Raw genomic sequence first — 63,262 nt, forward strand, 5'->3', positions numbered from 1 at the left:
TGCTCCCATGTATATTTATGGTGTGTATGAACTACCTGGAGGTGTAAACCAAACACACTCATGTCAGACATATGGGCCTGCAGGGCTTCCCGGGAACAGTGCTGTAGTTTGCTTTGGCCACCGCACAGCAGGAGTCATCTCCCTCCCTGTCATCTTTCATGTGGAGGAGGCATTCATCTGTATGAAGGCAACAGGATTACAGCACAACTCTCTCTGTGGTCTGATTCCTCCTGCTGGAAAATGTGTATTTTCATATGCCGGCCTTATTTTATGGAATTCTTCTTTGATGTTTATTTTTCTTGAAGTGGATGTGACGGTTTGTTGGCACAAAACAGATATCTGACTCCTCTTTCAGTATGAACTATGTGTTATTATCATTTAGCTTTATCTTAAATTGAATCACATTTTCATTACTTCTTGCTTTTATAAAATAATAACAGTAATACTCATTATATTATCATTATTAATATATAAATTAATTATTAAGATACAAGTGTTCGCCTTTGAGATTTTTCCCACTGATAGTGCCCACACCCACTCACTGTCATTATTGAGTACTGCTCATGCTACCTCCCATCACAGTGTCATCACTCAAAACGATGCAACCAATGAAAGAGCTAGTTATAAAGATACTAAATTATATATTAAGACAAACTGTATAGGTTTTCAACAATATACAGGAAAGGAGTATAACTAACGATTACTTTCTATTATTCAAGATGCCGCTGCAAGGTAGGGACCAGTTAGTTAATTGTAACCGAAGCTAAGCTTGACCCGCTGACTGTGGCTTGGCTGCACAGTGTGGGTCCGGTGTCGGCTGATTTGTGGTGTCATGGAGCCAATATAGAAATTAAATATAGTAGCATGACAGATGGATGGTTATTTTAAGTAATACTGTATTACACAACAACATGCTGACTGCAGTTCACTTAATGTCCAAAGGTGTTATTACTAACAAGGGGTTTGAAACTTATGTTGCCTTTAATACCACGTACTTACTGTATTAAGATTTTTAGACATCAGCGAGCATTTCCAGATAAACCTTGAAATGATTGTACAGGTTGGAGCTAAGGGAGGGACTGTCCCAACACCACTCATCTGTTCCCAGGCAGACTCATTACAGGATCAGAAAGATCTCACACTGCTAATCTTCTCCCCTGCACAGCTCCTCCCTGCTGGGACTCTTGAGCCTGACTGCAGGCTGAGGACACCAGACACATCCACACTGGGTCCTTTATCACCTCTGAACAGTGTCACTCCTTTAAACCTTTAAATAGTGCTAAAGAAGGACAGAAACATGAGCTACCAGGGAGTATTTTCAGTGCCTGTCTCCTGAAAAAGTGAGTCAAGCTGCAGTAATAACAACAATCCTCACTGAGAGGTCAGAGGAAATGAGGAATCCAAGCCTAACTGTAAAACACAGAAATGTCTACATGCAGTTACCAGTCTACCTATTAAACATGGCTGATGCTGGGACCAGTGCATTTCTGTCCATTTTCTTAAAGGTTTTCTTTGACGTATTACATGTATTCAGTTATGGGTCATAAACAGGAAATCAAATTTTCTTTTTAGCAGGAAATGATTTCATGGTCTAAAAATGTATGTAAAGCTGTAAAACTCAGTTTAGATCAATGTCAGAGGAAAGAACATGTCAGTTTGTACAATTTACAAATAATATTGCAACAGTGTTTTGGCAGGTGGCACATCCTGCAATTATGGATATGTTCTTGACAGCTACAGATCCAGTTTGTCCAGTTTGATCATTTTAATTATTCATGGGACTAAGGTTGTAGAGTTGACGCTACTTCACCACACATCAGAGCCAAAAATGCAAAATGCAAAATCTAAATGGTTCAAACTTTAAATAAAAACCTTCTATCACCTATCAAGAAGACATATTTGGATAATTCTGTACTTTGACAAAAGACATTAATATTGCACTTTCAGATCATGGTAGACATTCAGTTGCACCTCTTGATTAGCAGAATTTGCTGCTTCAAGTCAATAAATCAATACAATAAATGCTCAAATAAAGGTCCCTTCTTACTTCTTATCTCTGGGTGTCAACTCGACCTAAACACTCCACAGTGATTTATACTCTTCCACTGAGCTTCAGGGCAGAACTGTATGGAAAAACAAGAGGAGAGGATCGATGTGGAAGCAGAAAAGTGAGTACTGTACTTTAGGTAATAGGCCTGCTTTTGAGGGTACACAGGACGTCTTGCTGTGCAGTTCCCTGCACATACTACACTTATCAGGAGAATGTGAAATTGAAATTTAGGGTTAACTTGCCAATCCTTTTCAAACACTAAAACATTTCATCATTCTCCTCTTTTGCTGCAGTGATGTTAAAGCTTTAAACTTAAATAATATAACTGTAATGTCACAGAAAATGATTCCCATTCACTATATTTTATGGCTTGATGAGGTCAAACTAACCATCACATCAGTCACACCAATGTTGTCTGATGGCTGTGTTTGTTTGATCTAATTGTTGGCTGGTTCTGCCTCATCTGACTATTCATGAGTGAAGCATCTGTCAGAGCTAACATGATGCTTTTCTACTGATAGATGACTCACTGTGGGAGTGTAAGCGTGTGTGTTCATGTTTCCGTGCTTGTCTATTCATTTTAAATATTACAGCATAAATTGTTTCACTTGGTAAACATGTTTTCTGTTACTATGAACCGTGAAACAAAAACAGACAAAAATGTAATTTGAAATTTGGACATATTGTCCTGCAGTCATTTACAGCAATGATAATAATTCGGCCAAATGTATCATTTCATCAAATTGTATCATTTTAAACAATATTAGCAGAAAGCAATTACATCACTGTTTTATCATTGGCAGGCAGTTACGCTGACTAACAGACGGAACCCAGCTCCACACCACAAGAACCAAAGACTGAACAACAACTAGCTTTCCTTCTTATCTAACTTACAAACTGAGCGCACGTCTTGTCCTGCACATTTCTGAACAAGCAACCAGACAAACACTCACTGGGGAGAAGTCCACAGCTATATTTGCTAAACTTGTTAGCTCATTAGTCCGTCAGCTGCAGCACATTAATGTGAACTAAGCAGAAGATATCACTTCAGTTCCTTTAGATGGTGGTTTTCTGGTGTGGTCATGACATTTCCATTACACTAACAACAAAAATGTGTTTGTCTCTCATTCACCTGCTGGTGCTCAGCCTGCCAGCTGCAGTCAATCAAAAACATGCCCTTCCAGACAGCTTAGACCAAAGGGAGTATTACTCCTTTCTTTTAAATAATAAAAAACTATTAAAATGTTATTATTTTTGACTGCAAAATGGGTGACTAAATGTGATTTCAGCTGGACCTTAGACTTTTTGGTATCTTGGTATTAATCACAGTCAGATTAATCAAATAATTGTGATTTTCTTAATCGATTTTGAGTTGAGGTGAAAAAGTAGCTCACTCTCTCCACAAAAGATTTAATTTGTGTGTGTACAGGTCTGACCTGTTTTTTTTTTTTTTTTTTGCTTTTGCCTCCCAAACAACAATCTGGCATGTCATTTCTTTTAACCAGCTCCAGTTAACAATTGAATGCAGATTTAGCTCTACGTTTGACATACTTTCTTGGCTTCTTGGTCCGGGACAGCTAAATAGGGTCTCAAATTTCAGATCAACCTGTATAGCCTCTCTAAATATCCCAACTGTCTGCTCAGCACAGAGTAAATGGCATATGAGGACATACTTCTATAAAGACAGAGAGAGAGAGAGAGAGAGAGAGAGAGAGAGAGTATTTTACTCTGATAGATTGCTCCTTGAAAGAGGGCTGACAATGAAATCCCATTTTAAGAATCTAGTCAGTTTATTTCACTTTAGTAGGACCTCTGTCTCCATCAGGAGACAATCAGTTTGATTACAAATCCACTTCAACTATGACAGGAGAAAGAAGCAAAGGAAAGTATCAACAGATGTATACCTCAAAGTGACAGGAATGTGTTTTGAGCCCTTGTGGGAGAAGAGGAGCAGTAGAGAAATAGTTACTGGCAATCCAACACATGATTTTTGTGTTTTGTGCTCTCTGTCTTCAGCTTGTTCAGACCAGGTCAACGGTGCACTGTGCACTTACACACAAAAACGACAAAAGAATTCTCATAATTACTCAAAGAAAACATGGTGACCTCCAGAGTTTCGTAGTGTTCACATACATGAATTAAGCCATCTGCCTTTGGTGTGGGTTTCCTAACTCTGCACATCCCAGATGAGTTCCCTTTCAAGAAAAACTTCTCCACTCTTACCAAACTGTCAGTTCTTAACAGGAAGATCATTGCTTTTAAAGGAACGGAGTTGAGCCATTGTAATCGGCCATGTTACTTAATTATTCATTTCTCATAATAGATGTTTCAACATTCAGGGGGTTCATGTTTCCATGTACATAAAACCCCTGCAACCACAAATATATCCAATAAAAAGACTTGACTATTATATCTTTGATCATAAAAACTGTTTTGGGGGTTTATTTGGTACGTGTACCACTGGTGGTATATCAAAATATTACACAATGAGATTTGAGATTGCTGAAATGTATTTTATAATAAGTTTTGCATTTCCTGTAATATTCTGTTTCAATATAAGACTATGTAGTGATATTCATGTGCACAGCGTGTGCATACATCCATGATTACCATGAATACTGAGGAGCTGAAATGTGACAGCAAGATAGTAAAATAAAATTTTAGGAAGAGAAGTGTGGATGGAGTAACCTTTTCCAACTTGAAACTGTTCTGTTCAGGATTGAACAACAGTTAATAATAAATAAATTCTCCATCAGAAATAAACCTGCCTCCTGTGTGGACTGGGTTGGCCTGCACTGCTGTATAATGGTGGAATTTTTTGAATACATTTTCTGAGGTGGTTCTCAGTGTGAAAGTTTGAGGAACACTGGTTTAAACCAAAGAAAAAACTGGTACAGCGCGTGCAGTGACAGCCATCAGAGCGCAAAACTTCCTTAGAACAGGAAGAAACCCAACCACACTGTTTGACCGATATGTGGGAAGTACTTCTGCAAGCACTTAGAAACAAAAACGAAGTCAAAGTCTCAAAAACTGAATCTGTCACATAGTAAATAGTTTAATGATACTATAGCAGCAGTTGGCCTCTGTCTAAATGGCACTGCTTACGAGTGGCAGCCTCCAAGTGATGTCAAGTCAAACCTTATGTACAGCAGGGAGATGACTTCAGTGATTAGGTAATAGTCAGTTAGATTCTTCATTGGTTACGGTAGATTGGACTACATTTACCAAGGGACCAGGCCTGCAGCGTTCCCACAGTAACACTGCTAGCACATGGCCTGTACGTGTTTGGGTATACATACACACAGTAACATTGTGTTGTATATGCACACCATGCACATTAAAACACTCCAGACAGAAGACACACACAAACCCAACACACACACACACATATTCCACTCTGACATCTCCAGTAACTGGACACCTGCTCTCTCCTGCTCTGACTGACAGGCAGCAGCAGAGAGTCCAAATTCAGTCCCAGCTCTTCCTAATTAGATTTGCAAGGCATCCTGCCGCAGGCCTCTAATAGCCTCTTGTAAGCCACCTCGGGCCTGTTGTGGACCACTTCTTCCCTGCATTGAGAATAAGGGACCTCCTGAAAGGCATTTTTGGCTGCACACGCTGATTCCTCAGAGATATTAGGCACTTGTAGATTTCGAGAGACTCTTTGACAACAATGTTACAACAACAGGACACATGGTAGAGAACGGAAAATTGAAAAAGTGGTAGATGGTTGTAGCAGATGGTCGAAGGCTGAGCTGCTGCTAACTGATGGTGGTTTTAAAATTTTGGGTTAGGGTTAGGGTTTGCATTTACCTTGTAAACAATGCAAAGGCCACAGTGAGGGTTTTAATGTTGGGCTAACACTCACGTTGTAGTTTTGTGATCATAATCTATAGAAACAACTGTCAAAATGTTGAAAAGAAGAGGAATAGATGTAATAAAAAAGAATAAGTTTCAGGTGTCCCTTGAGTACTGTGCCACAATGACAGATTCAGCTCTAAGGGTGCTAATATAACCAAATTCCACCATGAATAACTGAGGGACATATACAAGCACTGAACCTGGGGTGACAGAGCCTTCTCTGCAGCTGCCCCCTCCCTCCGGAACTCTCTCCCCAAACACATCCGTGACTGTACTGACTTGCCCACCTTCAAATCTCTAACAAAAACACACCTTTTTAAAATAGCTTTTAATGTTTAGCTCAATCTAATGTGTAATAATAATCTAATGTGTTTTTAGTGTACTATTTCAAATTGTTTTGCTGATTTGATGTTCTTTTTATGTAAAGTGTTTTTTAAGCGCTTTTAAATCAAATGTATTATTATTATTATATTGTAAATGTAGAGAAGATGCTAAGTGAGAGCATTTCAGAAAAATAATTCCCACCCAGGTTTTCTCACAGTCCAAACCCAAAACAATGAGAAATATAAAAATGACAAAATATCTGATACTGTAAATAAGAGATCTTATTACTGTGAGACAGAGGGTGCACCACAGCGTGCAGGGAGGGAAAGGAAATGTAAAACAAAGTGATTTTTAAAAACATGAAAATTAAATGAAGATTAAAAATTAAGATATATCTGTATGGGCTGTGTGTGTGTGTGTATGTGGACTGTACTCACTGTAGACTTTATCAGGCGAAAGGTCGTCATCACTATGGCGGCATTGTATCAGCATGACATTATCATCAGTGGCAAAATAAACATCTGAAAAGATGTTCTGTTCTTTTTTTTTTTTTTTTTACATTTGCACATTGACTCATCTAATTTGAGAAGTATGCATCAAGTCTTACTCTGTACCTGCACCACAGCAAACCACTAGAGGGCTCTGAAGGGCAAACTATGTCAATTTTGGGATTTAAATTTAGGATTAGCAAATGTTTACTGCTGGCTTCCAGAACTAGGAATAAGACAGGAAGAGTTTGCTCCTACCCCTGATGTGCTTTGTCACACATTAATGTACAACACAACAGGAAAACTGTGTTTTATTATCATTAATGAAGAGTGCAGTATGATGGCCATCACAGAAAGATATTTAATATATTTATATTTGATAAGGAGGAGGGGGTAGGTCCAAGTCTTTTTGAACACACAGCAGTACGGAGAATGGAAGTTGCCCATTTGCAAGAATGCAAATGCAGTTTAATGGAACTTTGTTCAAAAACAAAAGTTTTGAGCAGCTTGTTTCTCGGTGTACAGATGGCATGAATAATAGCCTTCAATACTGCAAATGTTGCAAGAAGAAAAAACAGCATCTATCATGCTATCTTCAGTAACTAAAAGCAGAGACTTGCATATAATGGTAATGTATTTGACAGTGAGATGAAGTGAGGTGAGGATTAATGTTCCTCAAAACATGCCGAATAAAAGAAAAACATGAAGTTCTTTGTTTTATTATATTCATTCTTTCTCTTTTTTTTAATTCGGCCAATCTGTGAGTCATACGCCTAATAATTGAATACACAAGGTCTGGCTGCCGCTGACTTATTTATATTTCATTGTTTTTAGGATTTCAGCGTGTCAGAACTGATCATATTTCTGCTTCCAGGCCTCAAATCAGGTCAAGTCCTACAGAAGACGAGATCGAGTTCTCGTTTCTGACACTTCAGTCTGAACTGTTTTCTATTTGAGTGTGTTTTATTGATGTACAGTAAATTAACAAAACACTTTACATAAAATCCTTCACCGGGTGCATATACAGTTTTTGTACAGTACTTGTAGGACCAGCATATGTTCAAGCTTAATTCATGAAGTTTGCCTTTGCCACAGCCCAACAAGAAAGTCTCATATTAAATAACCTCTGAAGAAACACAAGTGGGTCTAAGAATATTACACTGAGGGCTGAAGAGAAATGACTGTCCTCATAGAAAAAAAGAAGATAGACTAATGGTGAGCTGGTCTATCCATTCTGGAGGAGAAGAAGAAGCAGAACATCAGTGTTGAGTGATTAGAATAACAACAGTGGGCAGACAGCAAATGTAGATCTCTGCTGTGGAACATACGTGACCGCCAGCACCATTTTTCAACCCCCTGCCGCCAGAACGTTTGATCTAGCTCTATTTCTTCATGTCAACAGCCCTGTGTGTGTGTGTGTGTGTGTGTGTGTGTGTGTGTGTGTGTGTGTTTTCACATACACACACCCAGGCCTGTCCTCCCCCATGTGAGGTAGTGCGGGAAGTAGGGAGGCAGGGGAGGGAAGCTCTTATATTAATGGCTATGGTTAACCTGAGAGGGTCAAACCCATTGGAGCTGTTGATGGATCTGGTCTGCAGGAGCTTTCTCTCTCTCAAACCCTCTCTCCGTATCACACACACACACACACACACACATACACACACACACACACACACACACACACACACACACACACGTGTGTGGTTGCATGACCATCAGTCTTTGGTTGTGGGGTCACGATGCGATGATCACCGCCGTGCACAGAGATGAAGTTAACGGGGAGGGGAGGGCAGAGGGGATGGGGAGATGGTGGAAAAAAATATGACAGATATAAAAGAGCGCACTGGAGTTTTAGTTACAGGCGTGTTTGTTAGAGGTGGAGGAGGAAGAAATCATGTCACTGCATGAGGTAAACCTCAGTGGGCGGAGCCACACAACCAAGCTTCAGCTTGGTCAAATCTGGTCACTTTCCATAGCTCTGCTATGTGAGCTGACCTACAGGATACAACTGAAGGCTATAACTAGTGGACAGTTGGCAAGTATAATGGCATAAAAATACCTTGATTGAATAGTCATTTAGAAAACCTCTAGGTTGCATGAACTCTGCCTTTCCTCACTGTTACATCTTTTTCTCTGAGTGCTCACAAACATGTCCTCACACCCAAACCACAAAAAAGATTGCTTGTCAATTCAACAAATAGCCTATTACATATCAATATAGTGTTGGTTAGGTTATAAATGTCTTGGTTAGGGAAAGATTAGGGAAACAAATGTTAACTGCTGGTAGGAGTCTGAATGCAAACTATGGTCTCTGTTGTCAAAGATCATTTCTTTACCCCACGAGTGCCAACAATAGATACATACATACATACAATAAACTGCAACTAGATGGCATCTGATTCTACCTACCAAAAGCCTTACAGTCTTTCCACAATCTTTCCTAGAGTCACTACTCATCTTGAAAACACATCTTGGAAAGGATCCCTAAAGAGGTCAGCTTTATTTAAGCAGAAACAGCTGTTATATTGCTGTCGCTGACCACCCGAGTCCACTGACAAACTGTAATTTTACCTTACAGATTATCGTATCACAGTAAATTCATTCAAAGTGGACAGAAACTAAATAAAATTGACCAAAACCATCTTTGTTAGTCTTCCTACTGTTCCAACAATCATCATTTCTGGTTTGGTTGAAATTAATCTTCAGTCGCTCTCCTTAATGGAGCCATGTAATATGACTCCACCACTGGGTTAAAGTTTTGGGGCATATAAGATAAGCATACTATACACATGCCATGTACAATCAAGTGCACTGTACTTAATGAGAACTTGGAGGAAACGAGGTACACAAACACAACCTTAAACATCACTTTGTTTAAAGTTAAGTTTATCCTCACCTGCTGTGCAGACAGATTTATAATTAAACATACAGTTTTACAAAATATATTATAAGCATGATGCCGTGAATACAACATTCGTCTGCGTTAAAGAAAAAGCTAACTGCATCATCAGGGACCACATCCAACAATGTTTCCAAGGTCAGTATCAAAGCCTTGATGTTGTGATGCACGCAGATAACGTACTTGGGTTTGTACTCTTGAATGGCAGTAACCAGGAAGTACCCCAAGGAAACAAATTTGTTTCCAGACTGAAGCATCTGACACAAGTTACAGTCTTAATTAAATCAAGCCTACCGTTCCTATAGACAGGGTTTCCCTGAGATGCTATCCACCGCCGACTGTGATCTCAGAGCAAAACAAAGGGATGATGTCAGTAAGGAAACATTGGAGAAAAAGAAGAAGACATGCTACCAATTACATGACAGGACGAGAGATTAAAGAGCAAGTCCTGCATGTTTGAGGAGAAATGTGTAGCGCCGTGGCCTCATGGAAATAGCTACTATTGATGAGCAAAGAGAGAGATTAATTGTGTTTAATGAGCTGACATGACTGTTTCCAGACTACAAAGGTGAGGTCATTTTAGATGGACTTTAATGGATTCAGATTTTGGGAACAAAAAAGAATTGGTTATTTCTCACAGTTAACCAAACTCGTGGAAAGATCAAGCACCAAAAAGAATTATCCTTCTAATAAATATTGTCTGTGTATGCAAATTCCACCGGTCCACAGAGCTCTACTTTCATCCAAAAAACTATTAAAAACACATCAGTGAGCAACACCATTGACATGATTCCTTTACTACGATGAGCATGGTGACTGCAGTTTATTTTGAATCGACCCCCCACACACACAACCTTGCCATAAATTCACACTAGAGCACTATTTCCTCCTGAGTAAAGTTTCATGTCTTTAGTAGGTAGGTAGGTCATGACAGATGGAGTTGTACATTATTTATTTTGGTCTTGTCATGGGGCTGCTGACAGTAAGACAATTATGGAATAACAGCTTTATTCTTTCTTTAGTGCAGCAGTACAGTATCAAAATGATTTGATGATTAATCAGTAAGTAAATCAACAGATGATTAATCAACTACTTTGATAACTTATTGATCATGCATGTCATTAATCCAGCAAAAACAGGCTTTAGCTTCTAAAATGTAACAATCTGCTGTTTTATATGTGTAACCTGAAGCTTTTGAGGTTTTGGACTGTAGGTTGGAGTCTAGACTTCAATGAACTGTATGATTTTGCACTAGTCCATCTCTGATGACTGCACCTTTCAACTACTGTGGGTAACACACAAGACCGAGTCTGCTGATTCTTACTGAAGGCACAAGTCTTTAAAAAGTTTTTTTTTTTTTTTTAAAGCACAATTTCCGTAAACATTTAGGCACTGTAGTTTTTAGCAAATGTAGTCGATCATAACAGTCATTTGGTGGGAACTATTTTCAGCTGTGGATTAATACACATTTTGTCTCTAGTGAGTATTAATGGCAGGGTAGTGTATACGGGATCAATTCACAATAAAATACAGAGTGTGTATTTATGGTAATGAAGGAACATGTCAAGTAGAGCAACTTATGTTTTTTAAAATAGTTTTTGCACAGATAAATAACTTACACCATACTAATATTTGTTAGTGACATCGATTTGTGTTGGTTTTGTTTTTTTCATGAAGTTTCCTGCAAACTGTTGTTGTAAGGCACCCTGCTACCACCAAGTGAATCTTCTTTAATGGTTTGTTCCCAGTTGTAAGTTACTGGTACTGAAACAAATCAGTTAAATTTGACCATATGGTGCTTATATCACACTTGATACTATCTGGCTGTAAATGGAAGTTGCCAGGGCTCGTAAAAACAAGGAACTCATGTTTAAATGAAAAAACCAAACTGGATCTAAAATTGTGACACACCTAATAAGAGAAATTATTTTATCAGACTTAAACTCTATAAAAAGTACAATCATGCTCAAATCAAGTGACATTCATTTATTATGCTTCTGTCAGATAAATTTACAACACAAACAAAAACCTGCCTCCTCTGTCTGCGTTGCGTACCTGTCATACAGAACAGAGGCAGACGACAGGTTATAGAGCTTTGCTGCAAAGCACACAGACACGTCAGTACGTCAAGTCAGTCTGTCTCCACGCTGCTCATCTTCAGTCCTGAGCTGGAATGAGGGAGGAGGACGAAAGGCGCATGTAAAGAAAAACTTATTCACAGTGCTTAGAAATGCTGCAGTGGTTTGGGACCCCTCCCTCTGGATCCACATGTACCCACACTGGGACCACTAGAGCCTGGAGTTTGTCTTGCTTCTCCTCCCTTTCACACTTCTTTCGGTCTCGATGGAGTAAACACTGAGGACTTCCTGACCCCCATTAAAAAACAACAACAAGGAAAGCTTATTCACATCACAGCTCTCACCTCCACAGATCACGAGGGTTCTTCAACCATCTGGTCTGACCAGAGAGGACGACAGTCTGCGGGCTCTGAAACGACGCACTGAACATTACCCTGAAAGTCTGGATGATTGTGACGAATGTATTGCTTTAGTAAAGCTACATGGAGGTCTCCGCCTTTTGAGAAGTGACTTTGACCATTTGATTGTCGAAGTATTTCAATGCTAGTACCAGTACTAAATCTGCTTTAGACCAGTAACAGTTGATTGTCTGTCACACATTATAGCTATGTAAATGTTTTCTGTTACGAGCTCGAACTTATTAACTTTTAGAGTATGCAGAGAACAACGAATTCTGACACATTTTCCATCGCATACTTTACCCAGGCCCTTCGTCCTTGACGAGATTAAATTTGGGTCAAAGTTACATATGATGCAGATCTACATAGCAGGGCAGTATGACTGAAGTTGGCTTCATTTAACAACAAATAAGTGACATCTAGTCTGTAAATGACAAGAACATGTACTGTGAGTGACAAACGGCTTGTTTTGAATATGATATCAGGCTCTTTGGACAGTTCCAACACTTTGTAAAAACTGGAAAATCTAAAAATAATTAGCATTATCCAGACTTTCCAGACTTTCCAGACATGCACATGGAACCCTCATCACATGGCCCACGAGATGTTGGCCGCGTGCTCCTTGGCCTTCATGCGCAGCACAGCGATGCTGGATGAGCGCCTCTCAAACTCGGGCTTGGTCTCGAAGGCATGGTGACCATTGGCAGCCGGCGTGAGGAGGGAGTCTGCACTGAAGAAGTTGTTGAGGGAGACATGGCCGAACTGGTTCTGCTGATTGGGAAAGCCCACATAGCCGTGGTCGGCGGCACCGGCAGCAGAGCGAGGGGAGTGCGAGTAGGACGTGACGCAGGGAGGGGAGCCTCGGGGCAGCATGCAGGAGGAGACCACAGAGCCACCGGGAGCAGCGCTGGGCCACAGGTTGTTTGGAATCTGTTGGGTGGAAGAAGACATTTTAGATATTGGGGAGAATAATTTCCTTGAGGATCTACTGGAGCACAAACTTCAAAATTAGCTTCAATAGATAATTTAGCACCAAGATTTCAACAATATTTAACAAAAAAACTTTTCAAACACTTTCAATCATGACACCTGAGCCCTCCATTGGCTAATGAAGACTGTGTATACCTTCTGAGTTGAGATTATCTGGACGTATTGTAGGAACAAAAATGAAAAATAGAAATGTAGGAACTATATCTCTACTACAAATACATCAAAAACAGTAGCTGTAGCTACAGATCTGAAAAATTGCTGTAGTTGGAGTTTGCTCAACACTGAGACGATGAGTTGTACATGCAATGCAGCTGTTTAACTAATATTTTCTTAAATGTTTAAATAAGAAAGCATGGAAATGTCTCACATACGCAGGGCTGCTTTACACATATTAGAACAAATAAACAAAAACAACATGTTTTCTCACTTAACTCTTTCTGGACATGCAGTGAGTTTTTGTTTTATTTGCCCAAGTTATGAGATAACAGATGTCCCGTTAATAATTGCATTTATCTCTATTATATTGGCGTGGAGAGAGAAATCACTAAATTTGGACGGATAAAACCAAAACTATCAGCATGGCTCGATGACATGAGAAAGGAGAAAAAATGTTCTTGAGGAGGATGAAGTGACTGTTTATGAGTCCGAATGCAAACAGATCCAAACACTTCCAAAAACACAGGCTGTCTTTTTAATCTATCACTAAAGCGTCACACAGTCTCTCTCAGAGTCCAAAGAAGACATATAGAGCGGATGTGACTGATTTTTAAGGCAGGAACTCAACAGCATGTCCATCTTTAACCTAAAATTTGGACTGAACTGACAGCTTGATAACATTTTAAATTACTTCATTCACTCAGAGGCAGCTCGTTCAATGTCATTTGCCAAGAGATCAATCAAACTGAGAGGACAAGCCAGTGGAAGTAAGTAGCATGTGAATAGCATGCAAATTCATTTCTTCCTTAATTGTATTTAGTGAAAATGACGTCACTGAAATATGTCGCTATAGCTTACGTCTCTTCAACATAAATCCCATGTCATACTTCAAGAGAAAATCAATGCACCAAGATAGTTACATCCATAAATATACCTAGAGAAAAAACAGAAAACTGCAAAAGTATAGAGACTGAACTGACCTGCTATTGCTCAGCTTTTTGCCAGTTAACTCTGACAGTCAGATACATTTCTTTGGGAGCACTAAAATGTGCTTGAATCAGCTTGGCCAGTACGTTCCTGTCAACATGTGCCATCGATAAGCAGCACCTCAGTCTGTGCCTCAAAAAGTAACCATATTGTCCGAAAGCATCACTGCCAACAAAACAAAAGCAAACTCTTTAAAAACCCACAAGAACGCAATCCATGTCCACTGCATTTATGCAGACAAAACCCCACCCACCTCCAGCACAATTACATGTAGGGCGATCCATTTGATGACAGTAATCCGGAATAGCTGTAAGAAAGGGCATGGCTGGTGTCCAGGAGTATCTATCAGAAACATGTGTGAAGAAAATACGAGACAGTCCAACACATTTCTGACCTGGTCTTGGGCCAGGGGCATAGCAGAGCCTGACTCTGTCTGTTTCTTTTTTTTTAAATTCCACTTCTTTGAATTCAACACAAAAGCTGCTTTCTGTTAATGTCAACACACACACACACACACACACACACACACACACACACACACACTCCCTGTGAGAGACTGCCGCCTGCATATTTCCAATTCAAAAAAATCTAAAAAGCTCTACAACACTCGGAGGCCCATAATCTCAGTTTGTGATAGAGAACGCTGACATGGTGCGTCTCCCCTCACTTCATCTTGCACCTGACCTTTGTCCAAAACTGCAAGACGAATGTTCAGTTAACATGAAATCTGATATAAGTCCATTCATTCAGCCGTGACACCTCACAGAGGCTCTAATCAGTGCTCGGCCTCTTATCTGAGGATGGGTTTCATAATAAGTGATTTATAGAGCAGCAGTGACATGCACTGATGTATACAGATAAAGGCATGAATTTGTTGTGACTTATATACGCTGACTTTTTTTTTTTTAAGAAGTAGTAGGAGGAAGATGTCAGGCTGTTACAGTATGCTTTAGACCGACGGATGAAAATTCCCATCAGAGATGGATTTGAAATGAAACATTAAAAACTTGGACTGTTAGAAAACGATGAGCACGACTTGCCTGTGTGTAGCTGTCAGTCCTCGGTAACACTGATAAATCGTAGGTGGCTGCAAAGTGAGTTTTGGCTTGTTGGATCTGCCCGTAGCGCTCTCGTTTCCGCCACTTTGCTCTTCTGTTCTGAAACCACACCTAATTATGCGTTAAAGAGAAAAAATAAAAGAAAATGAGACAAAACAAAATCAATTAAATTCACGTCACATTTCCACAAAATAGCACGGGGAATTTGCGTAAAAAAGACCAAGTCCAACTAAAAGTCAAAATCATTTTAAAAAGCTGGAGCAGCCTGAAATTAAAATGTATCCTGCTTTGAGGAAAATCAACATTTTGGTTTTCATTACTAAACATATTTATGAGCTACATTGCTGGATTTGGGATTTTTACGCACTTCTTGCGCACAGCGGCTCCATATTTGTCGCCTTAAAGACTTCTTTTTTTTTTTTTTTTTCATTTTATGGTTTCATTTCTCCAAATGTGACAGTTAACAAAATAAGAGCCTGGTGATAAACTCTACCTGCACTCTGGCCTCTGTTAATTCCGTCCTCATGGCCAGCTGTTCCCTCACATAAACATCTGGATAGTGAGTTTTCTGAAAGACTTTCTCCAGCTCCTCCAGCTGCGCGCTGGTGAAAGTCGTCCGGTGTCTCCTCTTCTTGCTACTGGACACGTTACTGTCGCACTTGTCTCCCATGTCGTCTAAATCTGTTTTCTCCTGTCCGGTTGTGACCGGAGAGGCCCGCAGAGTGCAACAACTGTCCATCGACCTCCCGAGGTCCGAGTGCAAAGTGTCGTCGTCTGTTTTTGGCACACCGTAATTGGCTAAAATTTATAATTGAGAAATTAGTAACAAAATTATTAGATTATTACACTGTAAATGCAACTTACACTTCAAAATAAAACTTGACTATCAAATTATTACTGCCCCTAGTATTTAAATAAACAACAACAAAAAATGTAAAAATGATGGGCCTAGCTCACCCTTGATCCTTCAAGTGTTTTACACTATAAAAAACTCCAACAATGAGTTTGCAATTTTTAAAAAATATTCAATTATTACAAAATAAAACACATGTAATAATAATAACTGAACGTAAAAAACAAACAAATAGAAGAAACTTTTGGATGTTAGATTCCTGTCAGGTTTCTCTCTCTAACTCACACGCAGATGCATATCAGCTGCTGTAAAGTCGTAGTGCTGACGCACTAAAAGTCAAAGTTGGACAATAACAAGTTTTTACGCACCGTTTTGGTCTCCGCAGGGAGAGGAGCGGTGTTCACCGCTCTGAAGCCCGAAGGCCTGCACACATTTCGGGGAAGACTTGGTGAAATACTGCGCGCTGTCCAGACTCTCCATGACCTGATCCATGTAGTAATCGCTGGCCTTCATCGTTTGGCTTTTCAACGCAAACTTATCCTCCATGTACTCCATCATCTTAACCGAAATCCGCTTGCTTGAATCAAATGTCACCATAAAAAAGGAAACTAATCGCCGTCGCGCACCGATGATCGGAGCACTGCCCTGTAATGCAATAATTCGCCAATGGAGTTAATTTGCTCTGTCTTGAAGGCACAACGTCTTTATAGCCCCAAAGAGAATGAGACCCGTAAAGAGCCCCCCTCCTCTCTGAATATGAAACAGCACCAACTCCTCCCACGAGCTGAATCCAAACCAAACAGCAGTTTAAAGTGATTCTAGACCCACAAAGAGTCCGAGAGAGGAAACAATCAAAAGTGACTTTAATTTAGAACATGTTTAGACATCCACAACGAGCCAATGCTTTATCTGCAGCTACGAGCTGTGACTGAATGGGATTTAATCTGAGTCTCTGGATAATCTCTGCTCGGCGTTCGATTCGTTTTATTGAAGTTTAACTTGAAGTTTTAATGACAGCAAAATAAAGTGAAGAACAAAATGCCTGAAGTTTACTTCATGAGGAATGAACATGTATTTGACCTCATTTTATTTCATTTGATTTATCAGCCTGTTCTATGAGCATCATGTTAGGTTTCACATCTTTATATTTCTAATAATTAGGCCCTGATAAATCTGTTATGTTGCATTTCAAGTCTATAAAGGCGTTAGGATAATAAATTAATATCTAATTATACTGTATTAAAAAAGCAAACTTATTTAAATATTTAATTAGGAAGAAAAACTAGGACGCAAATACTTTTCTTTTTGTTTCTGTCACTTCGAAAAACGCTGCTCACAGGGAAACACTATATAATATATAATTATGTAATAATAAATAAAGCTTCTTTATTTGTTTTATTGTTTTATTATTTAAGAACTTGTGATCTTAAATTAACAATTGTTAAGACATGCGCGCATGGGTCAATCTTTAAACACAGTCCAAATCTGGATCTTATTCTCTTTTTTAAGTTCTGACATCTTGACAAAAAAAAAAAAAATTACAATTTTCATACATTCGGATCATTTAAACGGAGCTATATTTTTCGTCCACTGCACCGAACAATTGAAATTTATTCGGACTCATTTAAATGTCAATTTAATCTCAGCGAAGTTCGACAGTCTGGCGCACGTTTTTCCACGATCGCAGTTTATTTGTGTCAGACATTTGTAGAATTATTGATGAGATTTTAATTTTTTCCAAGAGGACATGTTATGCGTGATCAAAAAATAAATAAATAAGATGCGACAAAAACATAAGAGCCTGATCATGATGCGAAATTACGCAACAGTGCTTTGTGTAAATCGGAATAAGATGAAATCAGGATGAATGTTTATCATCCATAAATCCTGTAAATGAAGTGCTGATGCTCTCCTGTTTGAATCAAAGAGCAAACATCCAGCAGCCCTCAGGAGCAAACACACAGAACTCAACAGAGAAGTTTGTGGGAAAAAAAAAATCTTCTATTTCCTCTTATTGGAGGAATTATGTTACCACCAACCAAAGCTTATCTCCTACCTCCACGTCTCCACCCAGGCCCACACCACCTGCAATGCATACCATGCCTGGAGCTTTGGTTCGCTCTGGGGTCAGTGGCAGCTACCTGGAGCTTCACAGGGCCACAGGAGAAAAAATCTAAATAAATAGAGGTGCTCTGAAGTAACAGGCGGGGGTCGTATTTGGCTTCTAAGATGACCTCGCACACCGGCTCACGCTGAGGAGAAAATGTGAAAAGTTCACTGTGATTTGGTCTTGGGCTGGAAATTCCTGCCACAATAGATGCTTAGCGGGCATGTAAAGTTAGAGCTTGGTCACCTTTAAGCCCATCAGTCAGACTAATTCTTTAAGTGCTGCGGCCAATATGTCATGTGAGCCACCTGGAAAGACCTACACCTTCACTTTGGATAAAAACATATCCTGCCAATTTGTTAGAATATTATATAGCACTCATCATGGTCAAAATATGATTGAACTGAACTAATTACCATTCATTTCAGTCTCAAAGCAACTGATCGCAGTCCAGCACATCCAAACCAGGGCCTGAGAGGCCAAAACGTGCCACTTCAGAAGGCAGACACATGACATCATGATGCCTAAAGCCACACTTGGGTCTAATTTAATCTATTCAAATGTCTTCAGACTTTGGCTAGCCACGAAACACAAAAACGAACAGAGTTTATTTTCCCCAAAGTCCAAACTTTGTGGAGCTCATGAATGTCATTTGAGCCGGCAGAACCTTTGGCTCATGAAGCTGAATGTGAAAAAGTGAAAGCAGCTCGTTCGTGCTTTAAAAGTTTGTTTTCATTTTGTTTGTTTGTCTGTTGTTGTTTTCAGGAGTCAGACATTCCTGAGAGCTGACCAACTTTAGCTCTCGGTCACATGACTAAGTCATCTGGGTTCAAGCCGACATGTTACCTATGACTGAAACCAGAACTAACCCACCAGGAAGGCCGCTCAGACTCAATCCAGATGCTGTGACAAAAGGATAAAAAACTAATTTTAATAACAATAAAATAATCACAAAAAGATTTTTCTTCTTTTTCTTTGACCATTTTAACCACCACTGATTTAAAATGAATATCAGTAGAGTTTACTGTAAAGCCAGAATCAAGAAAGCAAGGTGAGCCCAAACATTACCACATTTTAAATGGCCGCTGATATTAAAATGGAATTCATTATTTGCATTTTAAAATACAAAAACAGATTTAGGTCCAACTAAAACAGATAGAAGCTTTTATGTTGCTTTTACATTTTAATATTGGTTTAATTTAAAAGACACAAATGAAGCAAAACGAACATTTAACAGGAGATGCACAAACACAAAGTGCATACAGTATAACATTATGGAGTCATAAACAATTTGTTTGATAATAATGAATGCACCCTGAAGCAAAAGGAAATGTTCTCAACACAATATGTTTGCTGCAGATATAATAAAAATAAATCATACCACTTATCAAGTGTTTTCTCACCACAATCTGAGCTCAGTCAAAATAAAAAATAAAAACATAACACAGTTACTGTTTGTCAGACTGTATTATAAAAACACAATTCAAAGAATGGATTATTTTAAAAATAGATATTAAAAAGATGTGTATACATTTGTATTTCATGTAATGTAAATTAAATTGTATGCACTTCCTTCCATAAATGTCAGAAATACGTCTGACACGCTGAAGTGATTCTGTTCCACCTTAATCTCAGTTTACAGATCTGTTAATAATCTTTCAATTTGTCTAAACGTCTGACTCGCTCCCTGTGACATCAGTCCTGCCCTCACTTTGGTGAACACAGTGACTATGACCTGGGATATTAGAAGCCAGCAGTTGTCACTCAAGGAATAAAACAGTTTTGACTTTTACCAGGGTCCAGTGCAGAATACTTTCTGCTTGTGTGAGTTTATTCCCAATTTCTTCATATATCAGGTTCACATTTCCAGGAGAGCATGCACATTCCTTTAGACGTATTTCCCCATTTCTTTCCTATGGCTAAAGGAGCTGGCTAATGCTGTCACAAGGCAGAAAACAAAGAAAATAACCTCTTATTATGTCATTTTTCTGTTTAACTAAGTGTTTGTGGGATTTGAACTGAAGGTTATTTTACATTCTGAAATATTTCCAATGCTCAGACATATGGATTTCCCCACAATTCTAATCACCTCTTTATGACTATTCACTTAAATAATAAATGTAACAGCAGAGTAGTAAACCTTCAAATCAGTTTTACTTCCTCTACAGTACAACTACGTTTCAGTTAGCATGTCACGCTGCGTACACACACATGCTGTAGATTGTCTATTGTATGTCCCACACTGTGTTTCAGTACTAGAGGTTCTGTCCTCGTCACAATGAGCCTCAGTATGGTGCTTTTTTATACTTTACGAGCCAGGCTGTTGTATTCTAAAGATGTTATTATCCTTTTAGGCAGCAGTTGGCTTCCATTCATTTACATATAATATAAAAATCATCAGCACAGTCCCGAAGCCCTCGGCCTGCGTTTAAAGTTACATTCTTCGTCTAATATGTAAAGCGCATTACCATGGAATGATAATATGACACTGACGCAGACTTGATCTTCACCGTGATTAATTACGGTGAAGCGTCTTTCATGAGTCTGCTAATTCATTTTCAAACATACGGAAATAAATAGAAACCACTGGCTTCTCAAATAATGGACAAAACTACACCGCATGCATTCAAAAGCTCGAGCTACAACTTGTAAGCACGCTGTAAGGAGAGGCACTTGGTGGGACTGGGATACAAAGCGCTCTCTGCCAGACCCCGTCTGACAGCATTTGCTGACTTGAGGTCAGGCTGGCAGTCTGGGCTGAGAGGGACATTCTTCATCTTATCTAAATGTGTGGTGGAGCACTCATTTCACCAGGCAATGGATTTTGGATGTCTTAGGTTACATATAATTTAGCCATAACCAAAAAGTAAACAAATCTAATGAAGACTGGTGGACAACGGTTTAACAATATAATTTCAGATGCAGCGTTTGTAGAGAAGAACTGTGGACAGATCTGAACTTGTGTCAAACAAAACGCTGGTGATAAGACATGCTTTATGTTTTATCTCACCTGTCTGAATTGTGCATTATCACAGCTATGTAATGACTGAGAAACACCATCCACTGATGACCCATGGAGAGCCTGAAGAACCAGTCTCCCCCCTGAAAAGACAGCACTCTTGGGTTTCTCAATAACCCCCAAGTGGGCAGGACCACCAGATCTCTGGCATGCGCCACTCCAAGACAAAAATCCCCATCAGCTCGTGTACAATCAAAACACACCCTCCAGACATGTGTGAGTGAAAGATAGAGAGAAAGTAAATAGACAGACATGCATTTCCTGCCAGGGAGCCACTCTGCAGCTCTGACTATTTGTTTTGACATTCATTAAGTTATCATTTCCAGCCGGCGGACCAGCGATGAACCTCCAAGCCTCCAAGAGGTTCACCGCCTCCGGTGGGCAGTGTTTGCGGACAGACGCCTTAGCTCTCCAAATTCACATACACAGACAAGGCCATTAGAATCCAAGACTGAAAATAAAGAAAACATCTTTCTAATTCAAACACCAATGTTTTCACTCGGCTCATAAAAGCAGTAATTTCAAGCCCACTGTTGGTGAGCATCGGCTAAAAATAGCCACAGATCGGGGAAATTGCACTTAAATCTCTGGGCTTTATTAAACTTTACTCCTAAGAGAGCACAGCAGAAGTGGAAAAAGCAAGTCTCTTCCCATGACTACAAACTATAATTATGAGATTTTTTGTCAAGAGAGTAAATCGGGAGAAAAACAGCAGTTAAGCATCCTGCGAGACATAAATCCACAGGTATTAATGGCCCCGGTTCTGATTTCCTGCCATCATTTGCATACGAAGCGTGCTATTTGCAAGGTTTGTGATTTTCTTCCATGTGTTTTGGTGCTGGCTGGCTGAGATCACGTTCAGGCAGTGACACTTGAGCAGAATCAACATAATGGAAGTGCCTGAAGATATTTGGGCTGGTCCTGGTCCTATTGGTCCTAATTAATTTTTTAGAGAGGGAGCTCGAGTTTTCAGCTCAGTTGAAAAGGAATAGCTGCAGGCAGATTCAGCGCTTGCGATGAAATAGCACTGAAAATAAAAATAAAGACAGTCTTCTTCATGGACGGAAAAGATTGTGGAGCTGAAATGTATTGGTTTAAACCTTGTCTCACTACATTTGTGGTATTTTCTTGCATGAAAACATGGTAATACCACAACACAGGTTGTTGTTAGTATCATGTTGCATCCGAAGGGAAGCATAAATATGTTGTCCAAAACAAGATGCACATTTTGAAAAAGCTGCATTCTTTGTATCAGAAGAGGTGAACTGAAAAAAAAAGTCTCGTCTTTATGTTGTCCTAGGTAAGGACAGCAAAAAAGATGACATGTTTGTAGCAGAGTTTGTGTTTTACTTGTACACTTTGTCCCTCTTCCTGCCCCCTCCCCAGCCGCCGCTCATCTGGATGGGGTTGTCTCGGAAGGAGATGCGCTCTTTTTTTGACGGAGCTGACGTGACTCGCTTCGGAGATGGAACTTCTTCTCCTGGAGACATAGAAGGAAAATGTGTCAATATCGCATATGTAAATCGAGCAGTGTGAAATCAATCCATCATAGACATCAAATGGTAATCCATAACATTTGTGCTATTTAAAGAGTGGATATGATGCCAGGCATTCATTCCTGTGCTGTTGTAGTCATGTGTCACTCGTGGTTTTACTGGATTTTTGTTCCTTGTGGTCCTAACTCAGCCTATCTATAATCAATATAATAAAACAGTTTCTAGAGGAAGGAATATTAATGACTTCCATCTAACAAAAAAGTTATTCTCGTGAGGATTTTACCCTGGAATACCTTTTGTCAAAATGTGATCTAATGTTCATGGAGGAAAGGACATTATCTGCATCACGCAAAGTTGATTTTGGGCTATTCATGCAATCCACTATGACACCTATGTGGTAATTAATATTTGCAAACTGCATTTATCGAAGCATCATCTGCTGAATGCTGAAGAGCATTATTTCATGTTGGGCAACTTAATCGTGAACTTTTTCTATTTGTTTCAATCATTTGATCTTAAATGAATTGAGCATTTTAAAAAGTCACATTACAAATATAGCCATAAGACACAATTTTAACTTTAGTTTGGTCTCTGACCCAGCAGACTCGAGACAAAACCATATCAAATCTCACTGTTAAGTCTGTTTGTGTGCTCCGTCACCCAGGAGCGCCGTGTGCTGTATCAGAGGCCCTTCCATTTCACCTGGGGATCAGTACAAAGCTTTTCAAACACACAGAACAAAGGCAGTGCTTCTCCCAGGCATGATGCATTCCACGTGTAGAGCCCAGGACCGCGGTCTCCACGGCCGCCCCACACAGGGAGCCAAACAGCGGGGAGGGCTCTGGAGAAGGTGGGGGGCCTGGGATGCATCGCAGGTACTGACCCGGCTCCAAATGTCTGCACAGCTTGCACACTGTATAGAATATCTATCCATATAAGTCATACCTAATCCAGGTTTTTGATTTAAGTCATGTCTGTAATGTAACTCTATTTTCCTCTCATCGTGTTTGTGTAATGCAGTTTAGAGATAAACCACCGCGGCCTTTTGTGTTTATTTTTAGACATTTTAGGCGGCCTTTGTTGGCTGAATTTCATTTCTTGAAGACTTTTGTCCAATTATATGTCCCAAATCAAAAACAGAACGCAAAACGTGACACACATGTTGCTAATATCAATGCAAGTTGTGGAGTCATGCTATTAAATGAACAGAGATAAACAAATGACCACACATCTGACCCAACCGCTGTGACCAAACAAATTGTTTTCCATCATTTTACTCCTATTAGAGTTGAACAGTGGACAAAATTGAAGGAGCAGATATGCAACTTAAGTGGTTTCCTCTGCACACGTAATGAAAATATTTTGTGAGCCTGGAAACGCATTTTATGGCACTATCCCAGCAAGTGGTGAGTATCGCATTGCAATAGGTTATAGAGAAGGTTATAGAGTATTTATGTAGTCTTTACTGTGATGGCAAACTAAGTGAACCTTCTCACTTTAAACCTTCACTTTGATGTATGTGCGCCACTTCAGAGGCAAAGGATCTATAACTTTTTGAACAATAAAGATTGTTTTTTGTTTTTCTATAAAAAGATGTTTTTCAAAGAAGCTGCATTTCCTGATTTCAGATGACCTGTCCAAGTTTATGAATTCTCTAATTGGCTTTTTGAGAAATGCTCTAGCCTTACACATACATTCATATTTCAATTTGCCCTAGACAATTTCGATAAGTGGTGTTTTCAGTGCAGACAAAGAGGCTTTCTTTCTCCCGGCCGTACTCCTGAGGAGAACAACAGTCTGCCTGCTGAGCACGACGACACTCGCTCCTGCGGCTGCTGCACCTCGTGGATATCATTTTGAAATAATCATCGGAATCCAATTTGGCTTCATTAACAGGGACAGGGCTCTCGTTCACTTGGGTTCCTGGGCTTGTTTAATGTGGTCATCTGCTTTCAGCGTGTCAGTAGCATCTTTGTCATTCAAACTCCTGAGCCCCACTTCTCCTGACAGAAGGGCCAGTCATTCTTCACTGAAAGAACTGTTTTTTTGTTTTTTTTCCCTTTCTGCCCGTTTCCTGTCAGAGGAGAAATTCACTGCACTCTGTCCCCAGCCCGACCTTGTGGCTTCCCCTCCCCTCCTGAAGCAGCCGACCGGTGGAGTCCGGCCTGAATAAGCAGCAGCCTTTATCCCTAGCTCTGTGAACTCAGGTCTATGTGACCCAAGACCCAAGTGTGCAAACACAGAAACATCTGTACACACATGTGCTGAATGTACAGGTACGTACATACACACACATGCAAACAAAAACATGCACACAATCTTAATCTATGATTTTTTATGTTTAATCATAACACAGTTATACACAGACTGTCCCATTTTTATAATTACTGACTTTATTGTATTTTTATGTCACTGTGCTTTCTTCCTTCAAATGTCAAATGTTCTGTCATTGAAAAAACAATGAAAGGTCAGCTCAGCTTAATAATAAATAGTAATTAATACATTTGCATAAAATATACTGAATATCAGTGCTGCAATGATGAGTCGATTAATTGATTAGTTGTCACAAATTCTGATAATCGATTCATCGTTTTGAGTGATTTTTTAAAGAATTTTCTGATTTCAAATATAAATATTTTCTGGGGTTTCTTTTAGTCTTCTATGACAGTAAACTGAATATATTTGGGCTGTAGACATTTGGGGATATCATCTTGGGCTTTAGGAAACTGTGATCAACATTTTTCAACATTTTATAGACCAAACTAATAGATGAATTGATACAATGAGTTTGTCTCCATTTATTTATTGCCATTTATCTGGATTATTGTGAAATAATGTTAAAAACAGTCAGTGAAGCAAATAATTTACTTGGGGAAAGTTGAGACCTGTGTTTGAGAAAATTCTGTGAATGTTTTTTTTGGTTTAGTTAAAAACTCCCACTAACACAGTGATTTGATGTAGAAAAATGGCTGTGAAGTTCATAGGACTCACTTGTATGACCCAAAGAGTTTTTGCGAAGATAATTGTTCTGTTTGCAAGGCTGGGCAGCTGAACTGCTGTTGGCCCACAATCCACTGGCATGATGTAGATGCTCTGTATATCCTGGGTCCGCCTGCACGCACCGCACACACAGAAACACATATACACACACAAATGAGGCCCAACATGACACGTCTCACGCAAGCAGTCCAGCATTTTGAAAAACATTCAACAACCAGCGGCTCTGCAGTCTGAACATATCTAAGAAACAGGAGGAAGAGGGCGGCTCCTCTTGCCAGTGATCATAACTCAAAGTGCTCTATAACGGCACGGAGACCTGCAGTTTCCGACTTCAAAGACCTCATGAGCATCAGTTTCGTTCTAGGGCCCAGGAAAACTGCTCCAAAGTGACACTGAGATTTCTGCAAGTAAAATGAAGAAATTGCAGCCAGTTGATCCAATTGAGAGTGTCACAGTGGAGCTGAACCTCAGACTCACCACCCCCCTCCCCTCACCCCCTGCCTCCTTTAAATCGAAGCTGATGAGACAGGCTCCAGGGGAGGGAACCTCCAGCGCGGGACATGACTCTGACTGCTGAATGTAAATACTGCATATCCTCATATACATGCAACTGCCCACTCAGGAAAGATTCAAATCAAGATTCACTGTCATCCTATAAAGTGAATGAACTGCAGGGGAAACAGTGTGGGGTACTCACCACGAGCTGTACTCTGCCTCCATTCAAAACGTCTGAGCTGATCTCCGGTAAAAAATGTTCACTGAAGAGAGGATTTTAAAAAAGCTGTTAGTGCTCTGTGTATTTTGAATAGATTCAGCAGTTTTCCCTCTTGAGTTCTATGCAATTACCTCTGTCATATTATAAAATAAACACAGATGCCATGTTTGATAATCTTAATGTCTATTTGTTAGGTAGGGTTTAGCATAGGCCTGTTCACTGCCTCACTCATTGCATTTTGATGATAGAATCCCTACTACACAAATCATTTGATATGACCATATTGAAAAAATAACAGGCTGACAGAAAGTCGAAAGAAAATATATTTTTAAAAAATCACCACTGCTAAAAAATGATTACCAGAAATATAAAACCAACTGTTTTACTGATTAGTACTTGACTTGGATGTTTGAGCTTCACTATGCACAATGATGATTGTGCAGTTTGAACAGGCAAAGTTTGTCTGTGTTTATCTTAGATCTGACAGATGTGTATGGTTTTGTGACATCACAACCAGTTTGGAAGCCAAAATGTGGACCACTGTGCGGATGAAAATCGCATCATACCCAAATCATTATTCCAAGCAGGATATTTTTGTGTCTTAAAACATGTCTGGAAAATTGACAGCAGCTCATTAAAGGATCAGTTTACCCACACTACAAAAAACATATTACCTCCAGTGGCATCGAGCCATGCAAGTAGTTTTGACTGTATTTGCCCATGTTTTGAGATATCCATCTCTCAGATTTCTGCCACCTCCCAAATAAAACACTGTTGCATTGAAATGTGTCAGTTCTACAGCATGGATAATCTGCATCGCTGTGAAATCCCAAAGACAGATTACAAGGTTGTGAATTATCAAGGACACTTTTCTGTAGCCTGTAGAGGTTTCTTCAGTTTTTTTTCTCAAAAAAAAAAAAGAAACACTTCTCTGTAATTTCGTGAAGCGACCCTTTAATCCAATTTGAGCTGCACAACACACCACTTACGCCACCTTATGACCGAGATAAACCTCCTCACCTCTCTGAGTCCCTGTCAGAGTGAGCAGCCTGGGTGTGCAGCCACTGCTGAGCTCGTTCCCGCTTCACTCGCTCTGTCTTCTCTGCTTGCTGAAGGCCCACCTCGGCCTCGCGAGCTGCACTCAGGAGAAAACATCAAATAAATGTCTCAGGCTGTTATTTTTTCTCTGTCTCCTCTCATCAGCAACAAGTAACATTCTCGATGACAACAGTAACAAAGAATGAGTGTGCTGCCTATCAGGGAAAGTTGAGGTGAGGGTGGCATGTTTCTAAATGACAACAGACGTAATCAATACTTCAGTAAAGGAGTTGTGTTAACAGATGCTCACCAGAATAGAAGCTTAGCAGATAAACAGCTCATGGACCCAATCTGTAGCAACATTTGACATGTTTCACTGTAATTACAGCCAGCCAGGGCTTCCAGCACTGGAAGAGATCAGTGGTCAAAGCTTCCAGTGTTTATGTTTGGGCTTAAGGTGGTGTATTTGTTTGGAAGAGTCGAGGGCATTACTATAATACATTAAATGTTGCTGAAAGTTGCAACAGGAGAGGATCTGCTATTACAACTATTGTTGGGGCTTGTGGTTCGTTGTAAAATTGAAACCAAGCAGTGTTCCATAGTTTGTTAAAGAAAGAAATCTGAAAGGCCACTGATTTACGGGTTATGCTGAAATCCCATAATAAGGTTGTAATTCAAAGTAAACATTTATGCTGTGCTGACAGTAATGCTGCCGTAGATGGGTGTAAACTGATAATGAATTTTGACAGCCCAATGCTGGAACTAATGATGCATTTATTTAAGCCATTTACTTGCTTTTGCTGAGCTGTAAAAAAGGAGAAAAAAGCTTTACAGTTTTCATGGGTTAATTGAGACGCCCCACTAAAAATGTCAAGTGATAGATGCTTCCCCCCGGGGCAGCAAAGGCCAGGAAACGGCTACTCACACTTGAAAATGCACAAAGAGAAGGGGCACGGGCAGTCGAGAAAAACCCTCTGTTCAAAACGAAACTTGCTGTACTTGATGGACTGTACTTCATATAGCACTGTGTGATCCAAACAAGAGTGCTGTACTGTCTGTTTGCAGTTTGTATGTGTCATTCCTATCACTGGATAAAATGTATGTATCCAAAGTTGCTGAGAAGACAATAAATCTGAAATCCCTAGAGGTGAAAGCATAGTGCAGCAAACACATGTTCATTATGTGTAGAAAGTCATACAAGATGAGCACAGTGAAAAAATGTTGCACTCCAGGAGCATAGAGAGACTCCTTTCCCTTTTCCCCTCTGAAGCCTCCACTACAGCCCCCTCCAGACCCCCTCCTACCTCCAGAATCGCCCTCTAGTACTCCTCCAGGACATCAGGAGGGGGCCTGTAGGAGTCACACCTGTTAAGAGAGGCTCTTAAGCACATTAAGTGGTCTCGTTTCTACTGCAAAGCAGAGCTCTGACTTAATGTCAGAGAGTTAGGGAGGAGGGTGAAGGTTTTGGCCTGCAGCAAACAGGGCTGGAGGAGAGACACGATGCTGGCACTTTGTGTCATCACGAGGTTGGAGGGGAGGAGGCTTCAAACAACACAAGGTCAGGCAATGGCTCAGGACCAGTGCAGACCCTAATAAGAAATTAAACTGTGCCATGATTGAGTTGATGACCTTGGGTTGTTGTGAGTGAGCATCTCAAATAGTTCTAATCATCTTGAGGGACAATTCTGTCTTCACAAAAGTGATTGCTGAGATGTGGGAACAGAGCAGGAAGAACACAAGCGGTCAGACAATCAGACTGTAACCAACAACAAGTATGGTAAAACAGCAAGGAAGTGGAACCACAAAGTCAGCCTGTGAGAGATGTTTACAACATGCTACTTTTAAGATCTCAGTGTGCTTGAAACCAACTAGTGTGGCATATCCTCTAACCACGTGAAGGCAAAAACATTTGTCAAACTGAAGAGGGGAGGAGGGGCGCAAAGGCTGCCATCATAGAAAGAGGTGAGACGCATACAATCACACAAAAAACGGGGAACTCTTCTGGATTAGATTGGACAGTATCCAAAGTTCAGACGCTGCCTACCTTCTCACCTCTGCATATCTGGCCAATCACTGTGTAAAGACAGAATAGAAAATGGAATATGGAATAGATTTACCATTAGATGTTCCCTTTCTCTTCAAAATAAGATTAGCAAAACTTTTGGTTTGTTTAAACTACCAATTACCAACTTAAACCCCAAATATTACATGAAATGGTCCTTTAAACATTAGATCTGGACATTTTAATAACCTTTTGTCAACTCTATAAGTACGCTACTAACACAGCTTTGTAATGGAAGGGTTCAAATGCTGCATCGTGTTAATGGTTACCATTCAGAGACCTGACAGACTTGCATCTTGGCTTGCTATTTGCTCATGAAGGTTTAGACTAGACCTGCCCAAAAGAACATGAAACTTTAGACTTACTGTGACAGATATAAAACTTACCCCAACTAACCCTATACCTTGTTTTGTACAGTATCGTGTAAAGTGGTTTGTGAATCCTATTTTCATGGCATTTCCTAGAGTGGAAGAAGAATCAGAGCATGTCTGAAATTTGAGGATCCTTGTGTTTTTAGTTGGATGCATGTCTTTGTGAGTTGCCAGTGCATCTCAAACATATACTATGAAGAGAGAGCTCCACTGCCTGACATAAATAGAAGCTCTGAGATTCCGGAGGAGAAATTGAATGCATATGAATGGTGTAAATAGTCTGACATTAAGTTAGTTTGGATGATGGATGATAAACAAGATGATTGCGTTTCAGTTGGACTTTGTAGATGACTTGAAGTGTGAAATCGAGTTAAGTGCTCAGGAGGTAGGGGTTCCAGGCTGAAATAAAAATATATACCCTTGTGTCCCTCTGACATGAGGACGGATGTTTGGTGGGGTTGGATCTCAGTTTGGTTGGAAGAAGGAGTTTGAAAGGAGTGTGTGGTGGGAGGGAGGTTGAGTGGAAGGCGTTGGTGGAAAGTAAGAGGAGAAATAAGGAGAAACGCTTGGAGGCATACAACATCTTCAACATCTGCAGCACACAGACACTTGATGATACAAACCATCTAAAAAAAAAGTGAAATGTATTTTTTACATTTTTTGCCTTTAAAAGAAAATGTCTTGTGGCTCTGCTCCATTCTCTCCCTCTCTATCTCCCTCTCTGGGTATGTAAGCCGATACCCATTTCAAGTGGGTTACTCATGTCCAGCACATCCACACAAAGAGCCCGGATAAAATAAACACGCCGCGTCGGATATCTTGGAAAGAATCTGTCATGGGTTTGGGGCTAATCACCTCCAGAAGGGGCTTGACTCAAAGCCTGAAACGTTAGCCCCTGTCGGGGAGCGCTGGCTGGGCTGGGCTGGGCTGGCTAGGCCTCGGGCACTGGGGATGGATCCGGAGGAGGGGGTGCCTTCCACAGGTCAGGACCAGGGGAGCAAGAGGGGAGCAGGCTTTGGCCTGTTTACAGTGATCCGGGATAACAGCACAATGAGCCAGTTCCCGACATACTACCTTTGACATTGCTGTCGCCACTGCCACACGGTCACCTTGTAAAAAGGCAGCAGGGGTCGTCTACTCCAGAACCGAGCTGGTTAGGTTACGGATTTTACAGGATCCCACTCAGTCGGATCAGAAAACTGACAGAGGACACAGGATATAAAGTAGAGAGAGAAGGTTGATGATGTAACCAGTGACCCTCGTTACTTTATCAGCTGATGTAGCTGCTTCACTCCATTGCTCGAGGACACCAGTCGTGTTTGATGAATTATCAAGACAAGGGTGGAGAAGAGAGATAAGAATACTGGAACGAAACAGAACTGGAAATATTGTTGTAATGCAATAGGTCATTTGGACTGAACCGAGCCTCAACTGCCAGTTGGCTGACAGCTTATCCACAGCTATACTGTACTCGCACACGATTCCAGTGTCAGTAATCAGAGCTCTGGAAGGTTGACCCTTTTTCATGTTACATATAAATTATCGGCCAAAATTTCTTAGCGGGAAATGCAATCGACCAAATGCTATACGTTTGTCCATTGTTGTGTACTTTTGGTAATTTACTGGCTGCTGACAAAAATAAAAATAAAAAAACACAATCTTTGAAAACAGTGAAATAAGTTGTTGCTTGATCTTTGGCTACAAAGCAATGAATCAGTGAATTAAGGGAAACAAGGGGACTCCTTTACAACTATCTACAAACAAATTACTAAAGCAGTCCACCCAGAAGAGATAAAGCGAAATGAAAAACATCCCCAAGTTGTATTTCTCCACATCTAATTAAGGGGTATTTCATGCTTATGGCAGCATTGGACTTGGACCAGAGAAGACCAGTCACTTCACTGCCTATTGGCAAACACTGTTGTTACAGGTTTCTCTGACTGCTGGATGACCGAGAGCATTGTGTTCTCTGGATGTGAGACCATGACCCTGGTGGGTGGAGGTGGGGGTGGGGTACAGAGGAAAGATGGAAACATGGCCCTCATGATAAAAGCTGACTTCCCCTGTCCTCCCTCCTGCCCTCCCTTGAGCTCTTCCCTCCCTTTTAACTCTGGTTGTGGACGTCACAATGCCAAATCATCTCTGCACCTCAGGACAGGGCCGGAGGCCACAGCAGAAAGAGATGGAGGGAGAAATTTGCCTCTTGCAGACTGCTAAACTACTTTATACCCGTCAACCTGTAAACTGTTGATCATAACAATAAGAACTAGAAGAGCACTTGGAGAGCACAGACCAAAACCAATCATCCAGTAAAATTTGCTGTATATTTACTGTATATGTCTGTATTACAATTAACCTCGCAGTGTTAACAAAGCAGTAAGTGAAAAGTAATTCATGTGTCTTCCCTTCATTCAGATCCACCTAAAAATTGAATGGGTTCTTCATTGAACCCATGAAAACTGGGCCATTTTTCCACATTCCTGCAAAATCCTGTGAAATGACACCAAAATCATAACAACCTTGGTGGAGTCAATGAACTCAAGAAAGAAAGAATGTCACATGTGATAAGTTAAAACCTGTTTGGCTTTATAAAACTTACATAGAGAAGTTGAGACTCGTATATACTCGTAGGTATATGGTTGGGTTTTTGAAAATTTTGGGACCAGTGGGTAAGGGTTAGAGGAATTATTTTTGTATGTTCTGTTTTGCAGTAATTTCTCTTGATGATTGTACTCACTTTTTGTTTACAAACATGACTGAACTAAATCACAGGAAAACTATTACCCTTATAAGAAAATATGAAAATAAATCAGTATTTTCCTTAAAGTATGAATTTCGTCAGTCTGAAATGCATGCCTCTGTCTGTACAAATATATATTTCCAAACAAATAGAGTCTTCAAGAGAAACAGAAAGATTTACAGGCTTGCTACAGGCTTACCAAACGTGTAGCATGCTCAAAATCCTACCTTTTGTATAATTTCTGTTGTGTTGTGCTTGCCTGCACCGTGCTTCCACTGGCCCCGGCTGGTTTTTGAACCAGGCAAGACGGACAGAGGGATCTAGGAAGAGTAAGAGAGAGAGAGGGTCAAAGAAGGACAAGGCAGGCCGAAAACCAGAAGCAGAAAACCAGAACCTAACATTCGGAAAATATTAGAACAGCATTCTGGTTCCACTGAGGCAGATGCCATTGGGAGTTAGCACAGACATAGACCTGTGTGTCGGTGGAGCAAGATGACAAGAGCCCCGCTATTGGAATCATGCACTTGCAATCCTGATCAAAGAGCAGCCTCCCTCTACATGACCGTGGCATGATAACCGTGGCAGGACTACTGTTTCTTGGAGCAGAGCAGAGGTGAGGTCACCTTTCACTGCACCGCACTAAACCACTACAATGTATCGTAATGAAAATCATCACGGGATGACTTGTCAAGGGGTTTCTTGGCAATCGTTATTTGCTTTGCAGGCTCTCAAATAAGGCCCAATAAGAGGCGACAGGCCCTGGCTTCTGTTGTCTGTTATGGCTCGTTAACGTACACGAGGTGGAAAGGTTCACTGCTGTTGAAGCACGGTTGAAGAAACAAAGACGAGAATGAAAAGAGGCAAAAATTAGTGTGGATTTTTTCCCCTTTAGAAAATGGATTTATGTCCTCACAGTTTCTTTGTTGCTGTGAGGGATATTTAAGAAGGAAACCAGGAGATCTTCTGATTATATCTGGATTCATAATCTTAATATTTTTGGAACAAATCAAAATGACTCTGTTTAATCTGGAATATTCCACACACAAGCACACACACCAAAAAAGTGCATATAAACAATTAAGATCAAATGTGTATTTTTCCCAATTTTCTAACTCACCGCTACATTTCTTCCGCTGTTGCTTCTTTGACTTCATATTCTGAGCTCTCTTAAGCATAAGAAGAGCTGTGTGGTGGTGAGTGAAACCCCTATAAGGACAATAAGGACAAATGTATCACCCAGAAAATCCCTTATAGCAAAACAAACAGACAGGGATAAAAAAAACAATTCAAACTTCATCCTGGAGACTACGAGTATGATAACATAATGATTTACCATTCTTCCAGAATCTTTTCTGATCTTGCCGACAAACCACTGATCGCTGAGGCTGAGGCAGGAGATTTGCTTCTGAAATCATAGATAGTTTATTGCCCAACATGAGATCTAGCATATATACTGTATACGACACTGTTACAATGGCAGAAATAGCATTAGCAGTTCATTTGCTGATATGAGCTTGTCATCAGAAGAGATCAGCCTTCATCTGCTGCTGCTGCACATAAACTTTTGTTTTTAAGATTGAAATGTGGACAGAGTTGATTCAATATGAACAGAATTCAACTCATTTCAAGTTCAACGTAACTGTATCATGACTGTTCCTACAAGGCATTTTGGACCTTTAACAGCAGTTTGATAAAGACAGAAAAAAATGTTCATTCTCTTTCAGTCCAAATGTTCCAACTGATTTTTTATATTTTTTTAAATTTTGTTTATTGTACATTATGTTTCATTGTGCAAATCACAAACAGATGGAATCTTGAATCTAATTTAATTCTCAGCAACTTATTTTGGGTTTGATGTATATGAATGTGACAGTGTCAGTATGTCAATATCACTCAGTTGGAATAATCCAGATAGAAGATTCAGAGGGTTCAGAGTGGTAATATGATAATATGCTCTTTTCAGTGCCCTAAGGCCATGAAAGAAGTTGTTCAAATGAAGGCAAAAGTGTGAAACGCCTGTCTTAAAAGAAAGGTGTGGAATCACAAAAAGACAGTCTCTTCTAAAAGGCATTCTTCTGTGTGCATACTCTCACTCACATGGCATTATCGTGATAAAAACATACATAATTTACAATAAATGTAGTCAAACGTTTATGTAAACAGTGTGAAACATAAATTAAGAGTATTACGACCTCTTTAGTCACTACAAGTAAATTACAGGCTGTGGGTCGTCCTACCTGTTGGAGCTCGGTGGGGAAAATCTGTGCCTAGGAGACTCAACCAGTTCTTCATCCACCCAGGCCTGCTTTGAACTCTGTACAAGCGGTGGTGGGACTATGTACTTAGAGGGATCAGGAAAGGCCCCAGGAGGCTGGAATACATAGATGAATCAGTGGCAGCTCTAATCACTTTATTTGAGTAGATTTTGAATAGCTTGTTCTTTAGACAAAAGTGCATCCAACAGACATTTATCTTAGGAAACTTTACATCTGCCTGAGTAAAAACTAAACTTCATTTCAGTTAAGAAAACTGTGAAGCTGGAGCTCTAAATGGAAAAATAGAGTTTAAGCTATGTCTAGACAACATACAGTCCTCACTGTACCTTGTAAAAATGAAATATAATGTATACAACAATGTCCAGTCACATTTAAGTCAAATGTATGTTTTCATTTGAGGAATTTTGGCTGAGACTTTTAACCACAGCCAGTTTTCACAATCGAGGAATGCTCATATGTAAGTCAAACTAACAGCTTAATTACTCTCAAGATCCCATTTTCTCTTTGTGGAAGGGCTAAATTGTTCATCCTCGCCTTTGATATGTACCTCAGTGTCAACACAGTGAGGCCGGCAGCTGCACCACATCAGCTGGCCTAAACCGGCTACCATGATGTACAGCGCTGAGCACGCTCCAAAGAAAAGATCCAACGAGAGGTAAATGAAGGAAAAAAAAACAGGACGACAGTCCGCCAGGGTGAAAAATGACATCTGCTGGTGCAGAGCACCCTCCAGCCCTCCAGGAAATAATCTTGTTTTTCAAGGGAATAAATTTAAAGATCAATCCTGGAGAGTGAGACAAATCCTGGTGGGGGCGATAACCAAGATGAGAAAGGGACGGAGCAGGAAAATAACTTTTCTACTGACATCACACAAGGGCTGGTAATTCCCAAATTTCACTAGCCACTTTCATTGTAAGACCAGCCCACCACGTTTAAGAATATTATAGAATGTCCCGGGACAGTTGCTTTACCTTCACAGACAGTAGCTGTTCTGACTCAGGGTAACATCTGGTAGGTGAGTCCTCAGAAAGCAGCAGTGTCCAGTGTTTCTCCAGTGCTTCCTTTTTGAAAATAAAAAAAAATATCTTCATATATATATATATATATATAGATATATATATATATATAATATATATATATATATATATATATATATATATAGAATTATAGATATATTATATATATATATATGTATGATGTGTAAAATTACAGTGTAGGCATCTGTGTATGCATGTTTGTATTGTCATCTGTGCTGGTTTGTGTCTCTGGTAGAGCGCAGGGTGGGGAGTGACTGATTCATGAAAGTGAGTAACACATGAACTTGTGTGCATACCTCATCAAAGACAAATTCATCCACGTCCACCTCCTCAAAGGTGTCGTCCTCTCCGGTGTCGGGGCATGTGACAGCGGCCAGAGCAGATGTGAGCCTCTTCCTCAGACTGAAGCCCCTCCACCATGCCTAGAGGTACCCAAAGAAGAAATGGTACAGTCGAAAACCTTTCATGAATCAAAAGGCAAACGTAAATATTGTGTGCTATCCCATTAGGGAGATAAAACATGTTAACCTCTCTTTTAATTGCAGAGCGTTCTGCTGTCTGAACTCTGCGTGACTCCGGGCTGTTCCGAGACAAATGGAGCTCCAGTGTGCCTCTAAATCCTCCAATTCCCAATGGACTTGAGGGGGGGGGCACACTTCACTTCAAGTTGAGCCGAGCAGGAATCTGATTAATCACTCTGTACCCCCGCCCCCCCCCCCAACCCGTCCACACACAACGTACATACACATTCTGTTCTACTAGATCACCATCCCCACCTCTTACCTTGGAGAGCCCTAAAGGACTCATCAAACACTTTTTTTGTGTTGAGAGGGGATTGGGGAGAAGTGTTGAGTAGCATGTTTTTCAGAACAGCAGCTTACACCTATATACAGAGGATTAGCAGAATAAGCCTCCATAGCACGTATGAGGCCTGAAGATGGATGTTCAAGGGTGAAAAGTGACTCCAGTCTTCAACCTCAGTTCTGGAGAATTAAAGCTGTAGCAGTAAGGTGCACATCAACAGGTTAACAAGGAGTCTCTTGTCTTTGTTGAACATGTTATGCAGTCAGCGTACAAAAATGATAATTGATTTAATCTTCTAACTCATGTATGAAGCAAAAGTGGCAAATATTTATCAATTTCAAGCTTCTTAAATATGAGATATCCGCTGCTTTTCTCTGTTTTATATGATTTTTAAAAAAGTGAATTAAATTAAAAATCTTGGATGAATAAAATATCTGAAGATGCTTAAAATTAAAATTAAGATGGGTACATTTTTATTAATTTTTGGCCTTTTTTAAGCTTTATTTGGATAGAGACAGCTGATGAGTGACAAATAAGGTGGGGAGAGAGAGACGGGGAATGAGATGCGGGAAAGAGCCACAGGTCGGATTCGAACCCTGGGCTTCTGCAGCAAGGACTGAGCCTTTGTACATGGGGCTGCTGCTCTACCAACTGAGCTAAACACCGGCCCAAGATGGGAGCATTTTGAAAGACTGATTATACAATAAACCAAAAATATAATTGATCATTTGATACTGACAATACTTGTTAGTTGCTGCTCTAATGCAGATTTTCAGTGCATCCATGTAAACAATGATCCAATCGAGTAATTAAATGAAAATCAAATTGGTTGATTGATTAATTTTATCTCAGATGTTCCAGTTTTGCAGGCACACATAGTTAGATATATTATGTTCAATTTTATATTCTGTCAAAAGAGCCGATCTGACACACTGGATCTTTAATAATGGCTTCCACTCATTGGACCTCCTGTACAGAGGGTCAAGCAAAAAGGTCAAACTGACAAAATTCCATCACTTTTACCTGGATGACAGTTGCTGCATAATCTTGGCCAACAACGCTCCCGTTAATATAGGAAGGTCCTGACTCTGGCTTTCCTCCATCTCCTCCTACTCCTCCCTTCTCAGCTGTGGAAGGGCTGCTGATGTTCCCACATTTCTCTCTATATTTCTTCCACAGATGCTGAATCACAACGGCTGCTGTGCTGCTCCAGAAATGACACACAAACAGACATATACACACACACACACAAAGTGAGGGATATACATGATGTCATAGCACCTTCGTCTTTCAAAACATGAATTTATTTCTGAGCAGACATCTGGAGAGCAGGACTCTGGAGAGTTTAGGCCTGTCCAGAGCCACCCTTCATATGAAAGATCTATAGCCCTCCCAAAGATAGTGCAGTGTTAATGATGAAGCTGCGTGTTAAAATGAATAAGATGTTCAACATTTTCTGCTGTAAATCACATAAAGGAGGCTCCAATGATGACAAATGCTTTGCAACAGAAACTAATAAAATGCTGAGCTGCTATAAAAAGAATTACATAAAAAAAGACTGTTTCTTTAAGCCAGCAGTGTCCACTTGTGTACCACGAAAAAATTTCGAGGCTTTCATTACTAACACTACATCAGCTGATCTCACTAATCTGTTGGCGAGCATAGTGTTGGATGGAGTGAATGCACACAAGTGGACCCTGTTGACTCAGAACATTTGGTCAATTACTTTTGGAGGTCCAGGTTTTGATGTTTGGCCAGAGTATTTATTTTTGTATCCACGGAGTGAACACTGCCAGAGTTAGCCTTCCAAACTGTCGGCACTGTCCTTGGACCTGTTGTAGCAGTGTAAAGTGTGTCATGCTGACTCTCTGCAGCTGACTTTTCATCAATAGTCCTGTCGCTGCATCTGATATCATCTCTGTTTGAAATAACTGGTGGGACTTTTACAGTGTCCATTTCTGGGTGCTCAGCATGGTTCTCAGCATTGGCTCTGTCCATGTCAAGTGTTTCCTCAGGTATTGTTTGGCCTGCAGCTGTGTGTTTGTTAGCCACAGTGGTGTCACCGTATTCATGGGCAAATCTCTGATCTGTAGCCAGCTGCAGAACCTCAGTGAAGTGTCGACAAGAGGTCTTTGCAGCATCCAGTGGAGAGGAGGCATCACTTTGAACATACAAACAAAAAAAACAGAAAAACACACTGTTTTAAATATGAATGCTCACTCTTTTTAGAATATCTGCATGCACAGTTGATAAGTGATGGCTCCAGTAACAGTGAAGTGTGGACAAACACCCACTCACACACATACAGGCCTTCTCAGTAGACCTATGCAGTGATTCATGAAGACAGGAGGCAGCCTAATCTGACAAAGCTTTTATTCAAAGTACGGTGTTTTGAATTTTAATTCAATTTTGAATAGTTTTTTCTTAGTGCTCTGATTGGTTTGACACGAGATGAGTAAAAATATTAATAAATCATCTCAGAGTCATGGATCATGGGAAAGCAGAATTCACCTGTATGTGATAGATTCTGTTAGATTAGATTTAGATTTAAATATCAGTGGTGTTATGAACTGTATCCACTGAATCATTCAAACAAACAAAGTTAACAGCAGAAACTGTTATGAAATTAGAAAAACTTCATTTAGCATGATTAATTACTCAAGAAATTCAACAAACTCAGAAGAAATAAATACATATTTATCAGATTTAGATGACATTTAGTTCTTATTCTTGACTAGTTCATCTGAGGTGTGTGTGTGTGTGTGTGTGTGTGTGTGTGTGTGTGTACAATATAATGTCTCTTTCACTGAGGGGATAAACTGACTACAAAGCCACCTCATTGAAAACTTAATGAATCTATTAGCAATGCTTGGGTCTGCTCCCCTCCCTGTCTTCCACCCTGAGGGGGCAGAGACACTTCAGTACCCAGCCAGTCTGGAGGGCCAGTAGCCTTAGGTAGTCCAGCTTCTTCTCCACAAAGACCTAGCTCTTCCTTCTCACTGAGACAAAAGGGAGAGGAGTCGGGAGGTCCAAAGGGATTGTGACCCCACTGACCCACAGCCCCGTACCTGCTGGTTCACTGCAGGGTCACAATAAACATGTAAGGCACTGATATAAAAGAGCAAGAATGAACAAAAATGCTTTGCACTGCTGCATTATGACTTTTGACAAGACACATATTCAGTATTACTATCACAAATCAGTCTGCGTGTGGATACTAAAATCCCCATTGGTTACTTGTCTTTGAAGACCAGCTACAGTCAAGAGAAAGTATGTACAACGTATATTGAATTTAGTGTGTTTTTTACAAGAGATTGGATCTGCCTCTACAGATTGAGTTTAATTCAACCTCAGGATGGACGCCAGCTTAGTCGTGGCGTGTTGGACAATGTGCTGTAGAAACTAAAACCAAAAATATGTAAGATTGTAACCTAAAAGGATTGGTTCACATTTTATCAAGAGTATCTTAACACAATATTCACATGCCTATATAAATGTTAAAGAAGTTATTGGTTGCTGTAATTGTTTCTCCTGTCCACAGAGCCCATGAAGACATCATTTCTTAACACAACTGTAATGTAAGAGATGAGGGGAGTCCACAGTCCACACTCTGCATGCTAATATGAGGCTTCTGCAGTCTGTTTTTTTTCCATTGAGAAACTCCCTCGCCGTGTTTCCTCGGACAGTGTTTCATTGCTGAGCTGTGGGAATTAGGAATTTTGTCCTAAAAACCCTGTAACTTCAGAAGATAACCACATATTAGTTTCAGCTGCACTTTGAAATGCATCTTTACACAGAACAAGGACTGTGAATTTTGTATCTTCCTGTGAATCTTGTAATTGTGTTAGGAAGAGATCAGTTGGACAGGAGGAACAGTTTCCATCACCAATTACTTTTTTTTTTACTATTTTGAAACTATTTATCATATTTTTCCAGTATCTCTTGAAAGTATACTCATGTTGAATAATTCACACAAAATGATATGCTGTGTCAATGTTCAGTGCCAGTGCAGGAAAATGGGATGAGGCAGGGACCTCATTACATTAAGGCATTTTGTGGATCCACAAAATGGCAAATGTTTTAGTTAAATTGCATTATTCTTGTGTCTCTAAACAAGGGCAATATGCAGGGTCTGAAGTATTTATGTATGCATGTATAGCAGTGACTGAATATTGACTATAAAGCCAACTGCCTGAAGAGAGCATTAAACATTCATTCTATTCCACTGCATAACCTCCAGCCTGTGTCTGTTGCACTGTTCTGTCGGAAGCAATGCGTGCAACGAGAATACAAAACATACACAGGAAAAGTTTTCCACAAAGACAACTTCACTTTTTACGTATTATTTTATGGATTTGGATCTGTCATACATAATGACTCTAGGACGTAGAAATATTAGTTTTATCACTGCTGATTCAATCCTTTGTTTTTCTTTGTATTAAGTGAAAGTATGCAAAGTATGAAACAGAGGCATTTTGTAAGGAACGGAGAAATCAGCCTCCATCCTACACCCTGTCGAGAAAAGTTGTGAAACCATACCGCTGATAAACCCCATGGTTCCTCACCTTACAGTCACCATTGGACTGACGTGTGGCACTTTTCTCACCTCCTCTAAACCCCAGTCAGACACAAGGTCAGGCCAGGGGTTAAATGGCTGTGTTGGTCCTTGCAAAGCCTCCAGAATAGCTCATTGTCCAGAGACTAGGGGGGTAGAGGGCACACAGTGAGGGGTGAAGCAAAGAGAGCGCCAGGCTAACCCCCAAGCCATAGGAGTCCTTGGTGTGACCCGTACGAGTAGCCACAGCCACGTTTCATCTTTTGTGCTGTGTAATTTGGAGGGGTCATGAAGATAAGCAGAAAGTTGACCACTGTTTTAAGTGTTGGTGGTCCGTCTTGAATAGGAGTGTCAATGTGCGCAGAGGCTCACTACGCCCTATGTATCAGACATAACAAGAGGATAGCTAGCATTCCAGACTGTTTCTTGTCTGTCTGTCTGTCTGTCTGTCTGTCTGATCAGCACAAGATAAAATGTGTAACATGACCTCTTTTAGGTTTTCCATCATTTATATGTCTATCATTTTTACTCCGGTTTACAATTTGATTCTATTTTCCTTTTCAAGTCTTTAGGGTTCAACCTCCTTCCTGCATGTCAGTACTTCCTTTTTTTTCCTTCAGAGTGCTATCGATTAAACATACATGGTGACCAGACTTATTTTGTTGAGGAGAACTTTGTGATTTTCTGCAGTTCCTAGCAGAAGGAGATATTTTCAAAAAGAAAGAGAGAACATGCTATCATAGAACATAGGGCATTCATTTTTCCATTAGGAAATCTCAAAGCCAAATTTGAATGAAGAAATCCATTCCATCCATTAGCTGCTTTCAAGCCACTTCAGGAATCAGACCCCTAGACATTTCAGTTTACCAACATAGATGATGTAAGTGTGTTGGCTAACTAAGCGGAAAATCAGCAGTACATATATTTGATCCCTGGTGTCAGTAAAAGAAAAAACGATCATGATTAAATCCTGTTAAAGAATAATAACCTCTGATCACAGACTTTTTTCCCGTGTTTGGATCCATGACAGCTCCAGAAAGGATTAACACCTATCCAACCACTTCCACTCATCCACACAAGACACAATACACTGACAGTACGTCTCCACAAGCCGTCAGTCGTTTGTCTCTTACCTGTGCTCCCTGCTGTGCTGTTGCTGTAAATCATGAGTCTGCTGAAGCTGAGCCTGACAGAACATTAGGAAGTTGCCTGAGGCCAAGCTGACCTGTTGAACAGAGGGGGGTGATAGAAAAGAGTCTGTCTTTTGGCCATCGATGAACCTCAGGCCAGGCACTGCTTTCTGTAGAGTAGATCTGAAAAAGAGAGCAGACTGGGTAACATATCAGTGTTCACTAAGCCAGCATTTTAAAGTTTTATATAGTATATACTAATATCAACTCAAAGTCTTACACACAAGACCAATGTGGCTCAAATTACAAATACATTTACTTTTGTAGAATGGTTCAAATTAAATCTATCTATCTATCTATCTATCTATCTATCTATCTATCTATCTATCTATCTATCTATCTATCTATCTATCTATCGCTGCCAATAACTATGCAGCATTTTGAATGCAGTGTTTACAGCTGCAGTACAAACAACTTGGTGATTCCTGCAATCCGTATAAACAACAGCATATTCAAAGATGATAAATGCCTTCGAGAGCAACATGAATAGAACTACATTTCTTTGCTGAAACTTCAGATGCAGCAGAGAAATGTTTAAAATGAGACCCACGTTTGAGAGACATTTTCTGTCAGGGAGTATCTGCCTCATTGAAAACCCATATTTATAGCTGTATAACCCAGTGGGCAAAACGTTTCGCTAATACTGAAGGGTGAGAGCAGCCATTCTCTGTTTATCCTGACAGGTAGAGTTTGAAAAGATGATTTCAGGTCCCACTGAAGCCACTCATCGTACATGCTGCTCTCTGTGCTGCTCTGCGTGCACTGTGAGTACACTGTACATTTTGTCCTCTGCACTAACTCGACTAATCTGTTTACAGTGATTTGGTATATTTGCTGTACTTTATCCACTGGTATAAATGATGCACGCTGTGAGCTAATTGTTAACTTTATGCTGTTTTCTAAAAGCAACCACTTTGGATAAAAACTCTGACAAATGGCATATGTTAGGTAGTATCAGCCTTCAAACTGGAGGGAAGCCCTGAGTGGCTGTGAGTCTGGGGGAGAGGCAACCGCTGCCTGAGGCTAAGGATGTACGAGGAGAGGAATCCCAACTATCTGCCAGAGAAACAGACTCAGAGCGTCCACCAGCGGAGGCCAAATGTGGACCGTGTTCAGTGGGAAAATGTGGAGCTGGAAACTCTACAGGACACTTGGGAACAGCAACAATAAAATCTTCGAAAAAAATACAAGCCCTCAGGCTACAAAGTCGATTTTTTAAAACATTTTGAACAACTGGGTTTTTCAAAATTGATTCCCAGAGCACCATATGCTCTTAAATCTTGTCTACCACGTTACCAGAGGAGAATAAAAGATGTGTAAAAGGCGAACTTTTCATTTCACCAGCTCGTAATGTGAACATTTGAGTGTTTCTTATTTCATACTGTGTCTCTTTACAGTACATGTGCAACCCAGAACGTTTTATTGATTGTAATAAAGTGGAGCTGTGTTCTAAAATAATCCAGAAAAATGTCCCTAGTGTCCTAACTAATAAATATGAAGGAGAGAGAAAAGCAGTAAAGAGAAGAGTAAGTGACAAAATAAACAAATAAACCTAATGGTGGATGGATGGATGAATGTTGGTTTATTCAGATTCAGGTGTGGATTGTGAACCCTTGAGGGGATTTAAACACACATAAATGGCTCATACTGTTTTCTGATAGCAAGCAGCGTTTTCCTAACCCTGCTGCCACTCTGAGACAAAGACAAGACCGCAAAGGATGGGCTCTGTGCACTGTCAGAGGGATACGGTTTTTGATGTGGCTCACTTGTTCTCTCCGACACAGATCGGGATTATATTCCAACCCTTCGGGCATGTTGCCTGGCTGGCCGTCTTCAAATGACGCACTGAACCCAAATATGACCTTTTGATAGGTACGTGAGCTCACTGAGGTGGGGACTGTAATTCAATTCATTGATGCCACTTAGACACACTTGGGAAAATGCAGGGTAGGCCAATGTACCAAATAATTAGATGCCATCAGTCGTGGATGTTTACAATGGATGATTCTTATTAAAGAATTGGGTTTGAGTTTGAGTTTTGCTGGTTTCAGAAAGATGGCTCTCTCTGTTCTGTGATAACCTCTGTGCTACATTCAACACTTTTTATTATGTTTTTGAAGGATAAAGTATTTTTTGGAGTAAAGCATGTATTTGTCAAGACTGGTTAAATTAACCAAATAATACTCCTAATTTTGCTATGAATCTTTTTCTCTCCTTCTCTCGCTATATCTACTTTGACTATACTTGGACTTTAACTTGAACCTTTCCTAAATTGATATAAATTTCATCCTCCTCTCTGAGGGAAACGCTGTTCTTTGCTCACATTCCTTCATCCTCCTTCTCCAGTCCGTATGAGCACAAGTCCGTATTTCATTTAGTGAAGACTTCCTCCAAAACACATGCTCTTAAAGTGGCCCTGATTAATCAGGCCCAGTGTTTTCTTCTTCCACGTCTGCTGGATCAGGGGCTGCCTACAGGGAGTGTAATTCTTAGCGCTTTGCTTTTGGTGCTTTAATTTAGCTAGTGTTATCACTGGCTCGGGATGAAAGGGCCAGGGCATGAGTGTGGAAATACAGAGGGCTAATTTCACTGTTGGCATTGGAGGTTAGGTAAAGTTCAATTAAATATTAGGGTAATGTTTCAGTTTAGGCTTAAGACGAGTGAAATGTCTACAAGTGACTTGTGTTTTTTGAAGTTGTTTGGACGGAGAATAACCCACTAAACAAAATCACCTACAAAATAAAAATTAGAAAGTTCAAACTGTCAGCAAAACAGAACCAAATGGACACTCATACATAAGGCAGGAATGTATTACATGCGCACGTGACATTCAACTATCCTCACTTATTATGTTGACAAAATAAAGGGACAAACTTGAAGTCCAAATAATGATAGATAATAGCCCCTCAACACAACAGTGTAAATGCAGTAAGCTAAACAACCAATAAAATAATTTTCTAAAACTGAAACATTTAGGGTTATTTGGAGGGGCATGCGTATAGTATAGTTTCTCATATTTTGAAATTGGGTGTAAGTAGCTCTGAGGAGCCAAACTGTTTTGCAAACCTGTAACAGCTGGCATCATCGCTTATTACAGGCAAATAGAAGCATGAAGTATTTAAGTTGTCATTGCATATTTTAATATAAACTCACTGCAACTGTCTTAACATCAGCAAAATATTTAGACACGATTAGTGAATAAGCAAACTGACACTGAAAAGATAATTGATTTTTCTATTGTGTCAATATTTGTGCAATTATGAGCACTTACTGCAATGTGCGTATACACCGGTGTTGGTGGCATGACGCCGTAATCTAATAGCGGACACGGATCACAATGCTAATCCAGGGAAGTGGACAGGAAGGCCTGTGTTCTGCTGGAATGTTTAGTTTACCTGAGCCAATAGACCGAATTTGTGATAAAGAAATAGCTGCTTTACACTGGTATGTTCCTTTGAACATCCATTTTGGCGAGTGATGTTTCAGAGATTTCTGAGGAAGCTGAAACTGAAGCTTTTGTCCCAAGAATTTCCAGAAAGAACAACGGAAATTTGTAATTATGCTATCTTGATTTGAAACTGTGTAGCAGGTGCTGCAGAGGTGTGGGTGCTAAAGTCTGAGGTGAACAGCTGTCCAGAAAATAAGAGAGGTGGGGACATTCAGATCAGTTTAATACAATAGCACAGCATGATTCATCCTTCAGGCAGATGCACACAGATAAGAAAACAATGTATTTAGATCATAGTAGCTCTCATAATTTGCTCTACCACATTCATCCAGACCTCCCCTTACCCCCAGCCACTCTCCTGCTGAAGAGGATTCCCTGTGAGGTGGACTTCTTGCAAGAAATGACATCCCTCCAGACTCACACACACGTTCTGCAGCTCTGAGAGAGAAGTGGAAAACAACTTTGCTCAATGTCTATCAGCCTGTTCCTCTACCTTCCCAGTGTCTCATCTAGTTATGCAGAGCTATATCAATTGCATGGAATAAACAGAGATGTATTCCAGAGGCTTGTGAACTGGGACCAAGATGAATGCAGCAGCAATCAAATAAAATAGATGAAATAATAAGTGTTTATGCCTAAAGGTTGATGCATATACATTTATTTATAGCTACTGTAACTTTGTTTGTTGAGTAAACTCAATCTGTAATAATAATGTTTACTATTAGAACACTGTAAAAGGTTACAAAGCACCTCTCACAAGGCAGCCAATTAAAAAACAAAATATTAAATTATTGATTAAAGTGAAGGAAAAAAGAAGATAAAACAACAGAGTTTTTCATGGATTTATGGTCTGTTTATCTGTTACCTGATATGCAGTTGAATCGAAGATCCAGATTTGCAAGGGACACGCAGTCTGACATGGAGGGCAGCTGGGTTATTCTACAAAACACAGAAATTATAAGCTATACTTCATCTTAATCCAACATTCATGTTATTGTTAAACAAAGATACATTCTGAAATTATAGTTTTAGGTTCAAATTTTTCATACCAAATTACAAAAAAATAAAAAAATACTGTTATTGTCATTTTATTCTATCACATAACAGGCCTGCAGGATGGAGAAATTTACCTGTTTTGGGCCACAGAGAAATGTTGCATGAGGGGGAGCCAGCAAGCAGTGAGGCCCTGCAAAGAGGAGATGCTGTTGTCGTCTAGATGTAGCTCTCTGAGGAGGACGTGGTTGTTCAGACTGGGGGGCTGATTGACAAATAGGGTAAAGCTGTCAGTTAACACTGGTCAAACTGTGGGGTTAGACTAACTTTACACTGCTGCTGCGGCTGCTTCTGCTTCTGCTGCTGGTCCAGCAGTGCCTAAATGACCCCATCCATCAATGTCAGTTGTTTTAGTCTTGCTATGTTTATAGTCATCAATGACTGAACACTAACGTTGTATACATTATCATTCTGATTACTTTTCTTTGTGAACTTTTATTTTGCATGTATTATTTTTCTTTTTCTTGAAAATTAGTGAGTTTAGCAAAGAACAAGAAAGAAAAGCTAATAAAATGAATTGGTGGCCATCAGGAAGGCTGCCAGTAACAGGGCTCTGGTATTCTGCTTGCTGACTATCTTTTTTCAGACTTACAGGCCAAAGTTCACCTTTGTTCACCTTTTTTTTTTGCTCTGTCAGCAAATAGAGTTGTGAAGAAGTGTTCTGTTACTGTGTCGTCCCGTTTTGTACAAACTGCACCATTACCCTCAGAGCTCCTACAGTATACGGTGCTTTATTTCATCCATCCATGTAAACCGTATATATTTAGAGCTGCAGAAAGCTGGTCAATTTTAGATTTTGTTTTTGTTATTTTTGTTCACAGGTGGGGATAAATTTATAAATTTGTGTCATGGAATGGAACATTTTCTAGAGTCACAGGGAAATTTAGTGCAATGTGTACTGCCAAAGATCATCCTGTGGTTTTGTCAAGATAATCTCTTCAACCATGATCTACTCAAGCTGATAAAATGAGCTGCCAACTTTGCTTCCTCTCATGAGTTGTTGATTTCAATAAATCAGCGTATACCTATTTTGAGCTTTTATTTTGAAGGTTTTATTCCCATACCAGATGTTTTTTTTAAGAATTATTATGACTGATGATATAAATGACATGATGAGCTGTGAGAAATTTTATGTTGGGTCTGTGATTACAAAACCAACAATGGGAATATTATATCATATTTTTATTTCTGCATCTTGATAAAAAAAAAAAGAAAGAAAGAAAACAAAACAAAAGTTTTTGTTTTCTGCATATAACTAGAAAACAAGATAAAAACAGAAGGCTGTGGGCCTAATTCAAATAAAACTGTTGAGTTACAAGACCCTCACCTGCCTTAAACACCCAAATCAGCGGTAGCTGTTTTTTTTACCTCATTAAGGCTGTTGGCTCTCAGGTCGAGTGTGTTGAGCAGAGCACTGCTCTCCAGACCCTCCACGCTTGCCAGGTGGTTGTGTGAGCAGTTCAGGTGGAGGAGAGTATATACGTCCCTCAGTCCTTTGGTGCTGATGAGCTGGTTATGATCCACCAACAACCTCTGCAGTCTCCTCACAGACTCCAGACCAGCTACAGGTAAAACAAAAGTGAGAAGCCACTTATTCAGACTGTGTATAAGAAGCAAACAAAACATAAGCATGTCAAAAATTGGATTTAGAAATGAGAGGGTCCAAAAGCCCCTCCTCTATATGTTTATAATATGAGTTCATGATTTAGTTTTAGAGGTGAGCCACAACAAAATGTTACAGAAGTTGGGTTGAAGTTGAATGTACAATTCAATGTGTTTAACCTCTTGCCTCACCATTATCTTTTTATGACTTGAGCCTCAGGGCTCAAGTTTACTTCAGTAAATAAATCACTTTTCAGTGCATAGTGCAGTAAAGTGAATGAAGTCCTGGTCTGAAAAGAAGAAAGATGCTGCCCTCTTGTGGAGTACTGCAAACTTTCCAGTTCAGTCAAATTTTGCATCAACCAAACATCTGCAGGCAGTGCAACATATACTGTACACATTCCGATAATCAAACTACAAACAGTTAAAAAACTCAGATGTGACTTGATCGCACATTATGACAACAAAGTGTTATTTTATTTTATACTGCATATATTTCCAAACATCAAACTGAATGTTTCATAAGGTATAAAAAGAATCCTCACCAATGCGGGTGATGAAGTTGTGCGAGAGGTCCAGAACGTCCAAATTTTCAGCACCAGTTAAACCATGGATTGACGTCAGTTTATTGTGGCTAAGTTGAAGAACTCGTAAACTCATCATATTTTCACAGTCGATAAAAGAGATGTCATTTTCCTGTGACAAAACAAATGAAGATCTTAGGACATAAAAATCTACCAGAGTTGATTTTTACTTACTGAGAAGAATTTTAAAGAAAAAGAGATAATGATACTAACAATAACCCAGAAAACAGATCAAAATAGTGTCGTTAGGACAATAAACAATAATTATACACTATATTGACTAAATATTCACCTGTACATTGATGTAGCAAAGCTGTGATAAATGGTTGAGACCTTCCAGGGATTTGAGGCCACAGCATCTGAGGCTGAGGGACTGAAGTCGAGTACACTGAGCAAGAGTGGATAAGCTACAGCCCGGCAAGTCCTCCAGGGTCAGTGAGGTCACCTGAAACAGAGGCAAAAAAGATTCAAGGATCAGAAGCTGGTAGCACCAAACACATTAAGAATAACCCTATAAGTCTTCTCAAGGTTTCCCTAAAATGTTCATTTAAGTACTTTAACCTTATATTGATCTCTCCCTTATAAAGACTTAAGGTATTTAAGAGAAAAAGGTGTGTCTGACTATCTTAACCACAACAACTCAGTTTATGGTGCTAAGTGAGAAAAAATAATGGTTAACAGTTAAGTTAAATGTTGGATTCCTTCCTCTCATTAGGGTTAGGGTAGAGGTTAGATCTTTTTTTTTTTTGGCGAGAAAAGTTCTGTGGACCTCTTCACTAAACGTCCTTAATTCATTTTCATAGTATTTTCCTCTCACATTTGTTATTTTATTTTCTGTTTGCTGTTAGTTGCAGATCATATTTACTTCTTAGTATGTGCTTTCTTTTATTGTTTTCCTCTAGAAATATAATCTTCTACACCTCTGACCAATGGCATATCATGCCATAATATATATGATATATATGCTAATAAGAAGGACACATAAGTAATGCATTACTGTCTTTGTTCATTCAACATTTTACTGCAAAGTTATTTAATATGCAAGCATAACACTATAAGCTAGCTCAGGTGAATGTTTATTAACCCACCTAAAAAAGGATTTTCATTCTCCTGAGTTTGAGTCAGTGCTGTTTCAGAGAGTTTCCCACAGTGACACAAAATGTTTCCGCATGAAAAGGACCCAACACAACCGGTTTGGTTTGGCATTTACCTGTTGCAGGGATTTCCAGCCTGTGTACTGAAGCAGAAAATCTGGGCAGAGAGGTGGCAGACTGCTGGCCTCTGCTGCCCTCCTCGGCCCTCTATGACTCTGAACAGATCCTTTCTGCTTCCTCCTGTTCTGGAGGGAGAGTTTGGTCCAGGAGACACAGTCATTCATCCATGACAGCCTCTTCTTCTCTGTGTGCTCTGGGAGGCACACAGGTAAAAGCAATGCAGTGGAAGAAGTCACTTCTTGATTTTTATCTGGGGAGGTCTGACTGACGTTCTTGTGCAGGTCGTGTTGTTGTGGTCTTGCTTCAGTTCTGGTATTGCATGTTGCAGACACACCGTGTAAAGGATCAGGGCTTGAGGATGTTCTGGTGTGGCAATCTTTTAGTTGTGAGAAGTTTTCTGTTTTATTTTTTTCATTTTGACCCACCATGCTCTCATTTTCTTTTTTCTCTCGCACCTCATTTATTCTTACCTCTTTTCCCTGTGCCGGTGTTCTCTTTTTGCTCTCTTCAGTTTCTTTGAGTCGTGTTTCTTCTTCTGTTTTTTTGGTTTCTCTCTCTACCTCTTCAACATTCTGCTCCTTCTCTGCCTCTGAATTTTTCCTTTCCACTCTTTTTCTTTTCTCTTCCTCCTCCTGTTTCATCTCTTTTATTTTTGTTTTGTTCTCTTGTTCCATCTTTCTGTAGTCCACATCATGTCCTTTATTCCCATCTTTATCTAGTCTCATTATTTTTGATTTTCTCTCTTCATCTATCTGTCTCATTATATCGTCCTTCTGCCTGCTCCTCTGTTCTTCCTCCTTTTTCCTCTTCTCATCCTCTTCCATGGGTCTTAGCTCTTTTTCCATATTGCTATCTTCCCCTTCCTGTTTTCCTACCACTTCCCTCACCTCCTTCTTCTCCTCCATCTTTTTTCTGTGCTTCTCCCTCTTCCTTGCCTCCTGTTTCTCATCCTCCTCCTCCTCCTCCTTCCTCTTTTTCCTATCACTTTCTTCCTTCTTTTTTGTGGCCTCAAGTTTTATTTCTTCATCTACATACCCATGTTGTTCTTTATTCTCCGTTCTAATGACTTCGCACATCTTTTTCTGAGCTGTATTTTTTCTCTCATCAGCCTCCTCCTCCTCTTCTTCCTTTCTCTTCATCTCCTCCTGTTTCTTCTTCTCCTCAGTCTCTTCCTCTGTTCTCATATTTTTCTGTTCCCTATTTTTTCTCTCCTCTTCTTCTTTCTTTTGCCATTCCACCTCCTTTAAGCTCATTTGTTTCTCTGTTTTTCTCTTTCTCTTATTCTCCACTTCCTTCCTCATCTCTTCTATCCTTTTTCTTTCCTCCTCCTCCTTCTTCTTTGTCCTCTCTACCTCTTCTTTCTTTTTCCTCTTTTGCTCCTCCTCCATCATTCTCATCTCATCGTCCAGCTTTTTCTTTTCTAAATCTATTTTGTTTCTTTCCTCTTCTCTCTTCCTTTTTTCTTCCCTCTCCATTATCTTCTTTTTTTCTTCCACATTTTTTCTCTCCTCTTCTTTTTTACGCCTCACCTCTTCCATTTTTCTCTCTTCCTCTCTTTTCTTCCTCCTCGTCTCTTCTTCCATTCTTTTTCTCTCAGCCTCTATTTTATTTTTCTCCTCTTCCCTTTTCTGCTTGTCCTCTTCATCCTTCATTCTCTTCTGCTCCTCTTCTCTCTTCCTCCTCTCTTCTTCCACTCGTCTCTGTAGGTTAGTGATCAGTTCCTAATTGGTAAAGACACTCGCTAAAGTTACAACAAAGCAATTTTTTACATTTCATTGCAGGTACAGAAGACAGTCCACACAGAAACTGTAAACAACCCAAAGCTAAAAGATCTAAGGAGGTCATAGTAACAGTAATTGAAATGTGATGTTACATGCAGATCATAATAATCTATTATCTGAGGTCAGTAAACCTAAATTGAAACCTTGAATTAACTTATTACCTTCATTTGGAAGTCCCAGTACTTAATTATTAATGTGGGAGAGTGCCTGCAGCCAGTGGTGGCCTAAATGCATTGAACATATGGCAAAAGTTAAACCTGAAGAGATTCAGTCCTACCTGCTGAAGCAGAAACTCCTGCTCAAGTTTTTCCTGAGCTGTCTTTTCCATCAAGTCAAGTTCCTTCTGATGGACCTGGACAAAAAAACATGAACATGATAATGATATAAATTCTGCCATTTTCTCTGTGGTATCTCACTGGCTGACAACTTGATATCTATCTTGTTGTCTTTACTTCTTCTGATGCACTCTCTCACTACAGTATGATCTATCTTGAACGGGAAGGAAGGCAGTATCCTTCATAAGAAAGGCCATAGACTGTTGGCTGCTTCACTAATTAACACATACACTGTATTAGAGCCTGATTAATATATGGATCGTTACTGGCCTGTAATCTCAGAATCTGCGTATATGTTGATATATATGTTGATGTTGTGTTTTTTATGTATAGTTATTTATAATTATTAAATTCACCTTTACTGTTTCAGCGCTGATGACATTTTGGACAATGAAGATTATTGTCAAATATATCCATACCAGCTTTTATTTACTCCATATTATCAGGCATTGGGCCCAAAAATTACAATATCAGTCAGACTTTATACTGTATTATTACACAAAGACACTTCTTTTTAGTAAGACATATATAACATAATCTGAAATACTTACTTATATCTGCTATATTAAGAATTGTTATGTCTAGAGTGGCTCACCTTCTCTGCCTCCATTATTTTCTTCAGCTCCTCCTGGAACTTTCTTTCTCTGTGTCTCTTTTGCTCTTCTCCCTTCATCTCCTCACAGCATACTTTATCTTGCTCAGCCTTGTAATCACTGCTTTTATTTATTTCCTCTTCATTTAGTGAGATCTCAATGGTTCCCTCTTGGAATGCCAAATGCTTCTCACTCTCCATATAGTCATCCATCCCAGCTTCATCTGTGACAAGGACATAAATGTAAGGCTTTTGTAGTAGCTCTGCAAATGTGGACGAAAACTACGCAGTGAAACAAACCGCCTCAAAAGTAATGCATAAAGTACAGGATTCAAAATGTTGAATTCATCAATTCAATTAGATTAATTATACTTGGAAATGATAAACTTAAGGCCTGCACTTGAACATTATTTTTCTACCATACGCCAGTTATTAATGAGAAGAAAAATAGAACAACAGTGACCTCTTGTGGGCGACTGTTGTATCAACAAATACTTCCAGTGCATTATCAGACCTCCAACAAAGCCTCAACAGTGCAATGAAAAAGGAACAAAGAGGAAAGATATGTCATTTAGCATCAACATGCATCACACCTGTCTAGTTAACTACTGTACAATATTTATCATGTCAGGCCATGTTTGCTCACTTTGTACTCACACTCCCTCAGACTTAAGTATACTGTGCAAGATTTTATCAAAGTACCATTATTCACAAGTGTTAAAGAAAATGTTATGCTCTACTTGGGAACATTTTACACAAAAAAAAGAAACATGAAAATGTTAAGATCACTTTTACCACTCTATGATGTGACTTAAACAAAACCAACTTCACCATGTGACCATTTTTTCTGTTGTTTGTGTTTCCCAGCATTTCACTTCATTTTTCTAAACATGTACTGTACCTTCATTGTTGGGATACACTGACACATTGTGTGTGAAAAGTGCTTCTGTCAGTGTGGGTGCAGAAAGAAGGCGGGTGTCAGTGGAAGTGTTGTTCTCCTCATTTTCTCTGTCACAAATGACCTGTATCAGGCAAAATGTACATTTAGAGTAATTTTCCACAACTTGTGGGTCTGTTGTGCTATGGATGTGTCAGGGACACTGTCAGTGACAGTGAGGTACTTAACACTAGACTGTAAAGAGAGATATTTACCCGCTTATCTAGTTTCATCATGTCCTCGTCAAGCTCAGTAGGTAAGGTCATCGTGTCCTCAGCATGATGTGATGCAGTGAAGTCTGAGATGTATTTCAAAGAAAACACAGTTATATCCATCTTCATCTGAAATACAGAAAAAACTAATAGAATCATTGAAGTGTCAGGCAGGCAAGTTGTTTTACCTTCATGTTTCTTGAGGATGATCTTCTCACAAACTGTTGCTCTGCTTTTTGAGATTTCAAAGTAGCTGAGCAGAGATGGTGGAATATCATCTAAGTCCTATTGTGAGAAAGTTGGTTTATGTTTCATCAAAACATATACATATTAATGTTAAGGTAAGACTAATGTTTAGTCTTTTAGCTTGTGAACAGACAGACAAAAAAGGAGCAACAACTGACTCAGTACATGCACAAATAACAGTGTGTACGGTCAGTGTGATAAACAGAGTAATTATACTTAACTATACGTAACTATACAGAATGATCTAAGGTTGTCTATAATCCATCCATTATATGCGCCACTGCTGTTTATTCCAGGTGTTACTGCTTAATTGTGTATGTTTTAATATATGACTGCCAAATGAATTGTCCTGGTGCAATACATTTATATAAATATGTACAAGAATTGTACAGAAAACAGACCTGACCTGATCTGAAACACAATAAAAATACATAAAACTTACAATAGTAACATGTGAAACATATGAAAACTCACCATGCAGGCTGCCACAAACTTGTTTTGACTATGGGGATCTTTTGCTCGTGCAGCTTATCGTGCATCACTCAGGTTCATCACAAACTGTAAAGTCCTGACTCACCACTGTGAGCTTTATGCTCGTGTAGGATGGCCTTGTTTTCGTCATACCTCTGTTCTTTTATTTCTAGAAAGTGTGATGGACAATATTGGCTGCGTTCAAAGGGACTTTTATATTTTATCTGTACCAAATGTTCGTACTGAACTAGGGAAGAGGGCTTTTGGATACTCAGCACCCTCTGACTGGAACGTTTTACAGAACTGTTTTAAAACTCAAAGATCTGATCCCTTTGAATGCTTTTTAAATCTATAGTGAAAGACCTGGAAAATGAATCATCAAGGTGTTGTTGTTGATTTCAGGGCTTGTACTGTACTTTTAGCATGTTTAGTGTGTTGATTTGACCTGTTCTTAGTTTGTGCTGCTGGACTCCCTTAAAAAAAGGGGAGAGAGATTTTTAATCTTCTTTCCTGATTAAATAAAGATTTAATAATAAAAAATAAATAATAAAATAAATAAATAAATAAATAGCTGCTAGCAAGTTAGCTGCTATAAGCTACATTTAGCTTTAGCTGTCAACATCCATAGACATATAGACATATACAGATATTTAATACATAGAGATACAGATATATATAATACATATATATATATATAATATATTATATAATATAAATATACATATATGTATATACATAGACACACAACAAATATGTATAGATATATAATATATAGATATAATATATATATATATATATATATATTAAGATATATATATATCATATACATATATACATATACATATACATATACGTATATGTATATATGTCTATGGTCAACATCACCTGTCCAACACTTTTTCACAGCGGCCATTTTGATGTAACAGCAGGTACACACAGGTGTTACCAGTGACACTGATGAACAGTCAGGGAGCTGCTGTGCTGCATGTTGGCTGACTGGAGTCTCGCATTAAATGGAATGGAAATTAAATAATATTATTATCACCTGTGTTGACCCTACTGCTTCATGTGAAAAAAGGTGTATTAACATTGACATCTTATTTCTGTGTTCTGGCCTCAGCAGGAGACCATACTCACCTCCCCCTCGTGAAATGAAAAACTCTTGTGCTGCTCTGTAGTTTCATCAGCGTCAGGGAGGACTACATCATCCAGCTCCCGCATGTTAATGTCATAAATGTTATTAGCGTCCGTCATGTTTTTAAAAAAATGTTAGCGCTTACACTCAGTCACCCACAGTTTGTCGTCAGAAATCTATCTTAATAACTACAGTTTTATTGTAATCGTTTGATAAACTTGCTGTTTATCTAAATTATATGCCGTTTAGCGCTTCAAAACTAATTTAACGTCTGTTAGCATGTGAAGCGAGGCAAACAAGTGCCCCTCGCGTCTAGTAGGCACTTCAGTCACCATGGTAACGCTGTGAGCTACGTAACCTCGTTAGGGACAAACCGTGCAAAAGGCAAAGGGAAAAATAAAAATTGTTCGTATGGAGTACTCTCATTAGTAAAATGTATTATTCTTTTACTTACTGACATGAATATAGATATTATTTATTGTATAGACACACACTACTGCTCAAATTTTTGAGGTCACCTGCCACTAACGCTTGTTTCGGTACAGTTAGATGAGAGCAGTATTCTATTTTTTGTTTGTGTTTTTTATGCTCTCAGGTTGAAAAAAGAAATCTTCTTTGCAAATAGATATTTTTTTTGTATGGAAAGTTTGAATATGTATATTGAGAACAAAATGTTGCACAATGGTTTTACAATAAATGTATACTGTACAAATAAAGGGAACAAAAAGACAAAGTACCTCTGAGAAACAGTTAGAACATGAGAAAAAAAATCAGCAGTCACTGGTAAAAGAAATTGAAAAGTTAGTACCCAAGATCTGGGCTGTTTAATAAGGAACAGGTTCTTGTGGTGTCACATCCACATTATAGTCTGTAACAACCTGGTTTGTATAATATATAGTATATTCTGTGTTGCATTAGCAAAGCTATTCTTAAAACTTCTTAATGGAAACAGACGTTTGCTCTAGGTTTAGCATTATTGTAATTGGATCACAGAATATCAGATGAATATACTATGAGCTGAAAAATCACAATTTAAACCGGTTCAATCTGACCGCTGGGTAGACTGCAGTGGTCAGATTGCAGTTAGACTGTTGTTCAATAATGATCTCAATAATGAGTCATTTACACTTTTCAGGACTGGAAAACAAATTCAAAATCAAAGAATATTTCCAGGAAAAATAGTAACAACAGTATCCTATTCTGAGACATGGATGTGATCGGAATTACGCTGTTTTTATCTCTGTTAAAATATCCAATATTGAAGGAAAGAAGAGCAGTATGAGGAGTGAATTTTATTTTTTTGTTTTTGTTTTTTTGTTTCATTTGTATTTATAAATTATTATTATTAAGTAGACCTCTGGTTGAGATTTGACATTTACATTACATTCTTCAGTCATCATTGTTGTATTGATTTCTGCATTTGGTGTTTGTTAATTAGCGGGGTTTATATAATAATCCTGTAACTAATTTATTGAAAACAGTGAAAAAATTGTTTACAAACATTTGAAAACTGTCCCACTGAGCTAATTAGTATTATACTCTGGCACAATCTGACAATAAAGCTGTTCTGTTGCAGCACTGCTTCATGAAAATAAAATGTAGTGTCATTGACTTGTGTGGGCACTCTGGGCAGTCAGCTAGGAGGGGTCAGTGAGCCGAGGACCTTGTAGGTGAATCACAGGACCAGAACAAAAAATGTGTCAGGCTGTGAACAATGCACACTTTTTAAATGGCATTTCTGATCACAAAGACCGGTTCCTCTCTCCCGTGGTGAAGTCTCTGCACTCATGCTGTACTCCTTCTCTTTGAGGAGATTCCAGTGGCCCACACAGGTTTTCCCATACACATTCCTGAAAGCTTTCTAAAAGGAACCCAGTCTCCTTCCTCAAAGTTTCAAAGAAGAACAGCGTGTCCTCCATCCCAAACTGTTTGCTCCGGAGACACACTAAGGCCTGTTCTCCTTTCTCGTGACGTTCTGGGACAAAAACAAAACAACAGAATGGCGCCAGATCAGACTACTTTTTCCTTCAAAGCCCAAAACAGAATTCCACAACAACAATGAAAGGCATCACATCTACAACACTTGTGTCCTACAAGGTCAACACTATCAGAACCTTTACTGGTCCAACATAGACATGCTTTCATGAAGGTCATTACAGGTCAGAGCACAACTTTAGTTCTGAGGCTGATGGGCAGAAACAGGACACTTTCGTGCTGCCCCCGTTGTTGGAGTCAAACTGCCTGTCCCTTATGTTTCATTAGGTCCTCTAAGAATCATTGACCAAGTTCAATTGCTCAAAAAGGCTCCATCAGCAAGGCTTGTCCACTCTGATTAGGGCCTGGCCCTTTGTCAGTGGGCAAGGTGTCCGTCGCTTTTGTCCAAGTGCACGGAACCCAGACAGCAGCCAGACATGGCCAAGCTGCAGATTTATACAGCAGATTACGCCAGTCAATGGCGGCTCCAGCCCAAACGCAGTAGTGGTTTGGATAGCAGCCATGTGTTTACACTGTCAAGGGTTTTCTGTTACTCGTCTGTAGCCATTATCTTGGCAACCATTTGGGCTATTGAGCGTATCATGTCCATCTGGAGGCTTTTACTAAAAGATGGGATTGAAGGAAAAAATTGCCACCACCCCAAACTACCCTTTTCCTCTTACTGACTATTTTGACGGGACAGGTCGCAAGTCACCAAATAAACATATGCATGGGATAGATTGTGTTTTCGTGCAGGAAACGTTTATTTGTCTCATGTGTAGACCTTGTTTAATCTATTCCACATATTTAGTCATTGTGGATTTAATCAACCACAGGAAACAAAATACTATCCAGAAATAATGCATTTCTCATGCATGAACTCAAGCTGACATTTCAAACCATTGCTGGAATAATTCTTCTCAATGCACTGAGCCAGATTATGGGCTTCTGAGAGTAAAGCGACTTGTATGCATACCTAATGGCAGCTAAAACATATGCGGTGCACATGAGGGGCGAAATATTTAACCCAGCTAATCAGGCATGAATGCCCTTGTAAACCCACTCTTATACTGCATTCTAGTATCAAATCCTTGCTTGTACAATATCTGATGTTGGTTTTTCACAAATCTCCAAAGCCAAACACTGTCTTAAATTTGTGAACTTCATCCATCTTCAAAACCCTTCAAACCAATATTATCTGTATTTCAGTAGGATGACTACAGCAGTGAATTAGTTGGACTTGGAAAAAGATTTGGATTGCCTTACAAAGTTATCATTACTCTGTCAGTGACCTTACTACACCAATCTGCTTCAAATGACTGTGGGATTACTGTAATCACAATTCCCCCTAACAAGCTGGGGGCTAGGAGCAGTGTGCTCCAGGTTTATTGAGTTGCAGTAACACATAATAATTTAGACATTCCTTCACAGTTATGTGTTTCAGTCAAACACTGTATGTGGTATTACAACGTTCACACAATGTTTTCAAGGTTAAATCGGAACATTTGCATACACCCTCTTTGAAAATATCTATTAGTCACATGCTGAGAGCAGCATTTCCCCACAAGGCTATCAGTGGTAACATTGACATCCAGGGGCAAAATGAAATGTGAGCTCTTTTGTTTACTTCACAAGAGAACTCAATTCTGTACATGTTCAAAGCACATCTCAAGCTAAAACCACACTTGTGTCAAGACATGCACTGTGCAGAGGCAAAATGACCTCAGTGACCAGAGACAAGCTGTAAGGGAATATTTAATGACACATTTGCTATTTAACAAGACATTCAGAATAGAGAAATTTCTTACAATCAATCGCCTCCCTTCCCAGTTTTTCCTGTCATTTCTCCTCCCCTTGTGTTTCTGTCTGTCTCTCTCTCATTGTTGAGTCTGCCACCAATCTCCTTAACATCTATAACGCTCTGATCACTGTACATAGTAAGCTTGTATTTGTATAGGAAGAAGACCTATCTACCTTAAATCTGGAACAGTGCAGAGATTCATAAAAATGCAGTCCAGACTGCTTATGTATTTTCACATATGGTATAACACACCATACCACACATGAGTTATAAGTAATAGGTGTCACTTTTATTTAATTTTATTAACATGACATCAGCATTGATATGCAGTTGTTGGCAGTCAGTCTTGTTTATAGCTTGATGAGGAGTATTGATAATATTCAATTTATTATTTTGGTTCTGAAAAATGTTCATATAGTGGGAAGTTTTCACAATCCACAGAGGAGAATGTATCTTTAAAATGTCTGGAGATGAAAAATACTTTATGTAATTTTTCTACCCTTTTAAAGATTTTAAATCATTTGGACTTTTTTAATTCAGCTAAAACCAAACGGTAGAGCAATATATAAATAAATATAATGCAACAGATTAAACAGAAGCAAGTCTAAACAAACTGGACTAGAGCTGCTTTTTAAAAGTATCAATGATGTCCACAGATCGTAAGTCCAATGGAAGAGATTTCTTTCGTAAAGGAGCTCCAACATCAGAGGTATTCTTTTTGCCTTGAGCCTGGAGCTAGACACAGCCAACAAACCTGGTCAGAGCCCCTCAGATCCCTTCTGGTATTATATGGCTGCAATAGTTCTTCAATGTGGGCAGGTGCTTGATCATGTAGGGCTCTTAATGTGATTACAAGAATCGTAATTTAATGGGTAGCCAGGGGAGACATCAGGGTTGGTGTTACATGAGACCTAATGGAGGTCTTGCTCAGAAGCTTAGCAGCAGCATTGGACTATTTATAAGCAGTTTAGTGATGTCTTGCTAAGAAAGGGAATTTCAGTAATCTCAGCGATATATATATATATATTGTACTGTCATATATGGAAATGCACACCCAAATTGTACGAAGGAGGGATAAAACAAACTATAAAGAGAGCACTTGGCCCAGATTAAGTGTTGTGATGTACTATGTCGGGTCCCATGACTTGTTCCTTGGGTCACAGGACAGCTTTACTGCAGCTAATGTATGTGTGTGTGTGTGTGTGTGTGTGTGTGTGTGTGTGTGTTCTGGTGGATTTGGATCTGGTGGACTTGTCAGATTCCTCTTTATAATCATGTTGTTACGGAATCTGGTCTGAATTTGATATGATATTTAATGGTTTCCAGTATCATTAACAAATGCATTCATCCATTATCTTTACCTGCTTAACCTTTGCAGGGTTGCAGGGGACTGGAGCCCACACCAACCCAAATTGGGCATGAGGCAGGATAACCTGGATTAGGTTACCTGAGGGAGGAAACTGTTGCACCTGGAGGAAAATCACACACACACGCACACCCAGGAAGACAAACAGAGCTAACTCCACACAGAACAGCCCCAGCAAGCCAGTTCTATATTCAAACCACTGATCACTGTGTTGCTGTCTAATGCCTGATTATTAATTTCATATCACTCATCTACATGACGCTGTAGCTTGGCATTTTACTTTAAGTCAAGTCAAATCAAGTCAAGTCAATTTTATTTATAGAGCACATTTAAAAACAACAGAAGTTGACCCAGAGTGCTTTACAATCAGGGCGGAAATGAAAAACAACAAAACAAAACAAAAGAAAAATGAATAACAAAGTAGACAATAGTCTTAATAGTACTTTAAGCATGTTGATGTTGGTACCATGGTATTTTGCAATCATGTCACCACTTCTTGTACTACCAACAGGATTGTAGAATTTGGATAATTTCATACTGTAATCAGGATGTGATGGCATCACCATTATTATTATTGTGATTTTACTAATTTTGGTGATCCACCTCCAAACTCATCCCATTTCCTAACCTAAATTTTTACCTTCACTCATTTTTCTTTCTCATTCAAATACAAGAACCACTGGAGCTCTAATCCTCACAGACCAAAGACCCTCACTCCCTTTCCTCTATCCCTAATCCCTCCTACAGTACATCATCTTGGTTCATACACAATATGCAATAAATCATTCTTAAGCTATATTGGTGTGGTGTTTAGTTAGTGAATGCCCTATGATAGTGTAGCGTTATATAGAAACTGGCACTGTACCATTAATATCAAACTTCTGAATACATCCATTGATATCTTTTATTACCATCATTATCATTATACTTTCATCTGGGCGTGCATGCAAAGACCTTTTTAAGTAAATGTAGGTAACAGACCAATTGGTATGATGAAATATTGTGATTTAACATACAACCAGAAACCTACATTTGCAATGTTTTCTGTCCATTTTGTCTGAAATTAAATGAAGGGAATAAAAGAGCAGCAGGAAACACTGCAGATAAAACAGACAAAGAAACAAGCACCGTGCAGAGAGTTAAAGATAAAATACCAAAACTTTACTGGCCACGGTGCTTAACTGATTGCCAGTTCCACTGTTCTTGGGCCTTGGACCTGTAATAATAATCTGCAGTGGTGCAGAGATAATGGCAGCTCACTGAATTACATAAGAGCACAGGGACAAACAAGTCTTTTAGAGACTGTAACAAAACCAGAACCTGACCTGCGCCAGGACTGGTACCAAAAGCTGCACCTACTGTGTGATACACGAGGTGGCAGGAAACAAAAGAAAAGGGACAGCTCAGAAACAGGCCAGAAAAAAATCCCTTAGACGAAAGAAAAAAACAGCCTCAAGGAACACACAGGTAAGAACTAGGGCAAAAACTAAATAGGCTAAAAACCAGGGACACTTTGACTCAGACGAGACACAACATGGTAGGAGCAGATAGCATAAATCATCATCAAGTGTTTCCATTCTTATTTAACCAATCCAAACTCCAGCCATCAGCACTTCTCATGGCCTCGCTGTCTCATTTTGACTCCTGTCTTCACACGCACACACACAAAACAACAAAACGAAATCAAGGCTGTTAGTGTGAACTATCATAGCACACAGGTTTTTTTTCAAAGCAGCTCCCAGACAACACATGAAATACACGCTGTTTCCCCTGGGTGAAAACAGAGCTTTTCAAGACAATAGTATATGCACACACACGCTAAAGCTTTGTGGGTTAAAGAGTTTAGTATGTATCCGTGATGATATAAATAGTTAATCTAAATATAAATACATCATAGGATTGCAGGAACAGTCGCAGGATGTTACCTCTTTATTCAGGACAAACTCAATAGGTTTATGG

General features: G+C 39.5%; 2 protein-coding genes across 2 annotated transcripts; both read right to left on the reverse strand.

The window, feature by feature from the left end:
• Positions 1-11,612: 11,612 nt before the first annotated feature.
• Positions 11,613-16,867, reverse strand: alx1 (ALX homeobox 1). Its single transcript, XM_010735472.3, has 4 exons — positions 16,511-16,867; positions 15,783-16,087; positions 15,272-15,400; positions 11,613-13,028 (listed from the first exon to the last, which is right to left on the reverse strand). Exons 1-4 carry the CDS (start codon positions 16,737-16,739, stop codon positions 12,687-12,689), a joined length of 1,005 nt encoding a protein of 334 aa, XP_010733774.1. The 5' UTR covers positions 16,740-16,867; the 3' UTR covers positions 11,613-12,686.
• A 2,753-nt stretch (positions 16,868-19,620) lies between these two features.
• On the reverse strand, positions 19,621-51,800 carry lrriq1 (leucine-rich repeats and IQ motif containing 1). The gene is made up of 20 exons (XM_027283616.1): positions 50,450-51,800; positions 49,532-49,684; positions 49,201-49,351; positions 48,422-48,615; positions 47,131-47,258; positions 46,866-46,939; positions 46,345-46,438; positions 42,496-42,675; positions 38,534-38,968; positions 37,831-38,011; positions 36,300-36,425; positions 35,938-36,027; positions 34,928-35,061; positions 34,024-34,095; positions 33,808-33,896; positions 32,918-33,010; positions 27,500-27,614; positions 26,462-26,522; positions 25,756-25,876; positions 19,621-22,748 (listed from the first exon to the last, which is right to left on the reverse strand). Exons 1-20 carry the CDS (start codon positions 51,752-51,754, stop codon positions 22,615-22,617), a joined length of 3,930 nt encoding a protein of 1,309 aa, XP_027139417.1. The 5' UTR covers positions 51,755-51,800; the 3' UTR covers positions 19,621-22,614.
• Positions 51,801-63,262: the final 11,462 nt, after the last annotated feature.

The sequence above is a fragment of the Larimichthys crocea genome, chromosome X (genome assembly GCF_000972845.2).
Source record: "Larimichthys crocea isolate SSNF chromosome X, L_crocea_2.0, whole genome shotgun sequence".
NCBI classification, from domain to species: Eukaryota; Metazoa; Chordata; class Actinopteri; family Sciaenidae; genus Larimichthys; species Larimichthys crocea.

Coding starts and splice junctions, on each gene's coding strand:
- alx1 (XM_010735472.3), bottom strand. CDS start 16,739: ATGGTGACATTTGATTCAAGCAAGCGGATTTCGGTTAAGATGATGGAG. Junction 16,088..16,510: donor TCCCTGCGGAGACCAAAACG/GTGCGTAAAAAC, acceptor TATAAATTTTAG/CCAATTACGGTGTGCCAAAA. Junction 13,029..15,271: donor GGACTGACAGCTACACACAG/GCAAGTCGTGCT, acceptor TCCACCCAACAG/ATTCCAAACAACCTGTGGCC.
- lrriq1 (XM_027283616.1), bottom strand. CDS start 51,754: ATGAGGAAGGAAGTGGAGAATAAGAGAAAGAGAAAAACAGAGAAACAA. Junction 46,940..47,130: donor TTCTCTGTGGCCCAAAACAG/GTAAATTTCTCC, acceptor TGTGTTTTGTAG/AATAACCCAGCTGCCCTCCA. Junction 38,969..42,495: donor CAGCACAGCAGGGAGCACAG/GTAAGAGACAAA, acceptor GTATGTTCAAAG/TGATGCCTCCTCTCCACTGG.